General features: G+C 42.2%; 1 protein-coding gene and 2 long non-coding RNA genes across 3 annotated transcripts; 2 read left to right on the top strand and 1 right to left on the bottom strand.

Annotated features, from left to right (window-relative positions):
- Positions 1-27,723: 27,723 nt before the first annotated feature.
- LOC122041143 (wall-associated receptor kinase-like 20) lies at positions 27,724-30,808 on the bottom strand. Its single transcript, XM_042600739.1, has 3 exons — positions 29,900-30,808; positions 29,772-29,819; positions 27,724-29,025 (listed from the first exon to the last, which is right to left on the bottom strand). The coding sequence occupies exons 1-3, from the start codon at positions 30,714-30,716 to the stop codon at positions 27,956-27,958; spliced, it is 1,935 nt and encodes a 644-aa protein (XP_042456673.1). The 5' UTR covers positions 30,717-30,808; the 3' UTR covers positions 27,724-27,955.
- A 20,283-nt stretch (positions 30,809-51,091) lies between these two features.
- LOC122039665 lies at positions 51,092-51,710 on the top strand. The gene is made up of 3 exons (XR_006128313.1): positions 51,092-51,271; positions 51,362-51,458; positions 51,651-51,710. It is a non-coding gene; the product is annotated as an uncharacterized LOC122039665 (long non-coding RNA).
- Positions 51,711-59,002: 7,292 nt separating this feature from the next.
- On the top strand, positions 59,003-59,534 carry LOC122039664. The gene is made up of 3 exons (XR_006128312.1): positions 59,003-59,094; positions 59,185-59,281; positions 59,475-59,534. It is a non-coding gene; the product is annotated as an uncharacterized LOC122039664 (long non-coding RNA).
- Positions 59,535-72,089: the final 12,555 nt, after the last annotated feature.

The raw sequence follows: 72,089 nt of genomic DNA, 5'->3' as shown, positions 1-72,089 counted from the left end.
TGGAATTAATGTAGACAAAAGGAAGAAATATGAATACATGTATGAAATATTTATGCATAATGCATAATAGGGTAATATATGAATTATTATGTACAAAAGAAAATAAAACGTTAGAAGAGAGATTGAACCTTGGATCTCTTGTAAGGAACATGTATAGGATACCAAAGGGGATAGGAGAATTATTGATAAGGAGAGAGAGGACTAAGTAGTTAAGAATAAGAAAGGATTCTTTTTACTAAAAAGGAAAAGGGAGTAAAAAGAAGTAAAAATATACATAACCAAGTTTTGATCCTTGGTTCTCTTGTGGATGCATGCATGTGTTAACCAAGTGGGATAGGAGAGGATATTGTAAGAGGAGAGATAGGAATTTTAATTAAAGGAGAGAAAAGAGAGAAATTAAGGGAAAGAAAAGAGAGAACTCAAAAGGCATTTCTCTAGAATATTCTTGTCATTTAAGGGGAGAAATGAATAGGGAGGATGGATCAAGTCAAGTTTCCTCCCCTCATTTTAGTATAAATAGGCATGGAGGGGTGACTTCAACTTCATCCCCCACTCATTCTCCTCCTCTCCTCCCTTTTGTGCCGAGACTCACCTCTCCCTCTCTTCTTCTTCTTGTTGCCGAGCAACACAAGAGGAAGAACCTCTTCTTCCTCTTCACTCTCTCCCTCTTTCTCTCTTGTTGTTACCGAGCAACACAAGAGGAAAGAGAAGCCTCTTCTTCCTCCTCCTCTCCACCAAAAGACCTAGCCACTCTTCTCCTCCATTGGTGCCGAGCAAGCAAGCAAGGAAGAAAGGTCCCCAAGTAAGTTCTCAAATCTAGGAAACTTAAGCGAAGAAGGTAAGCTTCCCCTCACCTGTGGTACAAGGCTTTTATGTGATTTTCGGATTTATAAGGATTAGAAAACCTAGGAAAGAATTTAAGAAAATTCGGCTAAAGAAAAGGTTTTCAAATCTAGGATGATTTAAACAAGACCTCATTTCATGATAAGATTTTCTATGCTATGTAGAAGGATTCCTTTCCATGATTTTATATTGATATGATGTATGATCAGAGGAGTATCTAACCTTAGGATTTCAACCAAAAAAATATTTTAAAGAGGTGAGTAAGATTATTGTCTAACCGAACTAAGTGCAAAGGTTCCTTCTATGAAATGCTATACATAATGTTATGTAATATGCCATGATATGTGATAGCATAGGAAATGCTAAACATAATGAGGAGAAAATGAAATTATGTTATATGCCATAGGAAATGCTATACATAATGTTATGTAATATGCCATGATATGTGATAGCATAGGAAATGCTAAACATAATGAGGAGAAAATGAAATTATGTTATATGCCATGATATGTGATAGCATAGGAAATGCTATACATAATGTTATGTAATATGCCATGATATGTGATAGCATAGGAAATGCTAAACATAATGAGGAGAAAATGAAATTATGTTATATGCCATGATATGTGATAGCATAGGAAATGCTATACATAATGTTATGTAATATGCCATGATATGTGATAGCATAGGAAATGCTAAACATAATGAGGAGAAAATGAAATTATGTTATATGTCATGATATGTGATAGCATAGGAAATGCTATACATAATGTTATGTAATATGCCATGATATGTGATAGCATAGGAAATGCTAAACATAATGAGGAGAAAATGAAATTATGTTATATGCCATGATATGTGATAGCATAGGAAATGCTATACATAATGTTATGTAATATGCCATGATATGTGATAGCATAGGAAATGCTAAACATAATGAGGAGAAAATGAAATTATGTTATATGCCAATATGCCATGATATGTGATAGCATAGGAAATGCTATACATAATGTTATGTAATATGCCATGATATGTGATAGCATAGGAAATGCTAAACATAATGAGGAGAAAATGAAATTATGTTATATGTTATGATATGTGATAGCATAGGAAATGCTATACATAATGTTATGTAATATGCCATGATATGTGATAGCATAAGGAAATGCTATACAAAATGAAGAAATGAAATTATGTTATGTAATATGCCATGATATGTGATAGCATAGGAAATGCTATACATAATGAAAAGAAATGCATGAAAGATTGTTAAGGACATGATATGATAGTTATGCATGATAAGTTATTTTTGTATGGGTTTGTACCATGGGTGGGCTCCGTAAACGCCCCGGGGTCGATGGAGTAAGACTCGGGCCTCGTCAGTAATGGACCTCTGAATGCCCTAGGTCGATGGAGTAAGACTCGGGCCTAGTATGTATGCATGATAGGGTTCAAGACTTGCTACCTTGGACCTACCTATGAAGCGCGCGTATTATGTATGTGGTACAAACCGGGATCCCCTTAATGATGATATTAATTTCAAGTACTTATTAGTATAAGTTTTCAAATTCATGATGCATTGCCTACATATGTACTTGAATTATCTGATGATTAGATATAATGTCATGTGATAATATGATATGAATATGATACCCTTGTATGTTGTATGCTTATGATATTACGCATGATATTGATATACGATGATTTTCGGTTTCAGTGAGTAGGAAAGGAACTTACTGAGCCATGAGTGCTCATAGCTTACTTTCCTTGTACCGCAGATATGGGGGACGGATATTCGGAACAACGGAGCAGCAGGAGGAGCAAATAGTGATGTGTGTGGTGGGGGCTCGGCAAAGAACGATTCGGACAAATTAATATGATTAGTTATAGAATCAATATTTGAACAAATCAGAATATGTGATATTATGCTTAATAAATTAAATTCTTTAAAGTTTTTATTCTTCCGCTGTTATAGTAAAACATGTACGTAAGTAGTATAAGAACGTAGCGCCGCCTTTGGTTGGGTAAGAAGGGTGGGGCGCTACATGATTGGTATGTAACTAATTACCAATTACATCTCTATGCAACTCTTGTTTATAGGATCAATATCCGCATGTATATTAAAACTTGAGTTAGTTTTGGCTAAATCGCCCAAGATTTAATATAAATATGTTTTTGTCCTATCTTTCAACAATTGGATAATGCCTACATTTAAATCTAATTTAACTAGTTATACTCAATCTAATTGAGTTTGTCGTCACCCATACATTGATAAGCGGGACCAAGATTGTCCCTCCGCACCCTACCAAGATAATATGCGTTGCTCTGCTTTGGCAGATTCAACAACAATATGTGATCGAGGTAGTGATGGGTATCACGACATGGTAGGCATTTTGAGTTGACATGATTTAGATCTAATCTAATCATTAATATGTATCATATACGCGATTTAGATCTAATCTAATCGTGGTGCATCATATACGTGATTTAGATGTAATCTAATCGTTAAGGCACTAATTAATTACTCTACTCTAGCATGCATCACATACACACACACAAGCAATTAATTAAATTATGATTAGTCATGGCCCTAATACGATCTTCTCAAGCCAATGAGAAGATTGGATGGTCAACCTAGGGTCAACAGCTTCTCCAAGCTCCTCCCTTTGACCACCATGTGTTGCTCGCACCCTCCTCGTAACTCCTCCTCGAGTGGACCTTCCACCGCTTCAATTTTTGTATATTAAAAATTTGAAACTCGAGTTACATTCGAGTCTAAACTATTTACAACAGGAATATAAAATAAAGGAAGGCACGACGCGCAGGTCACGATCATATACAACACGCACAAACACACAAAATGGCACGCAGGCCATATTATGAATTATAACACATTTTGTCCAATCTTATTGGGTATTTGGACCATGACCATCACAAAAATTATACATAATTCTAAATTATGTAATTTTCATAATTTCTGTAATTTTACTACTGATTTTTATGATTTTACGAGTCGCAACTTCCTGGCGGTCCCGTATAGCGATTTTCGGGTGTGATCGCTAGACAATGCCCCTTGCGGGGTTAGGGGCAGCGCCCCTTCTCATGATATGAGTCTCACGAGTGTCCTATGACGATCTTACAGTGCCTTAACCCACTGTCCCAAAACATTTTGGGCGAAACCTTGCCGTTTCAGAAGGTGTTTCTCGGTAGTCGAAGCCTACAAGTGTTCAAACACTTGTTGCTTCGCTTCTACGAGAAAAATACCCATAAAATACATAAAAATCGTAAATTTACAGAAACTTACAGATCTGTAATTTTTCATAAAAATTAAAATAAAAATAAGTACATGTTCGCACGTGGCTCTGATACCACTATAGGGTCTTTCGGGCCTCAAAATCGCTTTTGCGTTGCGGAAACCCCGAAATCTCATGCCACCGGATCCGTACAAATATTAAATTTTTCATGTATGTGTTTGCTAATCCTAGATCTACTTTAGATCTACATGTTTAGGATTTTATACCTTTGATGCGAAGCCCTTCGCTTATCCCGCTCGTCCAAGAAGATGTCGGATCTCAAGGCTGTCAAGTGAACACCCCTCTATGTGTATCCAAACGAACAATTAGGTAGAGAGGAAACCTTGGAGTGTGCTAGCACTCTTTGAGGGTTTCGGCCAAGGAGGAGGAGAGGGAGAGAAGAAGAAGCAAGGAGGAATAATAATGATCGATTATGAAATTAAGAGTAAAAAATGGCTTAAGTATTTTCATCTAATGAAAATACTTAATGCTCATTAACACCATTAATGAGCCTTAATGAATATTTAATTAATATTCATTCTTCATTTAAATGGCCATTTTGAAACTCATTCGAAATTTGAATCTAAAATTCAAATTGAATTCCATTTATCATTGAATTCAAAATCCAATGAATATCATCATTAAGCCTCACTTGAGTCTAACTCAAGTCTAGCCTCACTTGAGTCTAACTCAAGTCTAGTCTCACTTGAGTCTAATTCAAGTCTAACTCAATCGAGTCTTACTCAATTAATCTAATTTGGATTACTCTTAATCCAATTTGGTTCATCACATGAACCTAATCCTCTTGGTTCATTATATAAATCGAATCTCCATCTAATTGCCCTTTGTGTGTGACCCTATAGGTTCTTGTAATGTTGGCAATGCTCCTAAACTCATTTAGAAGCATAAGTAATGAGCGGTATCTAGCAACACATCATTACTACCCAAGTTACAAGAATATTGAGATCCAACATCACCTTATGACTACTAATTGTGACTCTTCACAATATATGACAATGTCCTTCTATCCTTGACATCTAGATTGATCAATGTGAGGCATAGATCATGTCATCCTCTAATCAATATAAATCTTGAACTCCAAGTAGACTCACTCTAACCAAATGAGCTCAATATCTCATATTGACTCATTTGGGCATGGTCATGCACTTAGTGGTCTCACTCTATCAAGAATAATGATGTCACTCTCGTCATATAGGAGGGATAGATCCCATCTACATCACTCACATCCCTCCACATAATTTGTTACATACACAGTAATCGCCTTTATAGTCCACCCAGTTACTGGTGACGTTTGACGAAGCCAAAGTATGCAACTCCTTATGTAGGGAACTATGGTGACTTCAGGTCCAAGGACTAGTAGACATACTAATAGCCATATGAGAAAGAATATGACACTCATATAACGATCCATGATACTTTCTCATGGTGGATCATTCAGTATACATTCTCCAATGCATACTCATGTGTCAACTTGATATCTCTATATCCATGACTTGTGAGATCAAGTCATCGAGTTGACCTACATGCTAGTCTCATCGCATTAACATTGTCCCTGAATGTTAATACTTGACTAGGAATGATTAAGAGTAGCGTTCCCTATATCATCTCACTATCGATTCAACCAATTGATTGATATAGGTAAGAACCTTCTACTCAAGGATGCTATTATATTTAGTTATTTGGCATCAATACATGTAAGTATAATAACTAAAACAAAAGCCTTTATATATATAAGAATATGATACAATGAGTTCATACAATAATCATCATATGATTGGCTCTAGGGCTCTAACTAACACCTAAAACCCTTCTAGGTACCTCGACCAAGGCTATAAATACAGTCTTGGTCCCAGTAGTGAAAAATAACACTTATAAATCATTCATTTCTTGTTCTACTACTGTTTGTGAGCCATCAACGTTATAAGAGGCTACTCCGCCCAAAGGAGATCTTCATAGTGCGCTTCTTTTGCCTTGGATTAGCAATCCTCTAATTGCAACCAAGTAATTCTTTTTATCTCTTTTTCTTTCTCTAATTAATTAGTTTTTTTTATGCAAGTGTTAGCTAATTAAGCTATAAAGCTCGAGAAGGGTTTGCTTTTTTTTTTTGCAGGGCTATTCACCCCTTTCTAGTTGGTTGCCAAGGATCCTATAGATGGGTGTGGTTTGTACCTTATGTGTTGTTTAGTAGATATCTGTTGGATCTATTTATACTTATAGACTTAGGTAATAGATAGATAATGTACTGGATGTACCAATGATGATGGAGGTTTTGCATTAATAATGATTACATCTGTATTATAATTATTTATATCATGTTCATCATTGCAATATATGCATGCTGATAACCAAAGTCTCCCTTGTAATTGAGAGAGTTGTCAGTCATATTCGCTACTCATTCAGTCACTCAGGGGGAGTGTTAGCTGGAGTTGGGTTCAACTTGTCCTGTTGTGCCTGCTCAAACATTCTAAGTAGTGATAGCTCGAGTCGTGTAGGTAGTGACGCCTCCTTGTTATACAGTAAGATAGCTATTATGCATCCTGACCATCTCAGCCTCATTGATATAGTGGTAGTTGGAGCCACAAGCAATTGTCACAGTTTTGCCCAATCGGCTACATAGATGTCGTGGTAGCTGGAGTGGCATGTAGGAGTGATGCATACATGTTCATATGCATATAATGCGTGGTGCATCTTTTGGGTATATATTTGCATATGCTTGTGATATGTTGCATTTGATTGAACTATAATTGTTGCATATGGTTGTCATACTTCATACATGTTCATTTATCATACATGTATATGTTGTCATTTATATTGCTCAAGTGTTATGAGCAGATATATTGTTGATCCCTAGTGAGTTTACTGATCATTATATCATGTGTGTTAGATCCAAATTGGGTATGTATATTCATTATGCCAGTTATACTTATATGCATTTATTATGTCATATATGATCATATTCTTATTTCTCTACTAAGACTGTATGCTTTGATCTCAATATTCTATGTTAAACATGCACTATCATGTCTATTATCTGCTGAATCACCCGGACTCACCATCCCATTGTATATTTTATGTTTCTCAGGTAACATGTAGATGTTACAGAGTCATTTGGAGTATCTTGTCTTCGGGTCCCACATCATATATGAGGATGGTCTTTATTTTGTATTTGCTTTACTTGCATTTATTTGGACTTTATGAATTTGACATTGTAATAATTTGACTTGGACTTGGTGTTTAGCATTTGGACTCCTTTTGTTGTTTTTGGGCAGATGTTGTGTAAGCCGAGCCAACTCGCAGTTGAAGGATTAAAAGATATCGCACGTTAAAAACATTTCTTTTGATTATAAAACAAATCAAAATAAGCAGTGAAAATCAAAATGAAAGCAATACAAATGACACAAGTTGGTTAATTGGTTCGGAGTCTATGTCGACTCCTACTCCAAGACCCGTGATCCTTGATCACACCATTGGGCAATCCACTATGATTCTTCTTTCCAAAATCTTCGAAAAAAAAGCAATGCGTACAGATGCAACTAGAAAATAGTAACAAACTACTATCTTCTTTTCAAGTTAAATACAATGCAAGCTTAAATAAATCAATATACCGACAATAATAGAAAACAAAGCTCAGGCGGCACTTCTGGATGGAGTAGCTTGCTTTGAAGATGAAGTGCAGAGTAGTAGCACGAGCAGCTTTGCACAGAGATGAACTGGAGAAAATTGATTGTCAGCCTCAGACCTCGAGCTCCCTTTTTATAAGAATCATCAATGTTCGATCGACCGATCCTCTAATTCGGTCCACTGAACCCGCTCCCTTCCTTCTTCGCTGAGATCCAATCTTCGAGTATTAATGATGTTTAATGGTTCGGTCGACCGAACATGGTGATCGGTCGATCGAACATTGAACCTTCCCTGTTCATCGAGATTCTCACTTAATGCTCCATTAATGAGACATTTTTCGGTTGATCGATCCTCTGGTTTGGTTAACCGATCAGCAAAGTTTCCTTCTCTACTTTGATTCATCTGATCTGTGCCACATCATGAATGTTCAGTCGACCAATCCTCTAGTTTCGTCAGTCAATCAAGCTTTGATCAGACTGTACTCTGATTTGGTCTGAACTAGTCTCTTGTATGAGTTAGCCTTGTTCGGTCGACCGATCCGCCAGTTCGATCGACCGATCAGGTCGTTCCCTACAAAACAGAGTTAGACAATTTCCTACAAAATAAAGGTTAGCACAGTAATACAGTAAGATACATGAGTAGTAAAAGACAAACATTGTCTTGATCTTAACTTGGAAACCTTCACGATTTCTTCAATTGAATCAATTACCAAGGGTTAGTTCCTTCCCGGAACACGACCTCACTATCGCTCCTCCAGTTGCTTACCTCAACCTACCTACCAAATCTTGTACTCCAAACCTGTTAGTCCCTACCAAATGTCGGGTCCTCTCAACCCACTTAGTCTTTCCGCCTAACTTCCACGATCTGCTAAGTCTTTCCTGCCTAGTCACGACTAGGGTTTTCCCGGTTGAATAAATAGCTTGCACATTCAGTCAACTTGTTAGATAACAACAAGACTTAACTTGAACATTTGACAACATCAAAACTCAGGTTCGATTCTGGTGCACCCTGCACCAACAACAGTCAATTATTTTTAGTTTATATGGCTTATCTTATGTCTTCCATTATTTTTTTGTTTTAGCTATGTAGGTTGCTTATCATCTTATGTGCTTATGTATATTTCCAGTCATATGAGTTGTAGTCATTATACTTGTACAACCATGTGACTATATGTTCAGGTTTTATATGTTATCAAAAGGAGAGAGATGTTGTCCGTTTATTGGGTAGGGACTCCCTCGAGGCGTGACATCCAACCCCACACACCTATTTGTCCCTTTTGCTGCAACAACATTTCAAAGCGGGTGAAGACCATGACAACACCTCAAAGACCTCAAATTACAAGAGGCACCAAAATAGCATTAAGGGAAGTAGTAGCTTCAGAGATCTCTCTTCAACAATGGGATCACTTGGAAAAATAGGAGAAATAGGATTAACTGATACCTGTGACATACATTGTGGACAAGCTTTAGGTCTATTGTTCCTTCTGTAATGGCCATTGATCTTGTCCGGAAGCTGAGTCAGACGGACTGTCGGGTGAGGTGGATGAAATGTTGACTGAGTCGCGACGTCCCGGAGGGGGGGGGTGTGCTGAGATGGCTTCCGTGTTGACCAAGTCTTCAGAAGTCCTCTGGTCAACGCTACCCTGCAACCAACGACCAGGTCCCCCCGGTCTCTGGTACCCCGAGGCTCGAGGCAGATCCAACGAACATATAAGTAACAGACTAAGCCATAAAATAATGAAAATGCATATGGAATATGAACGAGGAACGTACCCTGGCCCAAGGGGCGCCCTCAGATGGGACGCGACTCGAGTGGTCGGGACCTAGAAGAGTAGCCGAATGGGAGTCGAATGTGGAGCCAGGTCTGGAGGCACGGAGCCGAACGCGGTCTGGATCCGGAAGACAAGCTGCAGGTCTGGATATAATACAGGCACGCAGGTTGAGACAAAGGCACCTACACGTAGACCGGGATAAGACAACGGCACACAGACTGAAATAAGGTAACAACATGTAGACCGGAATATGAACATAGCACGCAGATCAAGACAGCCACAGGTCGAGCATCAAACAATAATATTGGCACGAAGGTCGAAACACTACAACAATACAGAGTGAGAACAGGGACCGAGTTGGCACGTGGACTGCTGACCCAGGGATTGCAGGCATGGGGCGTGAAGGCGAGGGTTGTGGAATGCGACTGCAATGCCCTCAGCTCTATAATGGGTCGACAGTAGCAAGCGGCAGCCGGTGAAGAGTGGTTGTCGGCGTATGGGTCTTCTTACCGGGCGCTAACGCTGTCCGGAAGAGGAGCTACGGTGTGTGACGTCTGCCGGCGAGGAAGAAGAGGCAGCCACGGCGCCTTCACCTGCGATTGAGGCGGCTGCCGCTAGGAGAGACGCTCGAAGCGGCTACGATGGTAACGCCGACTCGTGAGGTAACATCTGATGGCATTGGACGATGCCGGCGGTGGCGTTCGGAGGCAGTGTCGACAGGGATAAGGGAGAGGAGAGGGATGATGACACTGAGGCTGCTTCAGCGAGATCGGTCTAGTTATGGCGGCGTCCTACGGCGGGCGATGGTGGCGGATAAAGGAGGAAAGGGAGGTATGTCCTCCTGCGACGGCATGCGTGACGGGAGGTGAAGGCTAGAAGGCCCTAGTGTGCTCACGGAACGGAGGGAGCAACGTCGGAGTCGTGGAAGAAAGAGGGAGAGGAGAAGAGGTGGTGGTCGAAGGTAGAAGAGGGGAGCGGCAGGAGTCGGCGTCGACGAGGAAGAGAGGGAGGAAGAAGATGACTTGGCGGCGGAAGCAGAAAACCCAAAAAACGCCCCCTCCCCCCTGTTGCTACAGTGTTCTCTCCCTTAAAACCCTATACAACCAAAGACAAAATTGCCCCTCCATCTCCCTTTAATTACATCTCCACCCCTAACCCATATCCACATCACAAGTCTCCCCCTCAAGTCTAGTCAAAGGAGGCGCAAGTCTGACTGACTAGACCAAGCCTTAAAACAGAATCGCTACCGAACATGGAATCAGATCGTTAGGCTCGTCTTGTTACGTCAAACGAGTAGCTACAAACGACGAGCGCCCGACAGAGCGACCAAGCGGCAAACGCAATACCGAGCGAGTGTCAAAAGAACAATCTAGCAGATGTCGAACGATATCAAGACGATGATCGAGCGATGCTGAGCAGGGTGATCGAGCGATTACCGAGCGAGACAAAAGACGATGGATGAGCAATGGTGAGTGCACGATCGAGAAAATGTCTTCCGTATAAATCGCGATCAGTACGAGTAAAACCATGAGCGTGACTGAGAAGAATACTGACCGAGCGTCTATAAACTGCGACAGAGCAATAGAGAGACGAATCGACGAGCGTAACCATGAGTGCGACCGAAAAAATACCGACTGAGCGACTATAAACCGCGACCGGGCAATAAAGAGACAGATTAGCAACCAAAGCCGTAAGCATGACCGGTAAACTATTGACCGACCGATAGTAAATCGCGACCTGCCAATAAAGAGAGTGACGGACGAGTCAAGCCATGATCATGACGGAGCGAATGCCGACCAAGCGACAGTGAATCACGACCTGGCAATAAAGAGCGAGACCGAGCGAGTACCGACCGAGCGAGTGTCGACCGAGTGACAGTGACCTGGCAATAAAGAGCGAGACCGAGCGAGTGTCGACTGAGCGACAGTGAATCGTGACCTGGCAATAAAGAGCGAGACCAAGTGAGTGCCGACCGAGCGACAGTGAATCGCGACCTGGCAATAAAGAGCGAGACCGAGCGGGTGCCGACCGAGCGACAGTGAATCGTGACCTGGCAATAAAGAGCGAGACCGAGTGAGTGCCAACCGAGTGACAGTGAATCGTGACCTGACCATAAAGAGAATGGCGGACGAGCAAAGCCATGATCATGACCAAACGAGTGCCGACCGAGCCACAGCGGTGAGCGAAATGCGAATGATGAGTGCTGAGCAGAGCGGCTAGCGAGCAGTAAGTGTCAACCGAGCAACAATGGTGAGCGAAAATGTGAACTGAAAGTGTCGGGCCAGGCAGCAAGTGGATCAAGTGTGATGAGTGTCAGGCAGAGCTGCAAGTGAGCGGCGAGTGCCGACCAAGCAACAGTAGTGAGTGAAAACGTGAGCTGAGAGTGTCGGGCAGAGCAGTAAGTGAATCAAGTGTGATGCATGCTGGGCAGAGCAGCGAGTGAGTCAGTGCCGACCGAAAGGTCATTGGGCATGAGAGCATGCTCACTTATAACTCGCACTGGGGCGAGAGTTTGGAGGTATGAGAGCTTAGCTCACTTATAACTCGCACTGAGGCGAGAGTCTGGAGGCGTGAGAGCTTAGCTCACTTATAACTCGTACTGAGGCGAGAGTCTAGGACCCGACCTGGACGGTCGTTGGGTGTGAGAGCTAAGCTCACTTATAACTCGCACTGAGGCGAGAGTCTGAAGGCCCGACCGGGAGGTGTTCTGGAGGCCTAACTAGGAAATGTTCTGGAGGCCTGACCAGGAAATGCTCTGGAGGCCTGACCAGGAAATACTCTGGAGGCCTAACCAGGAAATGCTCTGGAGGCCTGACCAGGAAATGTTCTGGAGGTCTGACCAGGGGTTGATCTGGAGGTCTGACCAAGAAAAGGTGGAAGCCTGACCAAGAAATGCTCTGGAGACCTGACCAAGAAATGTTCTAGAGGTCTGCCCAGGGGTTGATCTGGAGACCTGATCAGGAATTGGTCTGGAAGATTGACCGAGCATTGGTCTGGTAGCCCGACTGAGAATTGGTCTGGAAACTCGACCGAAAGATCGTTAGCGATACTCTGATTTGAGACCAATGTTGATACTCTGGTCCGAGACCAGTGACGATAACTCGACCCCGACTAGGGGAGGATAAGCCTTGAAGTCCATAAAAGCGGAGCCCATAGCAATATGAGGGAATAAAGACTTTATCATACCTGATCGCGAAGTGGTGTCAACCGATTGAGGATCTGTCTCGGTCCCTCAACTCCCAAATACCCGTGGAGTGAGGGGAGAAGATAAAGGGTGTGAAGCCGATATAAGGGAGCAGAGCCCATAGCCATAGAAGGAAGCAGAGCACCGTGGGTAAAGGGAGCAACACTTGTAGATGTAAGAGGCTGCACAATAAGTGAAGGATGCAAAGCATATAATAATAATAGTGTCACGCCCCAGAGGAGTCCCTGTCCGAGAAAATTTCGACAGCATCTCCCCTGTACGGTGGACAATCTGAAACTTTTCTACATCTCACAAATACCTCAGCCACAGGCGGCTGGAATAATAACAATAAAATAAAACATCACCACGCAGTTATATATAATCTATTCAACCTCTGGCTGTCACAACCACGCAGTTAAGATAATTAAACAGTAAAATAATACTCTGACTCGAAATCCACCCTACTCCACTACACTCGTAAAACTCAAATCCGACGAACTCACCTCTTCTGCCGTCCAGGCAGGCATGTGGTAGAATAAAAACCAAATCCAAATCCATCGATATAATAAAATCTATATCATGTCCATAAGCAAATAAATCCAGAACATAACAAGTGCAAACAGTCTAGAACAGAAAAGGAAACCAAACGAAAAACCAATCACATCCTCGAGGTCTGCAGGGACCAGCAACTGGAACTCTCTCCTGACAGCATCAACCTGAAAATATCAACAATGGAGGCGGGGTGAGTCCAACACTCAGCAGGTACAATTGATATGCAAAGTAAAGAAATAACACCTAGCACTAATCATGCGTACAGTCTCCTGATAAAGATAAAGGTAACTACAAACCGAAGAAGACAGGAGAGAATCTGTACTAACCAGGACCCGGTAAAAGGACTCCGAAGGTATAGAAGACCTGATGCATGTCAATCAAGGTATCCAAGCAATGTGCAGCATATAAGTGCAACAAACACAACAATAAATGCATCATGCATATGATGCCAATGTCATGGTCACCTCGACGCCACCACTCACAACAACAAAGGGGACCGAGGGTAGGGGACAACCGTGCACTCAAAGAACACTACTCCGATGAGTGATCGAGTGGACGGAATGCTGTCGGAACACGTACTCCTACCCCAAATCATAAATGGGGAGCGCAATGCTCTCAACTCCCAGTACGCGTGACGGGGAGGTATCTCGCTACACACACTACCCATGAGCGACCAACGGAGCACCGAGAGCCAAATGACGTGCTACCACGCTGTGTCCCGCTACCCATGAGCGCCACAACGGAGCACCAGTGATGAAACTAGCAAAGTGCTCGACAATAAAGGAGCAATCAATCACTCAAAGATGCAATCATGCGAATGATGCATGTCACTAAACATGGTAATATACTAAACCAATCTCTGGACATATCATAATGTGCACCAAAGTGAATGAATCATATCAAGGTATCTGATCATATAAGGTATCAAACCTAGGTCCTGACATGGTAAAATATGGTTATATCACTACCCATGAGCATGTGGAATCAGGTATATATATCCATACAAGATGTAAACAAACAATCAATCAATAGGTAGCATGTATTGGGCAGTGATTAACCGAAACAAGTAAGAAACATAATTAATGCATCTTGTTAATTTAATTACTAAGCATATCAAAGACAATAAGTCAAAAGTACCCGCCTCCAAATCGAAAAGTCCAATCTGGTTCACGACGTCGAGATACTCGTCTCACGTCAAAGTCCTGTATCAAACAAAATGTCTAGTTTAGCTAATTCTATAATATAACATTTAGCCAAACTAAATTCTAATCCAACTAATCAATTAGGATTAATTTCGTTAACCTTAACCCTTCCTTTATTCAATTGATCAAGATCCATATATACAAATATGTATATCCGACCTAACAAAATAAATTCAAGTGTACACGGTAACCAAAAGAAATAACTTTCTCTACATCTTACCTCAATTCACCTCAATGTCGTTTCTTGATCCACAGTCTCAGAGTGTGTTCGCTGCTGGAGCTAAAGAGAATTCACAGAACCAATCTACTAGATTCCTTCCCACTGGTCAGATCAGTTTGCGATCAAGAAACAGAGATAACAATTTCTAGAAATGACCCAAATTTTCCAACTCACCTTACCTAGTACAATGTCGTCCCTGTGGACACACTGCCAAGAGATACCGATGCAGGACAATGCTAACCGGAAGAGTTTGTTGCCACAAACCTGTTGTCAACACTAAATCAGTGCCTCTCGTTCCCTTTGCCGGCAACTGGTGGACGAAAAAGGTCGTCCCAATGATGAATCTAGGGCACGGGAGGTGAGACTAAGTGCTTGGCAGAACCTAGTGATCAGATGCTGGTGATGCTAAGGCACGACACAGTGGTGGCAGCCGGCTCTAGGGCTCGGCTGGATCGGCGTCGGTGAAGGGGAGAAGGCGTCGGCTGTAGGGCGGAGGAAGGCCGGCGGCAGCACTAGGTCGGTGGCGGCGAAGCAATCTCGACGGCGGCACAACCCAATTAGGGCATGGCTAGCGCTGTGGTGGCGGCAGAGAAGAGGAGAAGAGGAGAAGAGGAGAAGAGCTTCGGGTGTGCGGTTTGGGAGGAAGAAATAGAAGGAGGAAGAACTGGCCGAGGGTTTTGTGCTCTCGGGAAGGAGGAACCGCCGGCCGGCGGTTAGGGCCGGCGTCGGGCGCGAGAGAAGAAGAGAGCTCGGGTCGGCGTCGAGAGAAACCGGAGGAAAAGAAACATAAGAAAAGAAAATAAAGAAAAGAAAATATAAAGGAAAATAAAACTTTTCCTCGCTTAAACGGGTCGCCTAAACAGGCTTTTCCGGATCCCATTTTTATCCCCGTCAACTCGTCCGTACGAGCTCCAATAAATTCCCGAAAAATGTCCAAAAATTCTGGAAAATCCCCTTATTAATATTCGCCTATTTCCGGTATTATACATTCTCCCCCACTAATAAAAATTTGGTCCCCAAATTTCATTATCTACCATCAGCAAGTACTAACAACAGATATAGCGTATAAATGCTGAACGGTAAATAAATCACATACCTCAAGTGAAAAGATGGGGATATCGAGCTCGGATAGTGTCCTCGAGCTCCCAAGTAGCCTCCTCGTCTGAATGATGCTGCCATCCGACTTTAACCAGCCGGATAGTCTTGTTCCGCAACTGACGCTCTTTCCGGTCGAGTATCCGTACCGGAACCTCCTCATATGTAATGTCAGGCTGAACTGGAACTGGGATATCTGCCAGCACATGTGTCGGATCAGGCACGTATCTCCTCAGCATCGATACGTGAAATACATCGTGAACGCCTGACAGGGACGGTGGTAGTGCCAATCGGTAAGCTACCGCTCCGATCCTCTCCAAGATCTCGAAAGGACCAATGTACCGTGGAGCTAGCTTACCTCTGAGGCCAAATCTCTTCACCCCTTTCGTGGGTGAAACTCGTAGAAATACATGGTCGCCAACAGAGAACTCTAGTGGTCTGCGTCTCCAATCAGCGTAACTCTTCTGGCGGTCCTGCGCCTCTGCCATCCTCCGTCTGATAGTACGGACCAACTCGCATCCTGCTGAACTCTATGAGGTCCCAACAACTGAGCCTCTCCAACCTCATCCCAAAGGACGGGTGTCCGACAAGGTCTACCATACAACACCTCAAACGGTGCCATCTGGATAGCCGAATGAAAGCTATTGTTGTAGGCAAACTCTACCAACGGCAGATGGTCCTCCCAACTGCCTCCAAAATCCATAACACGACCTCAGCAGATCCTCAAGAGTCTGAATAGTCCGCTCGACTGTCCATCTGTCTGCGGATGGAAAGCAGTATCAAACGGAGCTGTGTGCCCAAGGCCTGCTGCAGACTCTGCTAGAAACGAGACGTGAACCGTGGATCTCTATCCGAAATGATACTCAATGGAACACCATGTAGTCTGATGATCTCCGGCAATACAGATCGCCAATCGATCCAAGGGATCAGTCCTCCGAATCGCTAAGAATGCGCAGATTTGGTTAATCGATCAACGATTACCCAAATCGCGTCATGACCTCGTCGTGTCCTCGGCAACCCTACCACAAAGTCCATGGTAATGTGATCCCACTTCCACTCGGGAATAGGAATCCGCTGAAGTAACCTGCAGGTCTCTGCCTTCACCTGCTGACAGACAAGACATCTAGCTACAAAATCCGCGATGTCTTTCTTCATGCCGTTCCACCAATAGGAACGCCTCAAGTCTCGATACATGCGGGTCCCGCTGGATGGATCGCAAATCGAGAACGGTGTGCCTCCTGTAATAGCTCCTGTAAGACCGGATGAGACCGAGGTACGCATAATCGCCTCGGAAGAATATAATACCCTCCTCGCTCTGTAAACCTCACGCCTTAAGCTATCCGATCGCTAATAAACCGCAATGCCGATCATCGCTTGTGCCTCTTGATCCTCGTCTCGATCAACGATCGAGCAACCATGGTAACTAATACCGCCTGCCGGGTCCTCGCCTCAAGATCTAACTCGAGAAAGCTCGAATCAAGTCCGTGATCAAGTCCGGCAAGCCAAAGTCCTCTCGACTTCCCGAGTATTCGCAACCACATTAGCTTTCCCGTGGTAGCTAATGGTACAATCGTAGTCCTTCAGAACTCCATCCATCTCCTCCGTCAAGATTAAGCTCCTTCCGAGTGAAAATATATTTGAGACTCTTATGATCGGTGAGAATCTCAAATGTGATACCGTATAAATGATGACGCCAAAGCTTCGAGCAAAGATGATGGCAGCTAACTCCAAGTCATGAACTGGGTAGTTCTTCTCATGCTCCACGAGAAGCATAAGAGACTACTCGGCCGTCTGCATCGAACAGCGCCCAAACCCTGAAGAGACGCGTCGGTGTAAAGTACAAACCCATCCTCTCCAGAAGGTAACCAAACCTGGAGCCGACACTAATCTCCGCTTCACCTCCTGAGCTGGTCTCGCAATCCTCGGACCATATGAACTTCACGCCTTCCGAGTAAGACGTGTCGTGCATAGCAATATGCGAAAGCCCTCGACAAAACGCCGGTAATATCCGCCAATCCTAAAATCATGGATCTCTCGAATCGACTTCCGCTCCCAACCGGTGACCGATCTTCCGAGGATCAATTGAAATACCGCTAAAACCACGTGTCCTAAAATCGATCGAGGATAACCAACGACACTTGTCGAACTTCGCGACATGATGTCGTCAAGAATCTCCAAGATCGTACAAGATGCGCATGCTCCTCCTAACGAGAGTAGACCAATATGTCATCAATGAAAACGATAACAAACTGATCCAGATACTCCAGAAAGATGCGGTTCATCAAGTCCATAAACACCGCTGGAGCATTGGTAAGCCCAAATGGCATTACCAAAAACTCATAATGACCGTATCTCGTACGGAAAGCTGTCTTCTGGATATCTGAGTCTCTGACCCTCAACTGATGATATCCGGATCGCAGATCAATCTTAGAATACACTGATGTACCTCTGAGCTGATCAAACAAATCCTCAATCCGTGGTAATGGATATTTATTTCTGACGGTCACTGAATTCAGCTGCCTGTAGTCAATACATAACCTCATGGTGCCGTCTTTCTTCTTGACAAATAGAACTGGAGAACCCCATGGTGAAACACTAGGGCGAATGAATCCTCTGTCTAAAAGCTCCTGGAGTTGAACCTTCAGCTCGTTCAACTCTTTTGGTGCCATACGATACGGAGCTTTCGATGTCGGCGCGGTTCCCGGAATCAGCTCAATAGCGAACTCCACTGGCCTTCTGGGAGGCAAACCTGGCAGCTCCTCTGGAAATACATCTGGGTACTCCCGGACTACAGGAACATCGGAGAGCTGCGAACCACTACTGTCCTCAGTACTGATCAACGACGCCTGAATCGCCGAAATAATCGAGATACCGTCGTCTCTGATGCCAGTGAAACTCCACGAGGGTTGGTTCGGAGGCTGGAAGGTGACCACCCTCGTCTGGCAATCAACGGTAGCATGATAAACTGACAGCCAATCCATGCCAAGTATGACATCAAACTCGATCATCTCCAATACTAGAAGATCTACCGTAAGTATCATGTTGCCAAAGTCTAACGGGCAACCTCTGATCTCCTGGGTGACGTCTAAAGTATCACCGGACGGTAAAGAGACAGTCAATCGCCGCAACCTAACAGTAGGTAATCTACCAATCTCCCGCATAAAGGTACGGGATATAAAAGAATGCGAACTACCAGTATCAATCAAAATATCAGCAGTAAATGCATAAATGGAAATCGTACCGCGGAAACCGGATCCGTCGGCTCGCTGCGTAATAGCATGAACACGACCAGTCTCCGGCGGAGGAGGAGGTGGTAACATCGCCACGGCCGTGCCAGGCGCCCGACTATATGCCGATAAGACCGAGAGGATGGTGATCGATATGCGGCCGACCGAGTCTGACATCGCCGAGTCGGATAATAAGGTCTGGAGCAAAACTCTGGGGAAGCACTGGAGTACTCCTGCCCAAGCATGCCAAATGCCGCCGCTGGAGGCTCCCACGCCGACGCTATGAGGGTGTGAATCTCCGCCTCCTCGCCGAGACACCGATCGACTAGACCGCCCCTCTCGACCCTCAGGCCGAGCCTTCACCGACAATCTCGGCTCTAGTGCCTGTTGCAATAAAACAAACCGACTGCTCAGTGTAGTCAAGTGATGTGGTTTCGGAACCACATCGAAACATCAGATATCGCTGGTGGATCTGCTTCCGATCCCGCCGAGGAGACCGGAAACGTCCGCGAAGATCGCCCGACTTCGAGGCCTACGAAACCCGGAAGAACTCGACTGATCGCTGCGACTACTCGATGCCGCCTGCCGCCTGTTCGCTGGACTGCACGATGTCCGACCGTATGCTTTTTTCCTGTCCGGATATCTTTGCCGAGCTAACTCTATCATCAAAGCTCGATTCAATGCATCGAGTAAGATGTAATCCCTAATCCGGCAAGCTGTATATGCAGATAACCATCCAATCCTGATAAATGATCATGCGAGTTCTCCGCAACTAACTCGACAAAACTGTACAACCGGAGGAATTCAAGATTATACTCGGTCATCGAGCGATTATTCCTCGCAGACTCATAAAACTCGCGAGCCATCCGATAGGACAAGGAAAGAAACGGCTCTCAAAAGCCTCTCAACTCGTCCATGTGACGTGCGCCACCAATAATAGACTGTAACCCACCGGTATTAGCTTCAACCAGAAATGATAGGCACCACTGCTTTCTCCCACTCGAGCAAGCCATATAGAGGAAAGTTCGCTCCATAGTCTCTATCCATGACAGAGCCATACTCGGATCGAGATCCCCGCGGAAAAGAGTGAAACGAGTCTTCATCGACTCAGCCAGGCTGGAATCCTAGCTCGTGCAAATATCGATGATCCGTGGGACTACCGCAGAACTGTGGAAACTCGAGCCGATACTACGGTGGTACCGGAATAAACCGGAGGAGGAACTCCTGGTGGATATACCGGAGCATAAGCCGTCGGTGGTACTGTCTGGGGAACAAAAGTGGTGGCGGCTGGAGGTACGGTAGGTAATGGTACCAGATGTGGAGCAGGGTGCCACTGGTATAGAATACACTGTAGATCCAAGTGGTGGTGGCACTGAATACGCCGTAGGCTGCGCTGGAGCAGATGTCGGGTACACCAATGGTACCCCTGATGGTACGGTAAACAGGGTAGGCGTGGATACCGTCGGTGTGGCCAAAGTAGGTATCTCTACAGGAGCTATCGGGATTTGAGAGCCCGATGCTCCCGCTGCATCCTGAGTCTGTCCCTGACTGACAGGCTCACTAACAGTGGGCATCTCTGGCATATCCAGAGATCTCGTGGTCCTTGCACGTGGTCGTCCAGCACAACGTCTCGCAGCAATACGAGTAGATCGTCTCATATCTGTTAAATTAAATTACAGATATCAATATCAATATAACAACCATAAAATAACAACATACCTATTTGCCGTCTGGAGATGTTCCGTCGCTGTCCAGTCCCCAATTCGAGAATATCGCCGGAAATCCAAATAAATCCGAAACGGAAATCCGAAACATAACCATATCGAAAATCCGATAATGCCCAGTTTGACTCGCAAACCTGGCTAACCCAAATATCCAGAATACCAACAACCGGTATCCGATAAATCTCCAGAACACCAAAAGCAGGTATCATAACCCGCTCTGATACCAAATAAATTGGTATCAGATAAATTCCGAAAATCCAAAATACGAAACAAAAGATCGTAAAACTGCGCTCTGATACCACTAAATTGTCACGCCCCAGAGGAGTCCCTGTCCGAGAAAATTTCGGCAGCATCTCCCCTGTACGGTGGACAATCTGAAACTTTTCTACATCTCACAAATACCTCAGCCACAGGCGGCTGGAATAATAACAATAAAATAAAACATCACCACGCAGTTATATATAATCTATTCAGCCTCTGGCTGTCACAACCACGCAGTTAAGATAATTAAACAGTAAAATAGTACTCTAACTCGAAATCCACCCTACTCCACTACACTCGTAAAAACTCAAATCCGACGAACTCACCTCTTCTGCCGTCCTGGCAGGCATGTGGTAGAATAAAAACCAAATCCAAATCCATCGATATAATAAAATCTATATCATGTCCATAAGCAAATAAATCCAGAACATAACAAGTGCAAACAGTCTAGAACAGAAAAGGAAACCAAACGAAAAACCAATCACATCCTCGAGGTCTGCAGGGACCAGCAACTGGAACTCTCTCCTGACAGCATCAACCTGAAAATATCAACAATGGAGGCGGGGTGAGTCCAACACTCAGCAGGTACAATTGATATGCAAAGTAAAGAAATAACACCTAGCACTAATCATGCGTACAGTCTCCTGATAAAGATAAAGGTAACTACAAACCGAAGAAGACAGGAGAGAATCTGTACTAACCAGGACCCGGTAAAAGGACAAACAGTCCGAAAGGTATAGAAGACCTGTATGCATGTCAATCAAGGTATCCAAGCAATGTGCAGCATATAAGTGCAACAAACACAAACACAAACAGTAAATGCATCATGCATATGATGCCAATGTCATGGTCACCCCTGACGCCAGTCAGCCGACTCACAACAACAGTGGGACCGAGTGGGTAGGGCTGTGACAACCGTGCACTCAGCAACACTACTCCTGATGAGTGATCGAGTGGACGGGATGCTGTCGGAGTACATACGTACTCCTACCCCAAATCATAAATGGGGGAGCGCAATGCTCTCAACTCCCGGTACGGGAGGGATCTCTAACGTGCTACACGCTGCGTCACACTACCCATGAGCGGATCAACGGAGCACCGGAAGAGCCAAACTGACGTGCTACCACGCTGTGTCCCGCTACCCATGAGCGTCACAACGGAGCACCGAACAGTGATGAAGCTGGCAAAGTGCTCGACAATAAAGGAGCAATCAATCACTCAGCATGCAATCATGCGAATGGTGCATGTCACTAAACATGGTAATATACTAAACCAATCTCTGGACATATCATAATGTGCACCAAAGCGAATGAATCATATCAAGGTATCTGATCATATAAGGTATCAAACCTAGGTCCTGACATGGTAAAATATGGTTATATCACTACCCATGAGCATGTGGAATCAGGTATATATATCCATACAAGATGTAAACAAACAATCAATCAATAGGTAGCATGTATTGGGCAGTGATTAACCGAAACAAGTAAGAAACATAATTAATGCATCTTGTTAATTTAATTACTAAGCATATCAAAGACAATAAGTCAAAAGTACCCGCCTCCAAATCGAAAAGTCTAATCTGGTTCACGACGTCGAGATACTCGTCTCACGTCAAAGTCCTATATCAAACAAAATGTCTAGTTTAGCTAATTCTATAATATAACATTTAGCCAAACTAAATTCTAATCCAACTAATCAATTAGGATTAATTTCGTTAACCTTAACCCTTCCTTTATTCAATTGATCAAGATCCATATATACAAATATGTATATCCGACCTAACAAAATAAATTCAAGTGTACACGGTAACCAAAAGAAATAACTTTCTCTACATCTTACCTCAATTCACCTCAATGTCGTTTCTTGATCCACAGTCTCAGAGTGTGTTCGCTGCTGGAGCTAAAGAGAATTCACAGAACCAATCTACTAGATTCCTTCCCACTGGTCAGATCAGTTTGCGATCAAGAAACAGAGATAACAATTTCTAGAAATGACCCAAATTTTCCAACTCACCTTACCTAGTACAATGTCGTCCCTGTGGACACACTGCCAAGAGATACCGATGCAGGACAATGCTAACCGGAAGAGTTTGTTGCCACAAACCTGTTGTCAACACTAAATCAGTGCCTCTCGTTCCCTTTGCCGGCAACTGGTGGACGAAAAAGGTCGTCCCAATGATGAATCTAGGGCACGGGAGGTGAGACTAAGTGCTTGGCAGAACCTAGTGATCAGATGCTGGTGATGCTAAGGCACGACACAGTGGTGGCAGCCGGCTCTAGGGCTCGGCTGGATCGGCGTCGGTGAAGGGGAGAAGGCGTCGCCTAGGGCACGCGGCTGGAGGCTAGGATACCGGTGGAAGTCGGCTGTAGGGCGGAGGAAGGCCGGCGGCAGCACTAGGTCGGTGGCGGCGAAGCAATCTCGACGGCGGCACAACCCAATTAGGGCATGGCTAGCGCTGTGGTGGCGGCAGAGAAGAGGAGAAGAGGAGAAGAGGAGAAGAGCTTCGGGTGTGCGGTTTGGGAGGAAGAAATAGAAGGAGGAAGAACTGGCCGAGGGTTTTGTGCTCTCGGGAAGGAGGAACCGCCGGCCGGCGGTTAGGGCCGGCGTCGGGCGCGAGAGAAGAAGAGAGCTCGGGTCGGCGTCGAGAGAAACCGGAGGAAAAGAAAAATAAGAAAAGAAAATAAAGAAAAGAAAATATAAAGGAAAAGAAAACTTTTCCTCGTTAAAATGGGTCGCCTAAACAGGCCTTTCTGGGCCCCGTTTTTATCCCCGTCAACTCGTCCGTACGAGCTCCGAAAAATTTCTGAAAAATTTCCAAAAATTCCGGAAAATTCCCATATTAATATTTGTCATTTTTTCGGTATTTTACAAATAGAGTGAAGCATCTATAGCAACAAGAGAATGCTGAGCCCCATGGTGAAGGGTACAGAGCCTGTAGCAATAAGAGGATGCAGAGCCTCCTAGTGAAGGGTGCATAGCCTGTAGCAGTAAGAAGATGCAGAGCCTATAACACACCTGATCGGAGAGTAAGGCCCCTATCCTGCAATCAAAGAGCGAGGCCCGAAAATCCTGATCGGGAAGTGGTACTGCGAGTTAATGATCGAGGAGTTGTGTCTCTAGTGTATGAGCGGGAAGTTGTGTCCCAAGTGTATGTGCGGGGAGCTGGGCCCCTAGCGTCCGATCAAAAATCGAAGGCCCTAGTCTTTGATCAAGGAACTAGGATTTTACTCTATTATCAAGGAGCTATATCAGTTCCTATAATCGTAAAAAGGGAGCAGAGCTTGTAGCGTACCTGATCGGGAAGTCATGCCAACCGGTTAAGGGTTTGTCTCGGTCCCTTAACTCCCGAATACCCGTGGAGTCAGGGAAAAAATACAACAGAAAAACTAACCTATCAACCAACTGAAGCTCCACTCAATACCTCGACTCCCGAATACCGGTGGAGTGAGGATAAACTATAATATATGCGTTGAGATCCTCCAGGATTGTGATAATAGCAGAGAACCTCCCGACGTCGTCCATCTTCACGTTCTAGAACAAGTGAAGGAGATTCCCACAAAAGACGCCAAATTGATCATGTCCTGAATCTGAGTCAGACAGACTGTCTGGTGAGGTGGATAAAATATTGACTGAGTCGCAATGTCCGGGAGGGGGGGTGTGCTAAGATGGCTTCTGTGTTGACCAAGTCTTCAGAAGTCCTCTGGTCAACACTACCTTGTAGCCAGCGACCGGGTCCCCCCGGTCTTTGGTACCCCGAGGCTTGACGCAGATCCAACGAACATATAAGTAACAAACTAAGCCATAAAATAATGAAAATGCATATGGAATATGAACGAGGAACGTACCCTGGCCCAGGGGGGCGCCCTCGGATGGGACGCGGCTTGAGTGGTTGGGACCTGGAAGAGTAGTCGAACGGGAGTTGAATGTGGAGGCGGGTCTGGAGGCACGAAGCCGAACACGGTCTGGATCCGAAAGACAAGCTGCAGGTTTGGATATAATACAGGCACGCAGGCTGAGACAAAGGCACCGGCACGCAGACCGGGATGAGGCAACGACACGCAGACCGAAATAAGATAACGGCACACAGACCGGAATACGAACGTAGCACTCAGATCAAGACAGCCACAGGTCGAGCATCAAACAATAGCATCGGCACAAAGGCCGAAACACTACAACAACACAGAGTGAGAACAGGGACGGAGTTGGCGCGTGGACTGTTGACCTAGGGATTGCAGGCATGTGGCGTGAAGGCGAGGGCTGTGGAATGTGACTGCAATGCCCTCGGCTCTATAATGGGTCAACAGTAACAAGCGGCAGCCGCTGAAGAGCGGCTGTCGGCGTATGGGTCTTCTTACCGGGCGCTGACGCTGTCCGGAAGAGGAGCTACGGTGTGTGACGTCTGCCGGCGAGGAAGAAGAGGCAGCCACGGCGCCTTCACCTACGATTGAGGCGGCTGTTGCTAGGAGAGACGCTCGAAGCGGCTACGATGGTAACGCCGACTCGTGAGGTAACATCTGATGGCATTGGGCGATGCCGGCGGCGGCGGTGTCGACAGGGATAAGGGAGGAGGGAGAGCAGAGGGATGATGACGCTGAGGCGACTCCGACGAGATCGGTCTAGTTGTGGTGGCGTCCTACGGCGGGCGATGGTGGCGGGTAAAGGAGAAAAGGGAGGTCTGTCCTCCTGCGACGGAGTGTGTGACGGGAGGTGAAGGCCAGAAGGCTCTGGTGTGCTCATGGAACGGAGGGAGCAACGTCGGAGTCGTGGAAGAAAGAGGGAGAGGAGAAGAGATGGTGGTCGAAGGTAGAAGAGGGGAGCGGCAGGAGTCGTATACAACCAATGACAAAATTGCCCCTTCATCTCCCTTTAATTACATCTCCACCCCTAACCCATATCCACATCGGCCATCTAGGTCCATTACGTTATTATGGAGAACTCGTTTTGCTCCAAGTTTGTATGTGTACTATGTATTGGATCCTTGGTTTGTCATGTAGGATTTGTATATATATGGGATGTTACGTTGTTATAGGATGATGTATTGGATGTTATGTTTTTGATTTTGTTATGTTGTTATACAGGTTTAGATTTATATGAACGATAAGAACGGATTTGTAGATCTGCCTGCTGGAAAAATCTTATTTTGTAATAAATTTTGCAACGGAAAATTTATTATAAAATTTACCAAAATTCATCATTGATCTAGTACGAAAATAGTTTTCATCCCTAATCAACGACAATTTTTGCAACAAATAAATTCATCGCAAAATCTATCAAAATTTGTCACAAAATCCGTTGTTAATCTACGATAAAAATGATTTTCGGTCCTAATCAACAATAAATTTTGCCACAACAAATTTGTCACAAAATCTACCAAAATTCGTCGATGATCTGCCACGAAACTGAGTTCATCGTAGATTAGCAACGAATGAATTCGTAACTAATTTCATCGAACTCAGTTTCATTGCAAATCAATGACAGATCTTATGACAAATTAATTATATGTTGCAAATTTTACGACAAATCCAATTTGTTCGTAGCAAATTTTGACAAGCTATTTGCGACGAATATATTTTCATCGCTAATTTTGTCACAAAAAAATTACAATAAATTTTGTTAGTAAAATTCATCGCAAATTTTATTACAAATCATTATTTTTTTTAGTGAGTTGCAGGTATGAAATCAGACCTTCAGATTGGAAAGGTCTAATTTGATAGTGATTTTTCCTGGTTCGAATGTTCTCAGGACTCAAACACACTATCTTGATGATGCTCTGATAAGAGATGCTCTTGTAGCAGAGATGAGATCCTCTGTCCCGAAAATATTGTATCCCCGTATCTCAGCGCCGATCGAACAGATTAAATCACATCTCAAGGATGTAATGTACATCATGAAAATGTCATAACCGTCTGATCGGTACTGGGACACAGAGATACAATATTTTCGGGATAGAGGATCTCATCTCCTTGTAGCGTGCCCAAATTGAGTGTACAATTGATGTCATCTCTGTGTAACTTGTTTTGGGAATATTTCCAAAATGAGTGCATGACTAAAGTCCTATGTAACTTTTCTAGAGATGTTCCGGTTGTTTCTGAAATGAGTACACCATTGAAGTTCTGTGTAACCTGTTTCAAGGATATTCCTAAAGTAAATGCACGGTTAGTATCTTGTGTAAGCTACTTTAGGATGTTCTTGATCGGGAATGTTCCTAAAATGAATATATAATTAACGGTCAATGTATATGGTAATTTATCTATTTATATATAACTATGGGACCGATTATGCTGGACCTCTTACTCTTAGGATGAGTGAAATCATCTCCTATGATACGCTGATGCACCATCTCCTCGAGGTATATGGTTTGATCGGACCCATGTATTGCAGAACAGATCATCAATGCTGTAGAGTTATCATGAGGTAGATTCTTCCTAATCGATTCTGCCGTTAAGGACTCTGCCACATCTCTTCTAAAAATCTATTTTTTTATTTATGTCTGAGATGAATGTCATCCTCCTGTGTTACAGTTGATCTGACCCTTCTATCCGGGCAGTGCGCAATTACCAGGCCGTTCATATCCCGAATGGATATATCGAGATATCAGTATGAAACAAATGTTGTCTCCCATGAAGGAAAAAAGAAAATCCTTCCAGAAAGCAATATAGCAATATATTATTGAGGAATTGAGTTCCCCTTCGAATTACTCAGAAAGTTGAGAACAAAGTCTATGAAAGCTCTTGAATAAAAGACTTTAATTTTGAGCTCCTTTCACTTCAACCTAGCTAGACACGGACGGAATCATTCTGCTTGTCTAATTCAGCTCTATATTCCAGAGTCGAGATGATAAAGACGCCAACGCGCAGAGCGATCAGCAACGCCAACAGAGTAATTAAACATTCAGAATTTAGCATTCGTACCTACCTCTGATGAGGTAGTACTAAGCATTAATGCTGTGATGGTGTTCCGCCGTGCATGGCAGTTTCAAGAATGCTAATGATGTACTCGATCTCCTCTGTCACCTCCTTCATCGACGGCCGGTTCTGCCTCTTCTCCTCCAGGCATCCCATCGCCAGAAAACCCAACGCCTTAATGGTGTCCAGCTCCACCTGGCTCGCCCCCTCTTTCAGCACCCCCTCCACCGCTTCCATCAGTTTCTCCTCATCCACCTTCTGGCGGACGTGCACCGCCAGGTTCACGTCATCCTGCCCTCGCCCAAAGTCGATCGCCTTCTGCGACGTCAGAAGCTCCAGCAGCACCACCCCGAAGCTGTACACATCGCTCTTGTCGGTCAGCTGGTAATTCCGGTAGTACTCCGGGTCGAGGTAGCCTAGCGTCCCCTGTGCGCAGGTAGATAGGTGGCTCATCCCCGGCTCCGCCAGCCGGGACAGTCCGAAGTCCGACACCTTGGCGTTCAGCTTCTCGTCCAGCAGGATGTTGCTGGACTTGACGTCGCGGTGGTAGATGGGTGGCACGGCGGCGAAGTGCAGGTACGCGAGGCCCTCGGCGGTCTGGCGGGCGATGGCGAGGCGGCGGCTCCATGGCAGCGGCGGGTGGAGGCCGTGGAGGTGGTCGTACAGCGTGCCGTTGGGGATGAACTCGTAAACCATCAGCGGCTGGTCGAGGTCGACGCAGCATCCAAGGAGTCGCACCAGGGAGCGGTGGTTGACCTGCGACAGCACGCGCACCTCGTTAAGCACCTGGTCCGTCGACTTGGTGTTGCCGACCTTGGCACACTTGACGGCGACGGGCGTGCCGTCGGGAAGTGCCCCCTTGTACACCTCGCCAAAGCCGCCGGAGCCAAGCAAATTCTCGGAGGCGAAGTTGTTGGTGGCCTTCTTGAGCTCCTTTGCCGTGAAGTGCTTGGCGGAGCGGCTGCTGGGGTTGTTGGAGTTGAGGATGTCCTGGCGTTCCTTGGCCAGCCGCTTCCGCGCCTCGAGGATGCGCCGCTGCCGGCGGTAAAGCAGGAAGCCGGCCGCCATCATCAGCAATCCGACGCTCACGCCGGACAGCAGCCCTGATTCATTTAACCCCAAAGGAATCGTCCAATACGAAGTCAATAACAGCAACACTTAACTAACTTAGTCAAAGCCTTCGTGGAGCATCTCAAAATCTTACCCCACAATGTTTGACTTAAAAACTAAAGTCAAAATTCAAGACTTCAGGAGCAAAGTCAACGACGGGCTCATTAATTATAAAATGAACATGATAATTATAAAAAGATAATACTAAATGATCAGAATTTAAGGTATTTCAATAATATCATATGCATATATTAATTTTCTAGCGGGCTAAATTTTGACCAACAAAATTTACTCATTATAAAATTTAGGAAGGCATTTCAGAAAAATCTAACAAACATTAATTGTTAGTAGGTTGCACAAACTTTAAAGAGTAAAATGATAATTTCGAAATATGAAGAGGTATTTTTTAAAAATAAACTTGAGGGAGTGTATAAGAGCAACTGCAACGCTTTAACGTTTGAACACGTTAATGGTTTTTTTTATTATTTTTTTTGAAAGCTGTAGACATTAACGCGTTCAGAACTTTGAACGCGTTAATGTTACAGTGCAATAAAAAGATGTCCATGTCAGCATTAACGTTCAGCGTTGATGTCCATGTCAGCATTAACGTTCCAAGTCTAACAGCGTTGCGGTTGCTCTAAACACTATAATGCATTTTTCCAAATTTCAGATTTTGTGCCTTAATTAATTAAATGGTTTAAGGTTAAATATAAAACAGGGAGAATGGAAGATTATTAACCTGCAATTAGAGGAGCACGGTTTGATCCGCCACCAGAATTCGTGACATCTGTGCAAAAATTAGTTTAGCCGTCGTCAGAAGATCGGGATTAAAATTAATTAGTTGTTGTGTTGCAGAGAAGAACGCACTGTTGACGCAGGCGCCGGAGATGGGGTCCCACCGTAACCCAGCGACGCAGAAGCACCGCCGGAGACCGCTGCCCGAGGTCAGATCCGGGCTACACGTGGCGCTGGCGCCGCCTTGGCAGTCCGCCTGGGTGGCGCATAGCGGCTCCCTGGGGGAGGCCCACTGGAGCTCCACCCCGGAGGAGTTCACCCACTGGTCCACCGGCGCCGCCGCGTTCAGGTTCACGAAGCTCCGGTAGGCGCTGCAGCCGGTTTCTCTGGTGCGGATAGAGTAGGAGGTGGAGGAGCCGCCGGCGACGAAGGTGCAGCAGATGGGGAGGGAGCGACAGGAGGCTGCGTCGGTGGTGGCGTTGGCGTAGACGTGACAGAGGCTGTTGGTGGAGCAGTTGAGCGGGGAGAGCAGGAGGCTGGGGGTGCAGTTGAAGAACATGATGGTGTTGCTGCTGGTGACGTTGAAGGGGAGCGTGCTGTTGAGCTGGATGCCCTGAAAAGGGAGGTCGGCGGAGACGCAGGAGGCGCCTCCGGAGAGGAAGGGAGCCGGACGGATGACGAGGCGCTGGGTGGAGGGGGAGATGGCGGCGATGGGGTAAGAGGAGCCGTTGACGGAATCGAAGAAGAGGACGCTTCCAGCGGAGTCGCATCTGACCCTGTACGAGGGGTCGCCGCATCCAGAAGCGGTGCTGAGGGGGAAGGGAACGGGCGTGGAGCCGCAATCTGGGCACTGCTGGCCGGTTGCTTCTCCGGCGAGGAGGAAGAGGAAGAGGAGGAAGAAGGGCGTCATCTTGGCCAGATTGGCAGCGAAGGGAAGGACAGGAGGCATTAATGGCGTCAACTAAAAAGCTGCGGAAATCTGAAAGGATCCGGTGGAGGACTGATCTTGCCTGGGCTATTTAATTAGGGTTTGGATTGGATCAGTGAATTGGATGATCACGGTGACCGTGGAAAATTTTGGGTGTTGTTTGACTGATAATGTTGTTTTGACCTCATCCGTTGACTATAAACTTGTGTTCTCACAGCTAGTTGCAAGCGTCGCCGTCGATTCGTGGGTGTGAAGAATATGACAGGCATTTGTTATGGTCAAAGAACAACGGCTTGACTCAAGTTAAGCAGGCTTCCCCGGGAAAAGACATCTAGAAGCTCCGGCGTAAAGATCCGACCGTTCGGAGTCATATTTATATAGGGGTGTTAATTCGGATGGATCAAATTGGGTTGAATCGGGTTGAATTTTTTTTTTTTAACCCAACCTGAACCCGACCCGAATCCGAGTTCAACCCAAAACACCTAAACCCGAACCCACCCGAACCCGATCAACCCGATCAACCCGAACCCAACCCATATAACTCGAAAATCCGATTCAAAACGATTTTTTTGGACTATTTTCCCTATAATTCTTCACTTTTATCTCAATACTCCATCATTATCATACAAATATATATAAAAATATCTAAATTTTTAAAATAAAATTTGATTTAACCCCCAAAAAATTCACAAAATCCTATATTTAAGCCAACCCAGGTCAACCCGAATCCGACCCGACTCAACCCGAAAATTTTTTACTCTCCAACCCTCCAACCCGAACCCGACCCGAACCCGAAAATGCCCAATCCGAACCTGATTTTTTTCAGGTCGACTCGGATTGGGTCGTCGGTCGGATTCATTTTTGACACCCCTATATTCATAATCGTTTTTTATATTTTCAGTGCTTTACAACTGTCAAAATTTTTTAATAAAAGTATTTAATAATTTTAAAGATTCCAATTGAAACTAGGCTGCCCTTTTATTCCTTTAAGACTGTCTACGTTTTTTCAAAAAAAAAAAAAAAAAAAAAAAACATGTCTAAATATAATCACTAAATATCATTTTTTTTTTTTTATCAAATATATAATTTTAAGTTATGTCAAATAACGACCCTTGTATTTTTAAAATAATTTAAATATCAATTAATTTTAAAAATAGTTTTTCTTAATTTATCTGTTGAATAAAAACAAAACACGAGTTGTGCACAAATGTGACGTAGAAATCTAATCGTGATGACACGCCAATAGAAATCCACCATGCACCATAGAGGAATGATGTTAAAACTTTCTCCACCTGATGTAGGCTTCTCCTTGCAAAGCATAACATGTATCAAAGGACTCATCGAAAATTATCCGACGAGGTCTCTCCGATGTCTATTTAACTCTCAACTTTCCCTCGTTGATAAAGGAGAGGGTAGATATCACATCATATGCTATAATTTTAAGAATTGCACTCATGATTGAGGTTAAAGAACTACACTCCACTAGATGCTAATTTACCTGAACCAATAGACACATAGTATGCAAACTTGATCGAACATATATACCTGAACCAATAGACACATAGTATGCAAATTTGATCGAGCATAGTTAATAAGTTATGGTTAGAATAAGACAGGAACAACATTGCAGAATTTAGTGAAGGGTTTTTCGGACCGCAAAAATCACTTTTTCGCGTCACGAAAACCCCGAAAGCCCCGCCACCGGATCCGTGCTAAGAATAAAACTTCGAAAATATTATGAGTACGAGTTTACAAACTCTAGATCTACATTAGAGTATGAGTTTTACCCTTGATGCGTGCCTTTCGCGAATCCCGCTCGTCCAATGGTGTCGGATCTCAAGATTGTCAAAGTAGACAACCCTCTAGAAGTATCCACACGAACATAAGAAGGAGATCACCAAACTAAAGTGTGCTAGTTCCTTAGTAGGGTTCGGCAAGATGAGGAGAGGAAGAGCAAGAGAGAGAGCACTAGGAGGAAGAAGAGTTGAATGAATCAAATTGAATGAAAAATTCATTCCCCATTCATTTTGTGTGACCGACCACATCAAGTGTAACTTCTCTCATTAATGTGGCCGGCCACATTAAAGCAAAGGAGAAGATGTAACTTCCATTAGGTGGCACACTCATGTGTTAACTATGATGATGTGACACATCACCATTGGCCACTTAATGTCAAGTCACAAATGATATGGCATAAAGTCAAGTCAAACTTGACTCTTCCTCTTCCTCTCAAGTCAAGTCAAACTTGACTTAATCTCTCTCATGGTTGATCTAATCCAACCATTTAATTCAAGCCAATTTAATATAATGAATCTAATCCATTTAATTAAATTGATTCAATGAGTCATAATCTAAATTAGACTCATTGAACACATGAATCAACTTGAGTCTAACTCAATTAGCTCAATTAGGATTACTCTTAATCCAATTTGATTCATCACATGAATCTAATACTCTTGGTTCATCATATGAACCTAATCTCCATCTAATTGTTTTTAGTGTGTGACCCTATAGGTTCTTGTAACATTGGCAATGCCCCTAAACTCATTTAGGAGCATAAGTAATAAGCGGTATCTAGCAACACATCATTACTACCCAAGTTACAAGAATGTTGAGATCCAACATCACCTTGTGACTACTAATTGTGACTCCTCACAATATATGATAAGTGTCCTTCTATCCAAGACATCTAAATTGATCAATGTGAGGCATAGACCGTGTCATTCTCTGACCAATCTAAATCTTGAACTCCAAGTAGACTCACTAGATCAAATGAGCTCAATATCTCATATTGACTCATTTGGGCATGGCCATGCACTTCGTGGTCTCACTCTATCAAGAATATCGATGTCGCTCCCGTCATATAGGAGGGATAGATCCCATCTACATCACTCACATCCCTCTGCATAATTCGTTACATACCCAGTAATCGCCTTTATAGTCCACCCAGTTACGGGTGACGTTTGACGAAACCAAAGTACATAACTCCTTATGTAGGGAACCATGGTGACTTCAGGTCCAAGGACTAGTAGTCATACTAATAGCCACATGAGAAAGTATATGACACTCATATAACGATCCATGATACTTTCTCATGACGGGTCATTCAGTATACATTCTCCAATGCATACCCATGTGTCAACTTGATATCTCTATATCCATGACTTGTGAGATCAAGTCATCGAGTTGACCTACATGCTAGTCTTATTGCATTAACATTGTCCCTGAATGTTAACACTCGACTAGGAATGATTAAGAGTAGTGTTCCCTATATCATCTCACTATCGGTTCAACTAACCGATTGATATAAGTGAGAACCTTCTACTCAAGGACGCTATTATACTTAGTTTATTTGGCACAAATACAAGTAAGTATAATAACAAAAAACAAATGTCTTTATTTATATAAGAATATGATACAACAAGTCCATAATACAATCATCAAATGATTGGCTCTAGGGCTCTAACTAACATTTAGATCTCCTAAGGTTTTCTCAGTTCATGCCTCATGCATAGTATCCCTTTTGGAAACTGAACACATCAAGCAAAACCTTTCAAGTTCTACAACATATGGACGACACATCCTAGTTTCAATCATCATAGATATCACAGTAGAGTGCCAGGACTACTGGGGTATCTAATCTCATTTGCTCCCCTATCTTTCGTCTCTCAGTGTCAGTGTAAGCCCAGCAGAGTGCTTTCGTCGTTGGTGTTCTTTCCGATCTCTACGCATTTCACCACTCCATCGGAAATTCCCTCTGCCCCTATCGTACTCTAGCTTGATAGTTTCCACCGTCTGTCCAGGGTTGAGCCCTAGGATTTGACAGCGGACTTGACAAGTCATCTACAGACGTTTTACGTCCAATCATTCCGGATAACGGTTGCACCCTCTGTCTTACCGCGACTGTTGGTACAGAGTTAGCCGATGCTTATTCCTCGAATACCGTCATTGCTTCTTCTCCGAGAAAAGAAGTTCACGACCCATGGGCCTTCTACCTCCAGGAGGATAATTGAGAACATGCAAACACATGGATTACAACTGGCATAGCTCAATATAAGGTCATGAAGAAACATAAGAGACCTGAAGGCACCTAGCCAGATGGATACAATTCCAAGTTTTACAAGCATGCATCGGATACAATCAAGTATGATTTTATCATAGTTATTCTGGAGTTCTTATCAAATGGTCAATTACTCAAATCATGGAATCATACACTTATTGTTCTAGTACCGAAAACAACTTACGTAAGCAAAGTGCAAAAGTATAGTTCTATCTCTTGTTGCATAGTATTTTATAAGGTCATATCTAAGCTCCTTGCAAGTAGATTGGCTGATGTTACAAACCACCTATTACACCCTACTTAGATAGCTTTTGTTAAAGACCACATCATCATAAATAACATCTACTTAGCTCAAGAACTGATGTGCAACTATACAAGAAAACGAATTTCCTTGAGATACACTTTGAAAGTGGATCTACGTAAGGCTTTTGACTCAGTCCACTAGGATTTTCTTAAAGATGTCCTCAACACTACAATTCTTCACCATATTCATCACATGGATCAGAAGATACGTTACCACTATATCCTTCTCTGTAGTGATAAATGACATTATGAGGACTCGGGTAGGGGATCGACTCTCCTCATACTTATTTGGCATATGCATGGAGTATCTTTCCTGATCACTAACAAGGCATACCATTAGGTTAGATTTTCATTTTAACCCCAAAGATAGGCATCTCAAGATAGCACATTTAGTATATGTAGATGACCTTTTGCTCATGTTTCACGAAGATGTGCCTTCAATTACCTAGCTAGTTAGTTGTCTATCATAGTTTGCTTAGATGATCGATCTCACAACCAACCAAACTAAATCTAGCATTTACATGGCAGAGATAGATACTCACACTTGGGAGTGGCTTCATACTACGATAGGGTTCCATGAAGGTGATATACCTTTTAGATACATGGGAATCCCTATACCCTCTTAGAAACTAAAAATCTCATACTATAGCACATTGATGGACTCTCTCACCAGGAGAATCAATTCAAGGCCAAAGAACACCTTGTCTTATGTTGGGAAATCCTATCTCATATCCTTAGTCCTTTAGGGTGTAGAATGATAGTAGATGTCCATCTTGTCCCTTTCTTGTGATATTGGCTTGAGGGACTTAAAAGCATTGAACCTTTCTTTATTGGCTAAGGTTCTATGACACATACAGGACAAACAAGATATATTATATGTCACACCCCCGAAGAAGTCTCTGTTCGACAAACGAACAACAACTCCCTCCTTATGACAACATATGGAATCCTAGATATATAGCCACTCGAGTGTACATAAACAACAACCTCAACCCACACAACTAGGTATAATCACAACGGAACACATAAGGAAACTCACATACAACAACATAAAATATATAAATAGAAAAATGTATGCATGCGTGCATGTCTAACAAATAACATACTTTATTTGTAACCCGATCAAGTAGAGAAACAATGAAAGTAAAACTAAACAGGTTTTTAAAACAAATTTCAAAGTAAATTTCAAATATAGGGATGTAAACGAGCCGAACCGAGCCGAACAGTATTAGGCTCGAGCTTGGCTCGTTTAAGTTATATTCGGGCTTGAGCTCAGCTCGAGCTCGAATTGAACTTTTATTACAAGTCTCGAGCTCGGCTCGTTTTGGAATTATCAAGCTCGCGAACAATTCAAGCTCGGCTCGTTATTAGCTCGATTACCATAGTTAACGAGCCTAATTCGTTAAGCAAGCTCGGGCTCGTTTTCGGGCTCATTTTAGAGCTCATATTTGGGCTTGTTTTAAAGCTCGTTTTAAGGTTCATTTTAGAATTTGTTTTTTAGCTCGTTTTAGAGCTCATTTTTTGGCTCGATTTAAGGCTCGTTTTTTAGCTTGTGAGCCTACAAACGAACATGTTCATGAGCTCACGAGTCAAATATCCGTAAGCTTGAGCTCGGCTCGATAAAACTGTCAAGCTCGAAATCGAGCTCAAGCTCGGCTCAATAAGATAAACGAACGAACTCGAACGAGCTTTTTATCGAACCGAGCTCCGAATAACTCGCGAACCATTTACTTCATTTACATTCCTATTCAAATACGAGAAAGTCAAAAGGGTATAACAATGAAAATGAACAAGAGACATCTCAAACGACATGGGACCGACAGCCAAGACCTCTGAGCAACATGACACATACTCTACCTGCTTATCTGGAATTAAAAGGAAAAGCAAGGGGTAGTGAATACAAAATACTCAGTGGGTATAAGAAAATAGTGGATGATCAACATGTAAGAACCCCGTGATAGTTTTGATATGATTAACCAAGTTAAATTAGGTCTTGTTATGATTTGATCATTGTGTCTAAGTGTGCAAGACCTTAGGAGCACAGGAAGTCGAGCAAACGACGCAACTAGCGAGGACAGCACAGGAGAGAGTCAATGGGCTCGATGTGTCCGAGGGACAAGGTGCTGTGAAAGAGTTTGTTGGTGAACGAGAAGGGAGCGAGAGGTGTTTCCGAGTGACAAGAAATCAAAGTGAAAAAATGGGTTCAAGTGAGCCCTATTTCGGTGGACGAAATCACTCAAGCGAGCAAAGCCGAAGCGGAAGACCGTGACGAAAAAGTCAACCAGAAGTTGACTATGGTCCAAGCGCCCGGACTCCTGGTGCTCAGATTGGGTCCGGGCACCCGAACCGCTCGGACCCAAGGTGGCCCAGGGTCGCACCCTAGTCGAGCTGGTTCAGCCCGATCCGGGAGCCTGAAGCGAGTCCAGGCGCCTGGACTAAAAAGTTTATCGAGACGTCACCTGTTACGATCCGGCACAACGTGGATAAAGTCCTATCCACATCCAGGCGCTTGGAACCATTCCAGGTGCCCCGATCAAGATTATAAATACAGCCCTGATCCCAATAGCTAAATACAACACTGGTAAATATTCTACTTTCAGTTTAGCTTTGTAATTGAGTGCTTTAACTGTTGTAAGAGGCTTCTCCACCCAAAGGAGACTTTAGTGGGCTTTCAACATCTTAAATTAGCAATCTTCTGATTGCAAACAAAGTAAAAAATCTCTGTACATCTTTCTCTTGTTAATTTGCTTATTATTTCTTTTTTGTACAAGTGTTTATGTTGATAAAGATATAAATCAAAAAAGGTGTTCGTTATTTGATTTCAGGCTATTCACCCCCTCTAGCCTACCACAAGGGACCAACACAATATAATATACAGAGATCAAAGGATATAGTCTCAGAAAATAAGACTTACTTAAAAAATTAAAATAATGACATAAAATCATCTACTAAACAAATCATAACCAACAACAAAATCCTTCACTGACCTACTCCACCAAGTATAGCTAATAAATTAGAAGTACATACGGTATATCCAAAAATCATCTGCTTAAACTAACACATAACCAACATATAACAAATCATGATTGCATGCAACAACATACTACCACGAATGGGTCACGTGGACAATTAGGGTATCTACTATCTGCGGGTGATACGCTACCACCATCTGGTCCAGTGGACAAATAGGACGAGATAGTTATCTAGCTCCTTAGCTACTAATTGCAGGCAACAATACATGCTACCACCAACTAGCCAAGTGGACAATCAGAGCACATAAATGTCATTGTTTACATGCGACAATACATGCTACTACTACCTGGTCTAGTGGGCAAACAAAACGTGTAGCTATCTAGCTATAGGCTGTTACGAAGCTGCAAGTACACGGTTACGTTGTCAGTAATATAAAAGATTGTTGAACTCACATGGACTGTTGATTAAGCAATATAGATGTCGCAAAGTAAGTTATCTAGACAGTCGATAGTTGGCTTTGGTACTTGCGAACTAACGAGAGTAATTGTAAAGAGAGAGAGAAGGTTAAGAGAAAGAGAGAGAAGAAAGAAGAACGTGAAGTTGGATTTTGAGATAGATGCTAGAATTTCGATTTTGGTACGATGCTAGTTAATGTCCCTATGCATTGTTCATGTATCTAATTCCATGCTTACACTCGTGTAGGGATTCTAACTAAAGCCTAGCACAACCCCACGTAGGTACATCACATACAATTCTAGAGGTCATAGATTTATCTAATATAAACTGTATAGAACTCTGGATATTACTTTGAGATGGCACCTCGTGTAAGGATCTAGCACGCTAAACACACTTAAGCGTAGCAAAAAATTAACTAGATCCTCTATCGAGCAGATCCATGCGAAGGGAAGAAATATTGCTAAAGCAATCTATACTAAGTTACATGATAGGATTATACCTTTGTTGCATGCCCTTCGTAATCCCGACAGCAGTCTTTTCTTTGGATCCAGATCTCAACACGTTCAAGCGTCCGCGCCTCTACGTTATCCACACGAACATATCCTTTGTTCGTCATACGAACGAAGCCTTTGGAGAAGAATCATCTTCTTGTGCTAGCAAGAAGATCGGTTTGGCCAAGGAGGAAGATTCGGCCATGGAAGGAAGAGGAAGAAGAGGGAGATGAAGAGTCACCATTCTCTTCACTTTTCAACACTTATGAAAAATTCATTACAAAAGGCTATTTATATTCATCCCATGAATACAAAGGGTCTTTTGTCTCTTTGTATTCCTCTTAATGGATTGAATTTAATATATTGGATTAACTATTAATCCAATAACCCAATAAGTCTAACTCATTGAGTCTAACCCATTAATCCAATGTGTCTAATTCGGATTGGACTCAATCCAATGAGTGGATTCATTTGAATCTAACTCAATGAGTAATTCAAAAGGCCTAATTATCTCATGATTGGCTCTTTAGGCTAATTACTAACAATCTCCCACTAGCACTAGTGTCAATCACCACTAAGATGACACCAACACTTTGGATTTACCCATTATTCTTAATATCCTTAGTATTTTAGTCAAACTAAAACACCCATTTCTAAACCAATATGTTCTTTGTGCATGACCCTATAGGCTCTCGTAACGTTGGCAATACAAAGAGTAGCATCTAGCAATGCATCATTGCTACCCAAGTGACGAGAAAGTCAAGATCCGACCTAACCTGTCCGTGGCTATTATCTTGTATGACTCAATCCTCCTATCCTTGATATCTAGTTGATCAATGAGGCATAGACCGTGTCATCCCCTTATCAATCTTTGTGTTTCTTGATCTCTAAGTAGACACACTAAACAAATAAGCTCAATATTCATATTGACTCATCTGAGTATGGTCATACATTCTTGTGTCCTACTAATCAAGGGGCCCACAGATATCGCTTCTGCTATATGAAAGGGATAGATCTCATCTACATCACTCACATCCCTCAGCATAATTTATTGCATTCCCAGTGATCGACTTTATAGTCCACCCTGTTATGGGTGACGTTTGAGGATACCAAAGTACATAACTCCTTATGTAGGGAGCCGTAGTGACTTCAGGTATAAGGACTATTTATACCAATAGTCACATGAAAATATTTATGACACTTATATAACGATCCATGAAACATCTCATGGCGGGTCAATTCAGCACATATTCTCTAATATATACACATGTATCAACCTAATATCTCATATCCATGACTTGTGAGATTAAGTCATCTGTTAACCTACATGCTAGTCTTAACGTATTAATATTGTCCTTGTATATTAATACTTGATTAGGAATAGTTTAGAGTAGCATTCTCTACAATATCTCACTATCAATTCAACCAATTGATATATTATAGATTAGAACCTTTTACTTTAGGACATTAATATATTTACTCATTCGGCACTGAACTGAAATAAATATAATAACCATAACCTTTGCCTTCTTATGAAATAACGAAATATGATACAAAATGTCCTAAGTCAATCAATTCTTGATTGCCTCTTAGGGCTTACACTAACAATCTACTTATGTCACTAGTGTCAATCATTGAAATATCTAATATCCATTGATCTAGTGTGGCTATCATGCTTCCTCGATGCTAAAGCCTTGGTTAAAGGATCCGTAATGTTAGTATTGCTTGGTTCTCTGCATATCATCATATCTTATATATCGATCATCCCTCGAATCGTTGTAGTATCCAATACCCAAGACCACCATTTAGGTACAATACATGTCCTAACTGCGATCTAGAATTGTCTTTGTCTATTTAGATGCTTGCACCACTGTAACTCTTTACAGTAACAACTGTACCCTTTACAGCAAGATCTTCATTGCCTCCAAAGATCAAGAAATAATCTTAAGTTCTTCTCAAGTACTTAAGAATATTCTTGACTATTGTCCAGTGACCTTCATCTGGATTTGACTAGTATCTTCTTATCATACTTAAAGCATATGAGACATCTGGGTGAGTACAAAGTATGACGTACATGATAGACCCTATAACAGATGCATAAGGAATCTGATCCATGCAGACCCTTTCTTCCTTAGAAGAAGGACATTGAGTCTTTGAAAGACTCACACCATGTGACATCGGCAGGAATCCCTTCTTAGAATTCTGTATGACAAACTTTTAAGCACCTTGTCAATATATGTACTTTGGCTTAGACCAAGCCATCTCTTGGATCTATCTCTATAGATCTTGATGCCTAAAATATAGGATGCTTCACCTAAGTCATTCATTGATATACAATTCCCAACCTAAATCTTCACTAACTGAAGAGTAGGGATATCGTTTCCAATGAGAAGTATATCATCTACATACAATATCAGAAAGATGACTGTGCTCCCACTAACCTTCTTGCAGACACAAGGTTCATCTTCATTCATAATGAAACCAAACATTTTGATTGCATCATCGAATCAAAGATTCCAGCTTCTAGAAGCTTGTTTCAATCCATAAATGGATCTTTGCAATTTACAAACCTTTCCAGCATGCTCTGGATCTACAAAACCCTCAGGTTGTGTCATGTACACATCCTCGAGTAGATTTCTATTAAGAAATGCGGTTTTGACATCCATCTACCAGATCTCATAATCATAGTAAGCAGCAATAGCAAGCATGATCCGAATGGACTTGAGCATTGCAACTGGTGAAACGGTTTCATCATAGTCTATACCATAAATCTGCTTGAATTCTTTAGCCACCAATCTACCTTATAGGTATGCATACGATCATCCATGTCAGTCTTCACCTTGAAGACCCACTTGCACCCAATGGATTTGATCCCTTCAGGTGGATCAACCAAAGTTCGTACTTAGTTAGTGTACATGGATTCCATTTCAGATCTTATGGCCTATAGCCATTTCTCAGAATCTGGGTCTTGTACATCTTTCTGATAAGATGTAAGCTCTTTGAGACCAACTGGCACTACATCACCATTATCGGACAAGAGAAAAGAATATCTCTTAGGTCGACGACGGGTCCTATCAGATCTGCGTAGAGCTTGTGCTACTTGAACAGGTTGCTGCTCCACAACTCCTTGCAGTGTAACAAAATCATGATCCACAACATCTTGTGGTACCTGTTCAATTTCCATCAAGGCTTCGGTGCTAGTTTGTGTATCTTGAACTTCTTCAAGATCGACTTCACTCCCACTAGTTTTTCTAGAAATAAGTTTCCTTTCTAGAAATACACCAGTTCTGGCAACAAACACCTTGCCTTGTGTGGGATTATAGAAGTAATATCCCTTTATTTTTGTGGGATATCCAATAAAATAGCACTTGTCTAATTTGGGTCCTAGTTTATCTGAGACTTGTCGTCGAACGTAAGCCTCACAACTCTAAATTTTCATAAAAGACATTTTGGGACTCTTCACTGTCCATATCGTATAAGGTGTCTTTATGACAGCCTTGGATGGAACTCCGTTAAGTGTGAAAGCGACTGTCTCTAGAGCATGTCCCCAGAAGAAAGTAGGAAGATCTGTATGACTCATCATTGATCATACCATATCTAATAAAGTATGGTTCCTCCTTTCTGATACACCATTCCATTGTGGTATTCCAGGTGGAGTGAGTTGAGATATTATCCCACACTCAAAGAGATGGTCATGAAACTCTTGACTAAGGTATTCCCCACCTCGATCTGATTAAAGTATCTTAATACTCTTACCAAGTTGATTTTGTACTTCATTCTTGAATTCTTTGAACTTTTCAAAGGATTCTGACTTGTGTCTCATCAGAAACACATAGCCATATCCACTGAAATTATCAGTAAAAGTAATGAAATAATGTTAGCATCCTCTAGCTACTAATCTAAAAGGGCCACATACATCGGTATGTATGAGTCCTAACAGATCATTAGCCCTTTCACCGTGTCCACTAAATGGAATCTTTATCATCTTGCCTTGAAGACAAGATTTGCATGCCTCATATGATTTAAAATCAAATGAGTCTAAAAGTCCATCCTTATGGAGTTGGAATATGCGACTCTCATTTATGTGACCCAAGCGACAATGCCAGAGATATGTTTGATTCAAATCATTAGACTTGAACCATTTGATATTTATGTTATACATTGGGTTGTCAAAGTCTAGAACATAGAGTACATTCACAGGATGTGCACTACAATAGAACATTTCATTGAAATAAACGGAACAATATTTATCCTTTATTACAAATAGAAAACCTTTCTTGTCCAAACAAGAAATAGAGATAATGTTCTTCATCAAGGTAGGCACATAACAACACTCTTCAAGTTCTAAAACAAGCCTAGTGGGCAAAGATAAGGAATATGCTCCTACAACTATAGCAGCAACTCTTGTGTCATTGCCTACTCGTAGGTCCACTTTGCCCTTTGTCAATGATCTACTATTTCTTAGCCCCTTCACATTAGTACAAATGTGAGATGCACACTCAGTATCTAATAACCATGAAGAAGAAATAGACAGATTGACTTCTATAATATATATACCTGAGGCAGAAGTTTCACTTCTCTTCCTTTTCAGTTCCTCTAGGTATAACTTGCAATTCCTCTTCCAGTGTCCAGTCTCATCGCAGTGGAAGCAGGTTCCTTCCTTAACAACCCCACCTTTAGGTTTCAATGCATGAGTCTTGCCCTTTCATTTAGCTTGGGTCTTACCCTTACCTTTAGGCTTCCACTTGCCTTTGCCCTTAGACACCATCAAAATGGAACTAGGCTTTGCCTTCTTAAGGTTGAGTTTAGCAGTTCTCAACATGCTCAACATTTCAGGCAGTGGTTTGTCAATTTCATTCATGTTGTAGTTCATGACAAATTGACTATAACTATCAGGCAACGACTACAGAATAAGGTCAGTGGCCAATTCTTGGCCTAGTGGGAATCCCAACCTTTGTAGATTTTCTACATACCCGATCATTTTGAGCACATAAGGCCCTACGGGACTTCCTTTTTGCATTCTGCATTAAAACAGTGCTTTTGAGATCTCAAATCTCTCATGCCTTGCTTGTCCTTAATATAGTTGTCTAAGATGTTCAACCATATTATAAGCATCCATGTTCTCATGTTGCTTCTAAAGCTCAGAGTTCATAGTGGCGAGCATAAGACATGATACATCTAATGCAACATCTTGATGCTTCTTGTAAGCATCCTTATTAGCTCTAGTGGCAGTAGCAGGGGTACTTCAGGAATAGGTTGCTCTAGGACGTACATTTTTCTTTCTCTCTTGAGAACTATTCTCATATTTTTATACTAGTCTAAGAAATTAGTTCCATTGAGCTTGTCCTTATCAAGGACAGATTGCAGAGATAGTGTCTTATACGTACTAGACGACATGGTGGTCTATAACAATAAAATACAGAGAAGTATCATACTCAGATCATTTAATTAGATCTTTAATTAAATGATTCTCTCATTGAATTCTAAAGCTTGATAGGAGCAAGTCACTACTAGCTCTAAACCCAAAAGTAAAGATATTCAAGTGGGACAAGATCCACATTATACCTCATCTTTAGTTAGCATTGGCTAATCGCCCAAGACTTGTATAAATTAGGTAGGCAACGTGTACTGATTACATCCTATGTAACTCTTGTATCTTTAGGTGAACAAACTGTTTTTTCATTTTCCCATCTTATGAAACTCATACTATTACTCATCTTGAGTTAGCTTTGGATAATCGTACAAGACTAGTATAATATGATTTACGTCTTATGAGATATGCCTCTAAGTTCTCAACTTAGTGAAGTCTCACCCAAAGTTCAATAGTCGGACATCACAATTGTCCAGTCGCACTCTACCAAGATAAAACGAGTCACTTTACTTTGGCGAACCTGACTACAAATGATTGAGGTAGTAGTGAGTACCAAACTTTGGTAGGCATATGTAAATGACCTAATTACGATAGCTACACATGCATCACATACATTCATGGCATATCATGACATATATTAACATATATGCTAATTTAAACATGACATGATTATGACCCTTATAAACTACGATCTTCTCAAGCCAATGAGTAGAGCGATAAGTCAACCTAGGTCTAAGTAGCTTCTCCAAGCGCTTCCTTGGTTGTCGTGTGTTGTTGTCCTTCATTCATTTTCACCCGTCATCCAAAAGACTAACTCTTGTTAATTTTGTACATTACAAAATCTAAAGAAACTCGAGTTACATTCGAGTGTAATCAAATTACAACAAGAATAAAATGGATGAAGGCACGACACACAGGCCGTATTATGAATTACAACATTACACACATCCAATCACATTTGGGGTTAGGTCATAACTATGCACCATGTCATATAACATTCATAATATTTTATGACATAAAATTTACTATGATTTCAACAACAAATTATGAGCCACAACGCAATGGCGGTCCCGCTACCCGAGTTGCTGCTGTACCCGATGTTAGTTAGAGCCCTAGAGCTAATCATATGATGATTGTTGTATGGACTCATTGTATCATATTCCTATGTATATGAAGGTATTTGTTTTAGTTATTATACTTACTTGTATTGGTGCCAAATAACTAAGTATAATAGCGTCCTTGAGTAGAAGGTTCTTACCTATATCAATCGATTGGTTGAATCGATAGTGAGATGGTATAGAGAACACTACTCTTAATCATTCCTAGTAAAGTATTAACATTCAGGGACAATGTTAATACGACGAGACTAGCATGTAGGTCAACTCGATGACTTGATCTCAGAAGTCATGGATATGGAGATATCAAGTTGACACATGGGTATGCATTGAAGAATATATACTGAATGACCCGCTATGAGAAAGTATCATGGATCGCTATATGAGTGTCATATACTTTCTCATATGGCTATTAGTATGATTATTAGTCCTTGGACCTGAAGTCACCATGGTTCCCTACATAAGGAGTTACATACTTTGGCTTCGTCAAACGTCACCCGTAACTGGGTGGACTATAAAGACGATTACTGGGTATGTAACAAATTATGCGGAGAGATGTGAATGATGTAGATGGGATCTATCCCTCCTATATAACGGGAGTGATATCTTGGTTCTTGATAGAGTGAGACCACTAAGTGCATGGTCATGGCCAAATGAGTCAATATGAGATATTGAGCTCATTTGATTAGAGTGAGTCCACTTGGAGTTCAAGACATAGATTGATTCGAGGATGACACGGTCTATGCCTCATTTGATCAATCTAGATATTGTGGATAGAAGGACATTGTCACATATTGTGAGAGTCACAATTAGTAGTCACGATGGTAATGTTGGATCTCAACATTCTAGCAACTTGGGTAGCAATAATGTATTGCTAGATGTCACTCATTGCTTATGTTTCTAAATAAGATTTAGAAATATTGCCAACGTTGCAAGAACCTATTGGGTCACCCACAAAGAATAAGTGAATGGAGATTAGATTCATATGATGAACCAATTGGATTAGGTTCATGTGATGAATCAAAAATTAGATTAAGAGTAATCTAATTTAGGCATTTTGAGTTAGACTCAATTAGGTTGGATTTAACTCACCAAGGAAGATGAGTGATCAAGTTTGACTTGACCATATGGAAGTGGAAATATCAAGTTTGACTTGATGCCACCTCATGAAGGATAACTTATCCTACATGGCATGGCTAGCGAACACATCCTTGCTAAATCATCAAGGGAGAGCAAGACTACACGTGTGGCCAGCCATATGAATGGAAGATTCATTGGCCACCCAAATGAATGCATTAAGATTCATTGAATGCAATTAATTGCATTCCTAGTGTGGCTAGCCACATGAATGGAAGTTTCATTGGCTGCCCAAATGAATGCATTAAGATTCATTGAATGTAATTAATTGCATTCCTTGGTTGGCCAACCATATGAATGGAAGATTCATAGGCATTGAATTAATTCATTCATTTTTGTATCATCTTACTTACTTCTTCCTTGCTCCTTCTCCTCTCTTTGCCGAGAGCTCCAAGCAAGACAAGAAAGTTAGTGAGTTTATCCAAGAAGAAAGGTAGAGTGATAGTCACATAGAAAAATAAGAGGAGAGTTTGATATTATATCTTTCTCTTTTCTCCTACCTTTATTCCAATCCCACCTGAGAGCCCTAGGGAGTGCTAGCACACTTGTGGTGCTCTCTTCTCCATCCTTGAGTGTTAGAGAACACTTCTTGTTCGTGTGGATACTACTAGAGGTGTGTACGCTTGAACACACTCGAGATCCGAAGGACCTTGGACGAGCGGGATTTGTGAAGAGCTTCGCTTCAAAGGTATAACACTCACCATGTAGATCTAAAGTAGATCGATCTAGAGTAGGAAACAAGTACAAGAATTTTATTAATTTTTCGCATGGATCCGTGGCTAGCATTCGGGGTTTCCGCAACGCAAAAAGCGATTTTTACGGCTCGAATTGCTAACAGTGGTATCAGAGCCACGTGCGAACTTGTACTTGTTTTTGTTTTTGTTTTATGAAAAAGTTTCATTTCTGTAAGTCTCTATGATTTTACTATTTTTATGGTTTTTATGAGTATTTTTCTCGTAGAAGCGAAGCAACAAGTGTTTGGTCACTTGTAGACTTCAACGACTGAGAAAAACCTTCCGAAACGGCAAGGTCTCGCCCAAACAAATTTATTTTGTTTGGGACAGCGACTTATGACGTTGTAGGATCACTTAGGAACACTCACAATGGTTATATCGCGAGTAGGGGTGCTGCCCCTAACCCCGCAAGGGGCTTTGTTTCGCGATTGCGTCCGAAAATCACTAATCAGAACCGCCGGGAAGTTGTAACTCGTAAAATAGATAAAATAGTAGTAAAATTACAAAAATTTATATAAAATGCATAATTTAGAATTATGTGTGATGTTTTGATGATCATGGCCCAAAAGACCCAATACGATTGGTTAATAATGTGTTAATAATGTGTTGTATTTGTTACGCGACCTGCATGTCGTATTTGTTACGCGACCTGCATGTCGTGCCCTCTCTTTTATATTCTCGTTGTAAAAGAGTTTTAGATTCGAATATAACTCGAGTTTCACATCTGTAATGTACAAAAAATTGAAGCCGTGGAAGGTCCACTTAAGGAGGAGTTACGAGGAGGCTGAAGTCAACACATGGTGGTCAAAGAAGGCGCTTGATGAAGCGGCTAACCCTAGGTTGACCATCCGATCATCTCATTGGCTTGAGAAGATCATAGTAGAGCCATGATCTCATCACAATTTAATTAAATAGTTAATTAATATATATATATATATATATATATTATCATTGCTCTTGTATGTGATGTATGCTAATTTATTGAAATTAGTGCCTTTATGCATATTTGATACAATCCTCAATTAGATTAGATCATAATCGAATCAACTCGAAAAATGCCTACCATGCCGTGATACCCATCACTACCTCGATCACATGTTATTGTTGAATCTGCCAAAGTAGAGCAACGCATATTATCTTGGTAGGGTGAATAGGGACAATCTTGGTCCCGCCTATCAACGCATGGGTGAGTACAAACTCAATCAGATTGAGTAAAACTAGTTAAACTCAATTAGATCAGGTTTAACTATAGGCATTTTCCAATAGTTGGTAGATAGGTCAAAATCACATTTATATTAACTCTTGAGCGTTTTAGCCAAAGCTAACTCAAGTTTTAATATACATGCGGATCTTGATCCTATAAACAAGAGTTGCATAGAGATGTAATTGGTAATTAGTTACCTACCGATCATACTAGGTCTTGGGCGATTTAGCCAAAGCTAACTCAAGGCATAGTATGATGTGGATCTTGTTCCACGAGTATTATAGCTATTTGGTGGAATCTAGTAGTGTGGTTTGACCACATCCATGACTTGATTCTACAAGGACCCTATAATTCAATGGGAGTATCATTTAGTTAAAGACCTAATTAAATGATAAAAAGGAATATGATATTTATTTTTCTACATTTTCTATTGTAGATTACCATGTCGTCAAACACGAACACCTTCTCCCTGCGTTCTGTCCTTGATAAGGACAAGCTCAATGGAGCTAACTTCCTGGACTGGTACAGGAACCTGAGAATTGTTCTCACACAGGAACGAAAACTGTACGTCCTAGAGCAGCCCATTCCCGCGGCACCTCCTGCTACTGCCACGCGAGCTGACCGTGATGCTTACAAGAAGCATCAAGATGACGCATTAGATGTGTCCTATCTTATGCTCGCGACCATGAACTCTGAGCTTCAGAAGCAACACGAGTTGATGGGTGCTTATGATATGGTTGAACATCTTCATCAACTATATCAAGGACAAGCAGGGCACTGGAAGAGGAACTGCAAAGGATACCTGGAAGATTATAAGAAGAAGAGAAATAAGATTTCTACTTCAAGTATACATGTTATAGAAGTCAATCTCTCTATTTCTTCATCGTGGGTATTAGATACCGGATGTGCTTCTCACATTTGTACTAATGTACATGCGCTGAGAAATAGCAGGACATTGACAAAGCGCGAGATAGACCTACGAGTAGGTAATGGAGCACGGGTTGCTGCTGTTGCTGTAGGGACTTATTCTCTATCTCTGCCCTCTGGGCTTGTACTAGAATGAGATGATTGTTGTTATGTGTCTACTCTTACTAAGAACATTATATCAGTTTCTTGTTTGGACAAGAAAGGTTTTTCATTTATAATAAAGAACAAATATTGTTCAGTTTATTTAAATGATATGTTCTATTGTAGTGCACCTTTGATTAACGGACTCTATATTCTAGACTTAGAGAACCCCATCTATAACATAAATATCAAAAGGTTCAAATCAGATAAAATGAATCAAACCTATCTCTGGCACTGTCGCTTAGGTCATATAAATGACAAACGCTTATCCCAGCTCCATAAAGATGGTTTACTGGACTCATTTGATTTTGAATCATATGAGACATGCGAGTCATGCCTACTAGGCAAGATGACCAAGACTCTCTTTAGTGGACACAGCGAGAGAGCGACTGACTTGTTAGGACTCATTACACATAAGTAAGAATGAAGTACAAACTCAGCTTGGTAAGAGTATTAAGATACTTCAATTAGATCGAGATGGAGAATACCTTAGCCATGAGTTTCATGACTATCTAGCTGAGTGTAAGATTCTATCCCAACTCACTCCTCCTGGAACACCACAGTGGAATGGTGTATCCGAAAGGAGGATTCATACCCTATTAGATATGGTATGGTCTATGATGAGTCACATAGATCTTCCTATATCTCTTTGGGGCTATGCTCTGGACACAGCAGCCTTTATACTCAATTGTGTTCCATCCAAGGCTGTGATAAAAACACCATATAGGATATGGACTGGGAGAGATGCCCAGGTGTCTTTTATGAGGATTTGGGATTGTGAGGCTTACGTTCGACGCCAAGTCTCAGACAAACTGGGACCCAAATTCGATAAGTGCTATTTTATTAGATATCCCAAGGAAATTAAGGGATATTACTTCTACATTCCCAGTCAACACAAGGTAGTTGTGGAAATGTAAAATACCGAAAATGATAAGGGAATTTTCCGGAATTTTTAGAAATTTTTTGAGAATTTTTCGGAGCTCGTATGGACATGTTAACGGGGACAAAAACAGGGTCCGGGAAAGGTCTGTTTAGGTTACCCTGTTTTAATGAGGAAAAGATTTATTTTCTTTTCCTTTTCCTTTTCCTTTTCTTTTTCTTTTTCTTTATATTTTTCTTTATTTCCTCGCCGTTTCTTTTTTCACTCGCGCACCCGAGCGCACCCTTTCTCCTCGCGCCGACGCCTCTTCCTCGTGCTCGACTCCTTGCCCTAACCGCCGGCCCCGGCGGTTCTCTCCTCTGCCGACGCCAGCGACCCTCCTCTCTGCCTTAGTTCTACCGCCGGCCGAACCCCGAACCTTGTTTTCTTCTTCTTTCCGTGTGCCCTAGCGCCGCCACCCGAGAACCCGCGCCTTCTCTCGATTGGTGGCAGCGCCGAGACGAAGCCGAGCGCCGGCCACAGGTTCAGCACCAGTCTCCGGTGCCTAGTTCCTCCCTGTGTACTGCCGCTGTTGCTCTTTTGCACAGTGCCGGCCAATTTCTTCTCTGCCGCCGGCGACTAGAGCCACCGCCGATCGCTCTGTGCCCTTCTACTTCTCTGCCGCCACTCTAACCGGAGCCGAGACCTTCTCACAGCAGTGCTGCCGGCCGGAAATCCTCTGTGCCCTAGCTGTGAGCATTTCTTCCTCCTCAGAGCAGTGGTGATACGGTATTGTGACAGAAAGGTGAGGGTTTAGGTCGTGATCTAGTGTTCTGTTCTTGTTCTATAGCTACTGTTGATCATAACATTAGATCGGTACCTTTTGGTTTTACAGATCCTTGGTACAACAGATCGGCGATATTAGAGTTGCCCTATTCCGGCAGCCACTTTTTGTAGCAATCGACAGCACCTTTCCTGCCTGTTGAATTAAGGTAAGGATTAGGGTTTTGATATTTGTGGTAGATTATTGCTAGTTGAGTTAGCAATAATTAATAATTAGGTTTGGAAGTTATGTAATGGTGTAATTGGGGTTAACGAAACTAACCCTAACTGGTTAGTGGGTTAGAAATTTGTTTAGCTATTTGTTTATAATTAAATTAGCTAAACTGTGCGATTTAACACAGGACTTTGATTCGAGACGAGCATCTCGACGTCCGAGTTGGACCATTTCGATTGGAGGCGGGTACTTTGACTTATGTCTTTTGATATGCATAATAAAGTGTTTAACATATAGCAATGATTGTGTTATCTTTTTGATTCGGTTGGTCATTACATGATCTGTTACATGTTGTTTGTTTATTTATTATGCACCGTATGTTATTATTGACCTGACCATACATGCTTTCGGTAGTGACCCAACCATGTGATACATCATGTTCAGGACCTAGGGTTTATATGATACCCTATCTGTTTGTGTACCTTCCATCTGATACATTGATTTGTGGTACACCTTTTATTTATGTATGGATCTTGCTATGCTATTCATGAGATTGCCATGCTTAGTATCATGCATCATGTTTGCATGCTGTGCGATTGTCGGCTTCACTTTGGTTGAGCCCATCGCCAGTTACATGTACTGCACACACCACCCATGGATTAGTTGTATATCTGGCTGGTGTGTGGCGGTTCTGCTGTTTAGCTCCGTTGGTCTGAGGACTCAGCGTGGTAGCCGGCAATCGATTCCGGCTCTGTTTGGCTCCGCTGGCATTTAGGGTAGCAGCGTGGTAGCCGGCAGATGGTGGACTTTGTTTGGCTCCGTTGGTCAGGAGACTCAGCGTGGTAGCCGGCAGAGATATCCTCCCCGTCATCGTGTACCGGGAGATGAGAGCATTGAGCTCCCCCATTTATGATTTGGGGTCACAGGACAGGAGTACTCCGACAGCATCCCGTTTACTCTGTCATTGCACAGGAGCATTGATTTCAGAGTATGGGGTTGACATATGCATTTATTGCATTTTTATTCGCTTGTGATTGCTGCACTTATATGCTGCATTTGTTTGGATGCATTGATTGACATGCATACAGGATTATGACTCACTCGGTCTGACGACCTGTTACCTTTATACTTTGATCCGGTCAGTACAGTTATCTTCTGATTTCATTTCAGTTGCATTTATCCTCCTCATATTCAGGAGACTGTACGCATGATTAGTGTTGTCTGTTATTTGTTTTATTATGCATATCAGTTGTACCTGCTGAGTGTTGGACTCACCCCGCCTCCATTGTTGATATTTTCAGGTTGAGGCTGTCCGGAGCAGTTCCAGTCGCTGGCCCCCCATCTGCACGTAGAGCTAGTTCTCTACTAGGTTGTTATTTGCTTTATTTTGGTTTTTCTTCCATCAGACTATGTTTTAGTTTTGTTTTGGATTTTATTTATGGATATTGTACGGATTGTTACCGTTTGATGGTCTTTTGGATGGTTTGGTTTTTATTCTACTATATGCCTGCCTGGACGGCAGAAGAGGTGAGTTCGTTGGATTTGAGCTTTACGAGTGTAGTGGAGTAGGGTGGATTTCGAGTCAGAGTCCTACTATTATTGATTACTATTATTAACTGCGTGGTTGTGACAGCCAGAGGCTGAATATCTTTATAAACTGCGTGGTGTTTTTTTTTTATTTTTGTTATCATTACAGCCGCCTGTGGCTGAAGTATATGTGACATGTAGAAAGTTTCATATTGTCCGCCGTACAGGGGAGATGCTGCCGAAATTTCTTCGGACAGAGACTCCTCTGGGGCGTGACAATTTAGTGGTATCAGAGCAGGTATACGATACTTGCTGTGTGTTTTGGATTTTTACGATCTTTGTTTTCGTATTTTGCATAGTTGGTATAACCTGATACCAATTGATATGGTATCAGAGCGCCAAAGTTTGGCGATATTTGTTGGATTTTCGTGTGTTGGATTTTTGAGATTTATCTGATACCAATTTATTTGGTATCAGAGCGGGTTATGATACCTGCTTTCGGTGTTCTGGTGATTTATCGGATACCTGTTTTTGGGTATTCTGGATTTTTGGATTTAGCCCAAGTTTGCGAGGCAAACTGGGTAGTTATTTTGGATTACATGGATTTTTCCATTATGTATATGTGTTGGAGTTCTGTTTCGGATTATATGGATTATCGATGATTTTCGTGTTCGAAATTTTGAGGTCTGAAGTTGGGGACTGGACAGCGATGGAACATCTCCAGACGGCATATAGGTATGATGTTTAATTCAATAGTTTATGATAGGTATTAGCATTCTTTATGTAGTACCTGTTTTGTTGTAGTAGCACATATTACATATGATGAGTTAGCCATTGAGCATGGTTGACCTTAATAGAGATCAAGGATTATAGTCTCTGGTGATTTTTCTTATCATACCATCAGTAGTTTTAGCTTCTGTTACTACTCATAGGGGATGGAGGCACATACCAGTCTCTGCTATTGTTAGCTGGGTAGTGGATGATACCTATAGACTCCTGTTGACTTAGCCAGTAGAGTTTTTATACTTATACCTTTTGGATATTTGGGTACCCGATACGATGGGAATTGGTCATTGGGAGTTACCATGTTTGATCATTATTGAGAATGGTTTGAGGTTGAGGGATTTTGTGAGATCAGATATTGTGATATGTTGATTTCTTATGGTTTATGAGAGTAAATGTTATGTGGTTGTCTGATGATCAAATATTAGATATTTGTTTTGATGATCTATTAGTGGATAACTAATTTGATGATTTATATTTGAGTTGTCATTGATGGTGATATAGTGAGTATCATGTATGGTGTTCACAGGTTGATGTTTATAGTTGGTGATCAGATTATAAATTGGAAGCTAGAGAGTTTATGTGCCTATGAGATTTTTGATTTTAATAAATCTGGTTAATTATGGTTAGTTAACAGGATGATAAAATTGATATTTGTTTCATCTGATAATGAACTATGTGGATAAATAATGATTTGGTGTTTTGAATGCTAACTTACCCTCATGGAGAGTAGAGACTTATTCATCTGATATTAGTGGGCTGATATTTTTGAGGATAAAAAAAAAATGAGGGTGTCTTGATGATATTGAATTCTAGCTTTTTCTTTTGGGTCGTACACATTTATTCATATGATATTATGTGGATTGACATTCTCTAGTTTGAGATGATGTATTAGTGTTGAATTGACCCATGAACTGGTTTAGTTATTTGACAACGTTGTATACCATTTTATCTTAGTTAATTTTCGTCAGTAAATATTGATTTACACTTGTTAAATCGGTCAGTAGAAGACTGATTTATGTTTGTCGAGTTGGGTAGTTGTGGTTTGATATACCTTAGTTGCTTGTGGAGGATTAAGGTATTCTTGATTAGTTAGTAGATGAATGATTTAGTTTTGATGGTTGATCAGTAGAGGATTGCCATGATCTATTTTTAGAGGTTCGAACCTTTAGGTTATTTGTGCTTAGTTATGTATCTAGAGTACCTTTGAGTACATGTTTTGTACTGGCGTGGAAAGGACTGATTTAGCCATATATCATTGTCGGCTTGGATAGGTTATAAAGGATCGATGTATCCTATTCCATGAAAACTTTGACCGTGGACTGTATATACCTGGTGGGATAATTTAGAGGGTGCATTGGAATATGCGACCCCGCTGATGTAAGGAAGTGTAGAGCTAATTGCTTAACACTTATGGGATACAATTGTTATTAGTGTTTACTGGGAGAGTACATTTTGGATTTATGAGGATAAAATTTTTTTTCCATTGGATATAGTCTTGGTAGTGTATGACATTGACTGGCAATGTTATACCACGGTGTGTATATCTTTCTTGTCCGATACCAGTTCCTTTGAACCTAGAGCAGGGTTGTTACTGGATGATTAGACTGTTTTATTTTGGGTTGCTTTTGATTGATGTATTCATGCTTGATACATATGCATGAATTTTGTTTAGATATACCCGTAACCCATGAGTGTTGGTAGCATAAGGTTGGTCTCTTTGATTGAGCTGGTATGCTGATTTTGCATGTCTATATTGCACGTATATGATGATTGTTATGTGTTGTAGGAGTACTGTGGTAGACTGTCCATTTGCAAGTAGTATATGTATCCATGTTCTGATATGGTTTGAAGGTTCCTTGTGAATCATAGATATGTAGTTGGGTGTATGTATCTGGAGGTATTATTGAAGATATCTTGTTGATTAAATCCGAGATGTAGTATATGTACATCGGTGGTGTTTTGTTGGAGGCATTTTGTCGATTTAATCTGAGTTGTGATATGTACATATGTGTTTGGTGTAGTATCTGAGGTATCTTTTTGATTATGTTTGATTTTATGAGTGCACCTGGGTTTAGTATGCTTTATTGGAAGTATATGTTGGTTATACTCTTGGCATAGGTGAAGATATGTCATATGAGCGTTGTTTGAGGTGTATTGTTGATTTTACCTACATTGATTTTGGACACGTGTTCGGTATGTATTGTTGGAGGTATTATACTGATTATACCTGAGTTGTGAGTATGTTTGGTGTATAATAATTGGAGGTTTTTGTTGATCATACATATGTTGTGTGAGCATGTGTGCTAGATGTATTATTGGTAGCAGTATGATGATTCTACTTATACTGAATGCAGAATGTGGAGTGACTGCATTATGTCATTTGTTGAATTAACCCATCAACTAATTTTCCTATCAGTGGATGACCCACTAGGATGCTGATAGAGTTGATGATGGATTTGATTAGTTATTAGGTTGTTATATTCTAGGCTAACCACAGTGAATTGTGGTAGAGAGATCTTGTACAGTCTCTAGCTGGATAGTTAGGTGCCTTGAGGTACTTAGGTATTGTTTTGTGGTGGAGCGTTGCTCCCACATATCACGGATTGCTGGTAGCGGAGCATTGCTCCTATATTTATTGCAGATACATATTTCAGATTATTTGTGGTGGAGTGTTGCTCCCACATATTGAGGATTTCTTGTGGTAGAGCGTTGCTCCCACATATGTGGTGTTTCCTGTGATGGAGCGTTGCTCTCACCCTGGAGGATTTATTCTTTGGTGATTTATGTTATTGATGATCATATTTTTTTTTCCGATTTATTATTGGAGATCTTATGGATAGGAATGTCTGTGATATGGACATTATGTGTCTTGGTTTTTTTTTCATATAGGCTTACAGTGCCTTAGATGTTTTCAGGGACTCGATGATCCTAGTATGTCGAGGATGTTTGGATAGGTGTCCATTATCTTTGTGGACGATGTTGTGATCTATTACGGATCCGAGGTGAGTCACGTACACTACCTTTGCATAGATCTAGAGATGATTCGACGAGAACATCTATATGTGATTATCAGTAGTGCTGGTTTGGATTGTCTTTTGTTATGATGTTTGGGACACACGGTCACCAGTAGGAGTGTACCGTGGTTCCACAGGAGATAGAGGTTGTTACCGTTGGGAGCAGCCGAAATCAGTGTAGGAGATCCGCAGTCTTTTGTGACTCGCAGGATATTACAGACTTTTCGTCGAGGGTTTCTTCCACATAGCTATGCTACTTTCACGCGTGACCATGAAAGGCGTGAAGTTTACTTGGATTGAGGATTGCAAGATCAGCTTCTAGGAGCTGAAGCGGAGATTGTTGTCGGCTTCGATTTTTGGTTTTTACCTTCTGGAGAGGACGGATTTGTCCTCTACACCGACGCGTTTCTACAGGGTATGGGTGCTGTTCGATGCAGCACGGTTGAGTATTTTATATGCTTCTCGATAGTTGAGGGAGCCTGAGAAGAAAATACTCAGTTCATGATCTGGAGTTGGCTGCTATTATTTTTGCCCTGAAGATTTGGCAGCATTACCTGTATGATATTACCTTGAGATTCTCACTGATCATCGAATCTTAAATATCTGTTTTACTTGGAAGGAACTTAATCTTCGACAGAGGAGATGGATGGAGTTCCTGAAGGATTATGAGTGTACCATTAGCTATCACCCGGGAAAAGCTAATGTGGTTGCCGATGCACTTAGCCAGAAGTCCAGAGGGACTTTAACTTGCTACCGAGTGGTGGTTATAGACTTGATTCAGGGTTTCTCTGTGTTAGACCTTGAGGAGCAGGGACAGACCGAGCAGGGTAGTCTTGTTACCATAAGTGCTCAGTCGTAGATCAGGATGAGAATCCGAGATGCCCAGTTGTTGGGACCTCATAGAGCTCAGCGAGGCAGAGTGGTCCTTACTATCAGACGGAGGATGTCAGAGGCATAAGACTGCTAGAAGTGTTATGCTGACCGGAGTCGGAGACCCTTAGAGTTCTTCATTTGCGACCAGGTATTTCTGCGAGTTTCACCCACGAAAGAGGTGAAGAGATTGGCCTCAGGGGTAAGCTAGCTCCGCGATACATTGGACCTTTCCAGATCTCGGAAAGGATTGGAGCAGTAGCTTATCGGGTGGCACTATTGCCGTCTTTGGCAGGCGTTCACGTCGTATTCCACATATCTACGCTGAGGAGATACGTACCCGATCTGATATATGTGTTGATAGATAATCTCAGTTCTCCTTTCAGCCTGACATTACTTATGAGAAGATTCCGGTACGGATTCTCGACCGGAAGGAGCGTCAGTTGCGGAACAAGACTATCCGGCTGGTTAAAGTCGGATGGCAGCCTCATTCAGACGAGGAGGCTACTTGGGAGCTTGAGGATACGATCCGAGCTCGATATCCCCATCTTGATATCCCATCTTTTCACTTGAGGTATGTGATTTATTTACCGTTCAGCATTTCTACTATATATCTGTTGTTAGTACTTGCTGATGGTAGATAACGAAATTTGGGGACCAAATTTTTATTAGTGGGGGAGAATGTAAAATACCGAAAATGATAAGGGAATTTTCCGGAATTTTTAGAAATTTTTCGAGAATTTTTCGGAGCTCGTATGGACATGTTAACGGGGACAAAAACAGGGTCCGGGAAAGGTCTGTTTAGGTTACCCTGTTTTAATGAGGAAAAGATTTATTTTCTTTTCCTTTTCCTTTTCCTTTTCTTTTTCTTTTTCTTTATATTTTTCTTTATTTCCTCGCCGTTTCTTTTCTCACTCGCGCACCCGAGCGCACCCTTTCTCCTCGCGCCGACGCCTCTTCCTCGTGCTCGACTCCTTGCCCTAACCGCCGGCCCCGGCGGTTCTCTCCTCTGCCGACGCCAGCGACCCTCCTCTCTGCCTTAGTTCTACCGCCGGCCGAACCCCGAACCTTGTTTTCTTCTTCTTTCCGTGTGCCCTAGCGCCGCCACCCGAGAACCCGCGCCTTCTCTCGATTGGTGGCAGCGCCGAGACGAAGCCGAGCGCCGGCCACAGGTTCAGCACCAGTCTCCGGTGCCTAGTTCCTCCCTGTGTACTGCCGCTGTTGCTCTTTTGCACAGTGCCGGCCAATTTCTTCTCTGCCGCCGGCGACTAGAGCCACCGCCGATCGCTCTGTGCCCTTCTACTTCTCTGCCGCCACTCTAACCGGAGCCGAGACCTTCTCACAGCAGTGCTGCCGGCCGGGAATCCTCTGTGCCCTAGCTGTGAGCATTTCTTCCTCCTCAGAGCAGTGGTGATACGGTATTGTGACAGAAAGGTGAGGGTTTAGGTCGTGATCTAGTGTTCTGTTCTTGTTCTATAGCTACTGTTGATCATAACATTAGATCGGTACCTTTTGGTTTTTCAGATCCTTGGTACAACAGATCGGCGATATTAGAGTTGCCCTATTCCGGCAGCCACTTTTTGTAGCAATCGACAGCACCTTTCCTGCCTGTTGAATTAAGGTAAGGATTAGGGTTTTGATATTTGTGGTAGATTATTGCTAGTTGAGTTAGCAATAATTAATAATTAGGTTTGGAAGTTATGTAATGGTGTAATTGGGGTTAACGAAACTAACCCTAACTGGTTAGTGGGTTAGAAATTTGTTTAGCTATTTGTTTATAATTAAATTTAGCTAAACTGTGCGATTTAACACAGGACTTTGATTCGAGACGAGCATCTCGACGTCCGAGTTGGACCATTTCGATTGGAGGCGGGTACTTTGACTTATGTCTTTTGATATGCATAATAAAGTGTTTAACATATAGCAATGATTGTGTTATCCTTTTGATTCGGTTGGTCACTACATGATCTGTTACATGTTGTTTGTTTATTTATTATGCACTGCATGTTATTATTGACCTGACCATACATGCTTTCGGTAGTGACCCAACCATGTGATACATCATGTTCAGGACCTAGGGTTTATATGATACCCTATCTGTTTGTGTACCTTCCATCTGATACATTGATTTGTGGTACACCTTTTATTTATGTATGGATCTTGCTATGCTATTCATGAGATTGCCATGCTTAGTATCATGCATCATGTTTGCATGCTGTGCGATTGTCGGCTTCACTTTGGTTGAGCCCATCGCCAGTTACATGTACTGCACACACCACCCATGGATTAGTTGTATATCTGGCTGGTGTGTGGCGGTTCTGCTGTTTGGCTCCGTTGGTCTGAGGACTCAGCGTGGTAGCCGGCAGTCAGTTCCGCTCTGTTTGGCTCCGTTGGCATTTAGGGTAGCAGCATGTTGGCTCCGTTGGTCAGGAGACTCAGCGTGGTAGCCGGCAGAGATATCCTCCCCGTCATCGTGTACCGGGAGATGAGAGCATTGAGCTCCCCCATTTATGATTTGGGGTCACAGGACAGGAGTACTCCGACAGCATCCCGTTTACTCTGTCATTGCACAGGAGCATTGATTTCAGAGTATGGGGTTGACATATGCATTTATTGCATTTTTATTCGCTTGTGATTGCTGCACTTATATGCTGCATTTGTTTGGATGCATTGATTGACATGCATACAGGATTATGACTCACTCGGTCTGACGACCTGTTACCTTTATACTTTGATCCGGTCAGTACAGTTATCTTCTGATTTCATTTCAGTTGCATTTATCCTCCTCATATTCAGGAGACTGTACGCATGATTAGTGTTGTCTGTTATTTGTTTTATTATGCATATCAGTTGTACCTGCTGAGTGTTGGACTCACCCCGCCTCCATTGTTGATATTTTCAGGTTGAGGCTGTCCGGAGCAGTTCCAGTCGCTGGCCCCCCATCTGCACGTAGAGCTAGTTCTCTACTAGGTTGTTATTTGCTTTATTTTGGTTTTTCTTCCATCAGACTATGTTTTAGTTTTGTTTTGGATTTTATTTATGGATATTGTACGGATTGTTACCGTTTGATGGTCTTTTGGATGGTTTGGTTTTTATTCTACTATATGCCTGCCTGGACGGCAGAAGAGGTGAGTTCGTTGGATTTGAGCTTTACGAGTGTAGTGGAGTAGGGTGGATTTCGAGTCAGACTCCTACTATTATTGATTACTATTATTAACTGCGTGGTTGTGACAGCCAGAGGCTGAATATCTTTATAAACTGCGTGGTGTTTTTTTTTTATTTTTGTTATCATTCCAGCCGCCTGTGGCTGAAGTATATGTGATATGTAGAAAGTTTCATATTGTCCGCCGTACAGGGGAGATGCTGCCGAAATTTCTTCGGACAGAGACTCCTCTGGGGCGTGACAGGAAAAGACTGGGGTATTTCAAGAAAGGGACTTTGTTTCTAGAAAAACTAGTGGGAGTACGTTCGATCTTGAAAAAGTTCAAGATGTGAACCATAACACTGAAGCCTCGATGGAAGTTGAACTGGAATCACAAAGTGTTGTAGATGATGTTGTTCCACAAGGAGTTGAGGAACAACAACCAGTTCAAGTAGACCTACCTCTTCGCAGGTCTGATAGGGTACGTCGTCAGCCTAAGAGATATTCATTTCTCGTGTCTGACCATGATGATATTGTGCTCATTGAGGATGAGCCTACCTCCTATCAGGAAGCTGTGATGAGACCAGATTCTGAGAAATGGCTAGAGGTCATGAGATCTGAAATGGAATCCATGTACACCAACCAAGTATGGACTTTGGTTGATCCACCTGAAGGGGTAAAACCCATTGGGTGTAAGTGGGTTTTTAAGAGAAAGATTGACATGGATGGACTTATATATAAGGGTCGTCTGGTAGCAAAAGGTTTAAAGCAAATTCATGGTATTGACTATGATGAAACTTTTTCTCCAGTCGTGATGTTTAAGTCTATTCAGATCATGCTTGCTATTGCAGCATACCACGATTATGAGATATGACAGATGGATGTCAAAACCGTGTTTCTGAATGGAAACCTGCTCGAGAATGTGTACATGACACAACCTACGGGTTTTGTAGATCCACAGCATACTGGCAGAGTATGCAAACTGCATAAATCCATTTATAGACTAAAACAAGCTTCTCGGAGCTAGAATCTTCGATTCGATGATGCGATCAAACTGTTTGGTTTCATCAAGAATGAAGATGAACCTTGTGTCTACAAGAAGGTTGTAGGGAGCACAGTTGTCTTCCTTATATTGTATGTGGATGACATACTACTCATTGGGAACGACATCCCTTTGCTGCAGTCTGTAAAGACTTGGCTAGGGAATTGTTTCTCAATGAAGGACTTAGGTGAAGCAACCCGTATTCTAGGCATACAGATCTATAGAGATGGATCTAAGAGAGTGCTTGGCTTAAGTCAGAGTACATATATTGACAAGGTACTACTACGGTTTGCCATGCAGAACTCCAAGAAGGGATTTCTGCCGATGTCACATGGTGTGAGTCTTTCGAAGACTCAAGGTCCCTCTTCTAGAGAGGAGAGAGACCGCATGGATCAGATCACTTATGCTTCAGCCATAGGATCTATTATGTACGCCATGCTATGTACTCGTCCTGATGTCTCGTATGGTTTGAGCATGACGAGCAGATACCAGTCAGATCCAGGTGAAAGTCACTGGATAGCGGTCAAGAATATTCTTAAGTACTTGAGAAGGACTAAAGAATATTTCTTGATATATGGAGGCAATGACGAACTAGCTGTAAAGGGTTACAGTGATGCTAGCTTCCAAACTAACCAGGATGATTATCGATCATAGTCTGGGTTCATGTTTTGCATAAATGGTGGTGCTGTGAGCTGGAAGAGTTCGAAGCAGGACACAGTCGCTGATTCTACAACAGAGGCCGAGTATATTGCTGCATCAGAAGTAGCAAAGGAGGCAATTTGGATCCGCAAGTTCATTACAGAGCTTGGGGTGGTTCCTAGCATAGCCAATCCGATAGAGCTCTATTGCGATAACAATGGAGCAATTGCACAGGCTAAGGAACCTCGCTCACACCAGCGGACCAAACACATACTACGGCGCTTCCATCTCATTAGAGAGATCATCGATATTGGAGATGTGAAGATTTGTAGAGTACCCACAGAGGCTAACATCGCTGATCCCTTGACCAAGGCTTTGGCACAGAGAAAGCATGATAGTCACACTAGGTCATTGGGCCTTAGAGCCTACACTGATTGACACTAGTGCTAGTGGGAGATTGTTAGTTAGAGCCCTAGAGCCAATCATATGATGATTGTTGTATGGACTCATTGTATCATATTCCTATGTATATGAAGGTATTTGTTTTGGTTATTATACTTACTTATATTGGTGCCAAATAACTAATTATAATAGCATTCTTGAGTAGAAGGTTCTTATCTATATCAATCGATTGGTTGAATCGATAGTGAGATGGTATAGAGAACACTACTCTTAATCATTCATAGTCAAGTATTAACATTCAGGGACAATGTTAATACGACGAGACTAGCATGTAGGTCAACTCGATGACTTGATCTCACAAATCATGGATATGGAGATATCAAGTTGACACATGGGTATGCATTGGAGAATATATACTGAATGATCCGCCGTGAGAAAGTATCATGGATCGTTATATGAGTGTCATGTACTTTCTCATGTGGCTATTAGTATGACTATTAGTCCTTGGACCTGAAGTCACCATGGTTCCCTACATAAGGAGTTACATACTTTGGCTTCGTCAAACGTCACCCGTAACTGGGTGGACTATAAAGGCGATTACTGGGTATGTAACAAATTATGCGGAGGGATGTGAGTGATGTAGATGAGATCTATCCCTCCTATATAACGGGAGTGATATCTTGGTTCTTGATAGAGTGAGACCACTAAGTGTATGACCATGCCCAAATGAGTCGATATGAGATATTGAGCTCATTTGATTAGAGTGAGTCCACTTGGAGTTCAAGACATAGATTGATTCGAGGATGACACGGTCTATGCCTCATTTGATCAATCTAGATATCGTGGATAGAAGGTCACTGTCACATATTGTGAGAGTCACAATTAGTAGTCACGAAGGTAATGTTGGATCTCAATATTCTTGCAACTTGGGTAGCAATGATGTATTGCTAGATGTCGCTCATTGCTTATGTTTCTAAATAAGATTTAGAAATATTGCCAACGTTGCAAGAACCTATTGGGTCACCCACAAAGAACAAGTGAATGGAGATTAGGTTCATATGATGAACCAATTTGATTAGGTTCATGTGATGAATCAAAAATTAGATTAAGAGTAATCTAATTTAGGCCTTTTGAGTTAGACTCAATTAGGTTGGATTTAACTCACCAAGGAAGATGAATGATCAAGTTTGACTTGACCATATGGAAGTGGAAATATCAAGTTTGACTTGATGCCACCTCATGAAGGATAACTTATCCTACATGGCATGGCTAGCCAACACATCCTTGCCAAATCATCAAGGGAGAGCAAGATTACTAGTGTGGCCAGCCATATGAATGGAAGATTCATTGGCCGCCCAAATGAATGCATTAAGATTCATTGAATGCAATTAATTGCATTCCTAGTGTGGCTAGCCACATGAATGGAAGTTTCATTGGCCACCCAAATGAATGCATTAAGATTCATTGAATGCAATTAATTGCATTCCTTGGTTGGCCGGCCATATGAATGGAAGATTCATAGGCATTGAATTAATTCATTCATTTTTGTATCATCTTACTTACTTCTTCCTTGCTCCTTCTCCTCTCTTTGCCAAGAGCTCCAAGCAAGACAAGAAAGTTAGTGACTTTATCTAAGAAGAAAGGTAGAGTGATAGCCACATAGAAAAATAAGAGGAGCGTTTGAGATTATATCTTTCTCTTTTCTCCTACCTTTATTCCAATCCCACTCGAGAGCCCTAGGGAGTGCTAGCACACTTGTAGTGCTCTCTTCTCCATCCTTGAGTGTTAGAGAACACTTCTTATTCGTGTGGATATTACTAGAGGTGGGTACGCTTGAACACACTCGAGATCCGAAGGACCTTGAACGAGCGGGATTTGCGAAGGGCTTCGCTTCAAAGGTATAACACTCACCATGTAGATCTAAAGTAGATCGATCTAGAGTAGGAAACAAGTACAAGAATTTTATTAATTTTTTGCACGGATCTGTGACTAGCATTCAGGGTTTCCGCAACGCAAAAAACGGTTTTTGTGGCTCGAATTGCTAACACCCGAGACCTTACTACCCACAATACCAATTATGTTTTGTTCTAAACAAAACACCTTTGGCCAAGACCTTGTTGGTCACACACCAACTATGTTTTGTTCCCAACAAAAACCCCTGACCGAGACCTTGCTGGTCACACACCAACTATGCTTTGTTCCCAACAAAACACCCATTTCGGTCAAGGCTTAGGATTTGGTTGAGACACAAAATCTGGCCAAGACTCATAGTCTGGCCGAGATTCACAATCTGGCCGAAACCTTGTTTGGCCGAGACCCATAATTTTGCAAATCACAGTAAACCTATCATGCAATTTCTATATCATATATAAAAATTCTAACAACTTAGTATATGTCTTCGCAAGTGGCTCTGATACTACTGTAAGGATCTAGCATGCTAAACATGCTTAAGCGTAGCGAAAAATTAACTAGATTTTCTATCCAGCAAATCCATGTGAAGGGAAGAAATATTGCTAAAGCAATCTATACTAAGTTACATGATATGATTATACCTTTGTTGCATACCCTTCGGAATCCCAACAGTAGCCTTTTCTTTGAACAGATCCTTCGTTCGTCGCACGAATGAAGCCTTCGGAGAAGAACCATCTTCTTTGCAGCAAGACCCAAGGAGGAAGATTCGGCCATGGAAGGAAGAAGAAGAAGAGGGAGATGAAGAGTCACCATTCTCTTCACTTTTCAACATTTATGAAAAATTCATTACAAAAGGCTATTTATATTCATCCCATGAATACCAAGGGTCTTTTGTCTCTTTGTATTCCTCTTAATGGGTTGAATTTATTATATTGGATTAACCATTAATTCAATAACCCAATAAGTCTAACAATTGAGTCTAACTCATTAATCCAATGTGTCTAATTCGGATTGGACTCCATCCAATGAGTGGGTTCATTTGAGTCTAACTCAATGAGTAACCCAAAAGGCCTAATCATCTCATGATTGGCTCTTTGGGCTAATTACTAACACCTCGTCAGACTCAAATAACTACCCTTGGTCAAATAAAAATCATTCTTCACTTAGTACATGAGATGGAGGCATTAGAGGCTTGGGGTTGTGCATAGAGTGATTCATAAGGAGGTTCAAACTACAACCTTGATCTAAGACACTATACTATAGTGCTGGGGTGGACTACGATACAACCGACAAGATAGACCTCTTCAAACATATGCAAATTCTCATGATACATACAGATTGTGATGCTGGTATTGGAGGAGAGATGTTTGGATGGAGTAGTCTTTGGGGAGCATCTCATCAGCTTTAGATGGAGCTTCATTAGTTTTTGATGGAGCATATTTTAGAGTTGTACAAACATCTATTATGATCGTGTATATTTTTGAGCGGGTGAAGAGCAAGAGCATGCATCTTGTTATAGGGGGAGTATATTGTGAGGAATGAGCGCATATGCACTTTTGGTGAATAGATCTACCAAGAAAGATCTATCTAGTTCGCAGTAAATGACTCGCGGTAAACACGCCCCAAATCTGTTTATAGATGAAACTTTGTACAAAAAAAAACTAAAGAAGGTGAATAGATCTATCTAGTCCACAGCAAATGACTCACAGTAAAGACATATCAAATCCGTTGATAGTTGATCACTTGCTAAAAGTGAATAGGTGATGGTGACAGATGTGCAGCTTAGATGTGGAGGCTCTGGGAGATGTTATATGTTGATGGAGGTTGGGTTCCTAGCTTGTGGATTTACGCATCTTTCATCTTGCTCTACACTGGAGACTAGAGGAGGTGAACCCCTACAAAATGGAGGATAGCCAGAGAGGATGTTGTGCTACATGCAACATAGAGGTGCCTACAGAGGTGAGTGTTTTACATTGACGATAGAATTCGATCGATGTCTGATCTCCCATGGTTTATATGAAATATGGATAATTGAACATAACACAGCTGATGGTTAATACACAGAGAGTGTGATGGTACTCATGCAAGCACATGTATGCCTTAACTCATATAACTTCTTAGATATGATATTTCATCAAACATGACTTGAGTAGGGATCCTTAGTTATTGTATATGCATATTGTTGGTGCAACATCCCTCAGGTCAAGGTTGACCTGGTTGACCAAGCTTGAGTCTTGGTTTGGGTTTCGATGTTTGACAATGCAAGGTTGATTGAAGAAGAGTCAAGTAGGTCAAGGATGACCGGATACTTGACTGGGAAGTCCTAGTGAGTGAAGCTAGGCAGGAGGAAAATCTTGGTGAGTGAAGCCAGGTGAAAGACCTAGTGAGTGAAGCTAGGCAATTGGAAAAGTCCTGGTGAGTGAAGCCAGGCAAGAGAAATCCAGATGGGTCAAGGTTGATCAGACATCTGGTGAGAGTCCAAGTAAGTCAAAGGGATTGACCGGATACTTGGCACGAGAAAGAAAAGTCCAAGTAGGTCAGAGGGACTGACCGGATACTTGGCAAGAAGAGAAAAGTCCAAGTGGGTCAAAGGGATTGACCAGACACTTGGTGAGAGAGTCCTACCTGGTCAAGGGTGACCGGATGCTAGGTCTTATGTACCAACAAGTCATGGTTGACTAGATGTTGGTTTAGGGAGCTTTGGACTTGGTTTTGGGCAAAAACCAAGGTTTGGATTGATCCGTGGATTGATCCAGCAGGTTTGGATTGATCCGTGGATTGATCCAAAGGTTCTGGATCGATCCGTGGATCGATCCAGTCGGATCTGATCGCGATCGAAAGGAATTGGATCGATCCGCCGATCGATCCGGTGAGTCCTCGCGAACCTCCGGATCGATCCGTGGATCGATCAGAGGTCCCAATCGATCGCTGGATCGATTGGCCCGTCTTCACGCGATAGCGCCGGATCGATCCGTGGATCGATCCGGATGTGTCGATAAGCGCCGGATCGATCCGTGGATCGATCCAAAGCCTCCCCGATCGATTGGGAGCAATCCAATCGATTGGAATTCGACCGTTGGCGTCGTTTATAGCTGTTGGCGTGCGATTCCTTCGGCAGACCTTCACCGATTCATTCCAGATTCAACACAGCTCCTCCCCAGCACTCTCTAAGCTCCTCACCGCCAGTTCTTGAAGGTTCTTGGAGGTTCATCCAAGTCAAGAGGCGAGTTGCAACGAGAAGAAGAAGAAGCTAGGGTTTTTACTGCATTTCTTGTAAGCTTTTGCTTATTCTTTACTATCCTTTCTTCTTCTTGTACTGAGAGTCTTGTAGGGCTTCTCCGCCCTCGGTAGTTACCGAAAAGGAGTGTTTTCATAGTGGAGGGTGCGTGCGTGGTGTGGATCCTTGGACTAGTCACCTCTTGTGAGGTGGATACCAAGTAAACCAACCGTGTTAGCGTTGTTGTATTTGTTTCTGTATTTTCCGCTGCATATTCTTGAAGAAACAAGCAACGCCAAGCAACGCCGAGCAACGAGCGAACGTGACGAGCTATTCACCCCCCCTCTAGCTACTTTTGGTTCTAACAAGTGGTATCAGAGCAAGGTTGCTCTTCACCGGAATCACCGTCGGAAGGGGCAAACATATCAAGAAAAGCTAGAGGGTGAAGAAGTTGGAGCAAATTCTTCAAGTTCAAGATTCTATCAAGCTCAACTTCAAGATGCAATTCCAAGATGGACTTGGATTTGACACAAGGGTGGCTCCACCATATTCATCTACAAGCTTCGATTCTTGGAAATCAAGAATCGAAAATTTTCTTATGATGGAGATAGAGCAATGGTTTGCTCTCATGGAAGGTTTTGAAGCTCCCACAAATTCCAAGGGCAAAGTACTCAAAAGGAGCAAGTGGAGCAAAGACCAAATCCAAAGATGTGAGGCCAATGACAAAGTGACCAAGCTTTTGGTCAATTTATTGCCAAGCAACATCTTGGAACAAATTGGAGGTTTTGAAGATGCCAAGGAGCTTTGGAGCAAATTGGCAAGAATTCATGAGATCCCCTCCACTGTATCAAATCAAGGAGAATCCAAAGAGGGCGACTCATTGGATCAAGACCAAGAGGAGGACTCCGAGGTTGAGAGTTGCTCAACCTCCGAAGAAGAGGAAATCCAAGAAGCTTCATCCTCAAGGGAATGCAACGAAGGGAACAAGGAGGGAGCATACTCCTTGTTTCATATTCAAGATGATGAAGCCTCCACCTCTAGGATTGAGGGGGAGCAATCCTTGGTGACACCGGATCAAGAAGAAGGAGAAGCTTCTACATCCGGGTCAAGAGATGAAGAGGATGAAGAAGCTTCCACCTCCACAAGTCAAGAAAAATCAAATGGAGGAGCATCACTATCGGATCAAGAGGAAGCCCCTACATCCACATCACATGGAGGAGAAAACACCACCCCTACACAAGAAGGTATAAATGTTTCAATTAAAAATAAAAATCATATTATATGCTTTGAATGTAGGGAACATGGGCACTACAAGAGCAAGTGCCCTAAATTGGCCAAGAAGAAGGGCCAAATGGCAAAAAAGGGCAAGGAGAAGCTCAAGGAGACCACCCCCGGGACAAAGAAGAGCAAGGAGCACATTGTGTGCTTCTTGTGTCAACAAAAAGGGCATTACCGAAGTCAATGCCCCAAGGGGAAGAAGATGGTCAAGGCTCAAGGAGGCACTAGTCAAGGGGGAGCCTCCAAGGTAAAAAGGAAGGTAACTTTCATTGAGCCTATTCCTTTGCAAAATGGTAAAAAGCATGCTAGGTCAAACTTTTATCATTTTAATGCGATTTACCATAAGAATAGGAAGCATGAGGGCTTTAAGGAAAAGCATGTGGCCCTACATGCCAAAACTACTATCCCTAAGGCTAGGAATGTAGGTAAAAACCTAGGCGATAACACTAAGGATAATAGATACAAGCCCAAGAATAAAAATGCTCATGGATCAAATGAAAAACCAAAAACTAAGGACTTAGTGATAGAAAATCAAGTCTTGAGATCAAGGCTTGATAAAATGGAAAAGACCCTAAAAAGGATGGAAAATATCCTATTAGGGCAAAATGAGCATAACCTAGGTTTAGGGGTACAAAAGTCATCCAATGGCCATAGAGGTTTGGGATACAAACCAAAGGCTAAGAAGGATGTGCCCTCTTACCATAGAGTTCCATATAGTTATGGAACAAACCCTAGGTCTAGTAGTCAAGCCAAAAATACTAGGGAAGTCATCCCTAAGAGTATTTTTGCAATAAATGTGACTAAGAATTCTAAGAAGTCTAAGAAAGTCACAAACAAGGTCACAAGGGAGGTTATCCCTAGAGTTGACCTAGAAAATGTGACCAAGGCTTCTAAGAAGCCCAACAAGGTCACTAGGAAGGTATCTAGGGAAGTTATCCCTAGTGAGTACCTAGAGCATCCAAGGAGCACCAATAGGTGTTGGGTTCCTAGGAGCATCTTCTCTACCCCATAGATGGGTTAGAGAGTGTCAACTCCGATTAGAAGGGTAGTTAACCCAACTTTGAGGAAATTGACACTCAAGGAGCATTTTCAAGGTTTTAGTTAACCTTTGAAAATGAAATGGACCTATTGATTACTTCTTGACAGAGTAAAATGTGCCTAATGGTGGAAGAATTGATTTTAATCTTAAATGACACATATTGGGAAATTCATAAGAACTACCAAGTTGGGATTTTGGTATGTTCTTAGGCAATTTAAGGCAATCCGGGCCTTAAATTTAAAAGTGCTACTCTTGTGGAAAAATGGGATATGCCAACAATTGAGGACATATTTATTTTCAATTGGCATACATTAATCAAGGAAATTAGAAATGCCAATTTAAGTTTTGGCATTTTCTTGAAGCACTTTAGGGCAATCTAGGTTTAAGTCGTAAGTTTAGCTAAGATTTTAAGGATACTTAGATAGTTAATCTAGGTATATTTTATTTATGCTAAACCTTGCCATGATTGTTTGCCCATCATATGCTATGACATCATGTCTATTTTTGCATTCATGTTTTATTATGAAAAATCCAAAAATACCATGTCATGACATTCATACATCATGTAGCAATAGGATATTTTCTTTTGAAAATTATTTTCTTTTGATGTATGCCATAACATAATCATGCATTGAGTTTAATTCCTTGTAATTAAGGACAAATGGCATTTAACGACACTTATTGACAAGTGACATCCTAGGTGGATGTATAACATTTCTAAAATGCCTAGATAAATATGCATGATCCCTACATTAGGGCAAAAACCAAAATCTACATCTCACAAAGACTATAAGGTGACTTGTATGTGTTTTAGTGCATATTATATACAAGTGAGATGTTAGGAAGATGAACAAAACTCAAGATGTTTGATTTAGTGCATTCTTTTGAGTTTTTAGTTTCATCAAAACACATAGTTATGTGTTTTCCCATCATTGGGAAAGCTAATGTACAAGTCATGTGCATTATTCCCAAGGAACATGATGGGATATTGGTTTTGAAAATGCTTTTAAAAATGCGTTTGGAAAACCATGGTGAAGGCTATCTTTTGATAGTAATCACCATTGAATAGTTAGACACAAACCTGAAGAAAGCGCTAAAGTTTTAGCAAGTTTTCAAGCTTGTGTCAATCTTTGAAAATATGATGTATTTTCATAGAAAACTATTTTTCCATGATTAAGTATGCCCTAAATAATGTCTACACGAAATTTCATGATTTTTGGATTTTTGTAGAATTTTCTAGGGTTTCGTTGACCGAAATGGAATTTCAGCAACTATCGAGTCTGATCGATCCATGGATCGATTGAGTGCTCGAATCGATCCGTGGATCGATTCGGAAAGCAAGTCTCCCGCGAGCAGAAGCTCACTGGATCGATCAGAGTGCCCGAATCGATCAGTGGATCGATTCAGAAAGGTTCAATCGATTGGAACCCAACTCCAATCGATCAAAGTTGCTGATTTTGGCTGGGAAGGCCTGATTGCAGCATCTTTGAACCTCTTTGAGTCTAGGTAACCATTTCAAACCCTTAAAATACATTTGTATACATACAAAGGGTGTTTTCATGTGAAAACAAGGATGGATTGGTTAAGGAAGGCTTCATTGAAGTTTAGGTTGAGGTTTGTTTCAAATTTTGAGTATTTGAACCTCAAAACTTCTAAATTTAGGTTTCCTAAAGGTTTAGGGATTCCAAGTCATTGTTGGTGCAATGACAGAAGTTACCACCATGTCTTTAGGGGGAGGGACTCTTTAAAGACATGAAAA

This window comes from Zingiber officinale, chromosome 2A (assembly GCF_018446385.1).
Source record: "Zingiber officinale cultivar Zhangliang chromosome 2A, Zo_v1.1, whole genome shotgun sequence".
Lineage (NCBI taxonomy): Eukaryota > Viridiplantae > Streptophyta > Magnoliopsida > Zingiberales > Zingiberaceae > Zingiber > Zingiber officinale.
This window is presented reverse-complemented; position numbering and strand designations above follow the sequence as displayed.

Excerpts from the sequence above, each read along its gene's own strand:
- LOC122041143 (XM_042600739.1), bottom strand. The coding sequence starts at position 30,716 with ATGCCTCCTGTCCTTCCCTTCGCTGCCAATCTGGCCAAGATGACGCCC. Across the intron at positions 29,820-29,899 it reads CTCCGGCGCCTGCGTCAACA|ATGTCACGAATTCTGGTGGC; the intron begins GTGCGTTCTTCT and ends ATTTTTGCACAG. Across the intron at positions 29,026-29,771 it reads CCGTGCTCCTCTAATTGCAG|GGCTGCTGTCCGGCGTGAGC; the intron begins GTTAATAATCTT and ends TAAATGAATCAG.